This window comes from Miscanthus floridulus, chromosome 18, assembly GCF_019320115.1.
Source record: "Miscanthus floridulus cultivar M001 chromosome 18, ASM1932011v1, whole genome shotgun sequence".
Classification (NCBI taxonomy): Eukaryota; Viridiplantae; Streptophyta; class Magnoliopsida; order Poales; family Poaceae; genus Miscanthus; species Miscanthus floridulus.
In genome coordinates this window covers 100035693-100107781 of record NC_089597.1, presented here as the reverse complement: position 1 = coordinate 100107781, position 72089 = coordinate 100035693, and the positions used below count along the sequence as shown (strand labels likewise).

General features: G+C 46.7%; 2 protein-coding genes across 3 annotated transcripts; both read right to left on the bottom strand.

Annotated features, from left to right (window-relative positions):
* Positions 1-24908: 24908 nt before the first annotated feature.
* LOC136520740 (calcium-dependent mitochondrial ATP-magnesium/phosphate carrier protein 2-like) lies at positions 24909-33781 on the bottom strand. 2 transcript variants are annotated; one of them, XM_066514387.1, is made up of 5 exons: positions 33319-33780; positions 28196-28981; positions 28013-28103; positions 27517-27937; positions 24909-25087 (listed from the first exon to the last, which is right to left on the bottom strand). In XM_066514387.1, the coding sequence occupies exons 1-4, from the start codon at positions 33656-33658 to the stop codon at positions 27745-27747; spliced, it is 1410 nt and encodes a 469-aa protein (XP_066370484.1). In that variant the 5' UTR covers positions 33659-33780; the 3' UTR covers positions 24909-25087; positions 27517-27744. The 2 variants fall into 2 exon arrangements, with proteins under 2 accessions (XP_066370484.1, XP_066370485.1); XM_066514388.1 differs by lacking the exon at positions 24909-25087 and having other exon boundaries at positions 27837-27957; positions 33319-33781.
* Positions 33782-35782: 2001 nt separating this feature from the next.
* Positions 35783-39391, bottom strand: LOC136520640 (phospholipase D alpha 2-like). The gene is made up of 3 exons (XM_066514219.1): positions 38891-39391; positions 36864-38772; positions 35783-36320 (listed from the first exon to the last, which is right to left on the bottom strand). The coding sequence occupies exons 1-3, from the start codon at positions 38996-38998 to the stop codon at positions 35887-35889; spliced, it is 2451 nt and encodes an 816-aa protein (XP_066370316.1). The 5' UTR covers positions 38999-39391; the 3' UTR covers positions 35783-35886.
* Between the last annotated feature and the right edge of the window lie 32698 nt (positions 39392-72089).

Below are 72089 nucleotides of genomic sequence, written 5' to 3'. Positions count from 1 at the left end.
TATGTTCAAACCTACACAAGACCCCGCCCGGTCTTAATTCATTATTCACATGGTTCTTTTCCACGATAGCAAATATAGCCAACCGTGATCCACCTCATCCTAAAGCTCGCAGGTGACAGGAAATCACCTGACTTCTACCGCACTAAGCATGGCTAAGCATTTAACCCGTTCCTAAACTTAAATAGGATTCTAGTGCGATATCTTGAACAAGGAAGGATATATAATGCATCAATTGGTTCCAACCAATTCCTATACTTAATGCATCATCAACAATAAAAGATACTCAATGTATTTGTAAGAACATGGGAGGCTTAATATGCTCCGGGGCTTGCCTTTCAGGAACGAGGAAGGCTGGTGGTCAGGGCACTCGGGCAATTCCTCCGCGGCGACTGCTTCGTCGGCTTCCTGCACCTCGGGTTCCTCCTCCTGGTTGGCTCCCTCGAACTCCAGCAACGTCACTCCCTCCGGCACACCTATTGCATGAATGCGCAAGATAAATATCATGGATGCACATGAACGAATGTCAGGGATGCTCGGGGAATGCACATGTTCGCTGTAGTTTGCATATTCCAACTTAAGCCCTATTCAAATCACTTTACTTACCAAGTTTATACAACCTAATGTATAATTGTTCATCTTTAGTTAACGACCTAGCACCTGCACCTAAGCATATTCTCAAGTCAGGCTAACCCCTAACAATCAACGAGAACATTGCAACCACATACACTCAAGCAATTGTATTTCAGCAAAATGAATACTATGTAGCGGTGCAGTAAACTAGATATAACTGGAGATTTATAAATCCAATTGATATGCAACAAGACAATCTGGAAAGCTTATAAAATTGTCTACAAAACATTTTCAGACCTCAAAGCATGATTCAAACCTTTACCAGGTCGAACTCATAAATCAACAGAACTCTGTCCTCACAAGGCAGAGAATAAGCAAAGACTGGAACCTAACTTTAAACAGCTGTAGTTTCTAAACTACTAGGCCAAATGCCCTCAAATTTTGACAGGAGCTAGATACATAAATTATCTACAACTTTTGTATTCATCCCATTCTCAGAAAACTAAAATATCATGGGAAACTTTCCAAAGTCCCCAGATCTGTCCAGAGGGACATAATGCAAACAATTAATTCTTAGCTTATGATATAAATACTTAATTAGACAAAACCAACTTTACTTACATATCACACATATCACAAGAACACCAGAAAGTAGGGTGTTCATCCCCAAAACATTTCTTTTAATACCTGTCTTAATTTATTTAATTAATTAGTGGAAATAGTAAACATATATGAAAGCTACACCATTAATTCTACAAAAATTACAGTAGACACTACATGCCCTAAGTAGACTACCATAAAAATTTCAAACCATTTGAGTAAGTATAACAACCTACACAAAAATGGTAAGGCAGAATGGCTTAAAATGGCATAATTAGGAAACCTTAGTGAAAAGTGTCAAGCAACAGATTTCATATTTTTCCTAGCATCCTTAGGGTACCAAGATACTACCTACCAAGTTTCATGGCCATAGGATTCATAATTAATTTACTAAAATTCACCCAAGTATCTACCAATGATAAAAGGAAAATCTATAACTCAAAAACTACACATGCAATGACTCTCAAATTTTAACCAGAGCTTCTACTAAGGAAGACTAGCTTACCCACAAAATTTCACAATTTTTGGATCAAGGAAACTCAAGATATGATTTAAACAAATTTGCATGCATTCAAAAACACATTTCAAGTTCCTATTTAATTCATCCAAAATTTCTACATAAAGTGCTCAAGACATATTTTTCTTAAATACTAGACCTAACTGTGAGTCTAACAAAATTGGAATTACTCAATTTGGATCTACAAAACAGGAGATACAAAAATATCAAATCAGCATTCAAAACTGCATTTTTGAACTAGCTTAAGAATCCCTAGCCACTGACGTGTGGGACCCGGCTGACAGCCGACCCCACCCGTCAGCGATACAGAACAGAGGAGGCGGCTCCGACGGCGCGGCACACGGTGAGGCTCGCCGGCGGCGGCTCCTCCGGCGAAATCGAAGGCACCGGCATGCTCGCCTTGGCGAACCGCATCTAACCATGTCCTACCCGCAACCTCTACCGAGCTCGAACACTGACGGCGATGTGAAATGGCGGACGGCGGAGGAGTCCGGCGACGCTCCGGCAGCGTCCGGCCGAGTAGAGTGCGACTAAGCTTGGTACGAGCTCCATGGGCACGCGGGGAAACTCAAGGAAGCAATAATCGAGGATGAAATGGCTCCTAGCTACCCCGACCATGGCGGCCTCAGCTCCGGCGAGGACGCGCCCATGGTGGCGGTGGTGGAAAACGGCACTGTGCCCTTACCGAGACCCAAATGGCGTGGCTAATAGGTGGAGGAGGTAGAGCAGGCTACGACGGAGTCGTTGGCGAGATGGCAGTCGCGCTTTTGCGGTGGTTCGCGAGCTCAGTGACGGCGAAGCTTTGCGGCAACAATGGCGGAGCGGCTGAGCTCGCTTACTGCGCGCTGTGGGGCGACGAAATGAAAAATTGAGCTGGTGCACTGGTCGGTCAGGCGCGTGTTAGTGTGCCCATCGTGGCTGGCCTTGCCAGGGCGTCCGCGGCGCGTGGCCGCGCGGTCAGACGGCCGGCGACGGGTGTCACCACGCGTCGGCTGGTTTATGAATCGGTGAACACTGTAGATGTCTGAACTTTTTCGATTCAGAGCTCAAAGGTGCCGACTGACAGGGCAAGTTTAACACCGATTAACTCCTAAACCAAGACGAGTTAGAAGAAACAATGAACATGAAAGTTGTAGAGCTATAGTAGGGCTACAACTTTTATTTAGAAATCAACAGCTAACTCTCCATGGATCACGAGTTATATCAAGCCAAGGTTGAGGTCATGAAACTAAAAACTGGTTTATGACTTAGAAATTTTCTGAGTTTCCAAATAGCCCTCAAAACTGACTTGTGGGCCATTTTTGAGCATGTTGTGCACATTTTCATGAGATGGCCATAAAATAACTTTTGTTCCTTACATAATTCTCTACATCTTTGCTTTAGGTTGCTCAGACATGCAAACATCCTAAGCCACACTTTTTAAACAGTCAAACAAAAGGGTTCAGGGGTCAAATTCGGTCAAACCATGACTTGGAAACCTAATTAGTCAAAGTGATCAACATGAACAATGTTCCAAAAGACATTCTAGGTGTAACTAAGTTACTTAGGATGATTATTAACCACACCACACATTGGTCACACAAGAATCAAGCAAGGTATGTACTGAAACAATGAAAAACACAAGAAATGTTGCAAATGTTTCATAGTCATGTTTCACATGTTTCATGATCTTGTTGCATAGTATTAACTAATCTTGTTTCACTAAGTGAGTGGCACATGTTGCACTCAAGTGTTGCACACTTTACATTTCATAAAAGAGACAACACACATAAAATATTCAACATGTTGCAATGTTTCAAAATCATGTTTCATGTGATATAAGTTCACGAAGGGATGCATGATGCTCATGTTCATGAAATGCAGTGCAAATGTGGAAGCTAAACACCAGAGGTGTTATAGACCCAGGGCCGGCGGTTGCCCGCTCCAGGGCCGAGGCCAACACGCCCGAGGCGCGGGCGTTGGGCAAACGCGCCATCAGCCCGGTGAGCTCGGCGGCCGTGGTGGAGCGAGTGGCGGTAGAGACGATGCCACCGCCCCCGCAGAGGACCGAAGGGGCGCTAGGGTCCATTGAGGACTGACCGGCGCCGATGGACATGGAGGCGACGCCTCTACCGCCGCCTCCGCCGTTGCGGACGTGGTTCGCCGTGGCGAAACGGTTGCCGCCCCGTTCAAGGTTAGTGTATTTTTGGCGGGGGTCACGGTGCATTCTGTTCGTCTTTTTGGTCTCGCGCTGACCCTGTAGGTTATTTTTCCTTAGTTGGAAGCGGCCTGCGGATGAGCTCCCCTTGGCGCCCCTTAAGGCGCTTAAGGCGAGCCCCGGCTCCTCCGCCCACTGGGTGGCGGAGGCACAAGCTGCTATCCAATGCGGCGCGGCGTCGGCGAGGGTCGACCCAAAGGGGCCGACCGCCCAAGGAGGGGTTGCCGAGGCGGCCCTTACACAGACGAGGGAGGGAGCGCTTCTGCCTCGTGGGGGCGAGGCTCACGAGTCAGATGGGGCCGGCATGCCCATGGTTGCCGAGGCCCCCGGGGTCTCTGCGGCTGAGGCGACGGAGGCCACGGCGCTCACGACCGCCGAGACCGCAGTGGCCGCGGTCGGTGCCTCTGCGTCTGCCGAGGCCACGATGGCGGAGGCCGAAGCCCCCGAGACCACCGAGGCCATAATTGCAGAGGTCGGAGCCCCCGAGATCACCAAGGCCATCGTGATGGCGGCGAGGCCGTCTGTCCAGGAGGTGGAGATGCAGGCGGCGGAGGCCTCGGTGGCGCCCTTGGTTCAGGGCTCGCCGTTGTTGCGAGAGAGCGCCCGGGAGGCGGAGGTCTATCCGATCTCCTCCGACGATACTTCCCGGGCGCGGGAGGTGGTCGACGCCGAGGAGACCGATGCCGTGGAGCAGCCGGCGCCGCTCTTGGACGAAGGAAACTCGGCCCTCGTGTGGGTGCGACCCGAGCCTCACAGGTGGGATCACCCATGGGTACTGTGGCGGAGCTGGGACGACCCTGAGGGGGAGCCTCTGTTCGCCCTCGAGGACGCAGCCAAGGGCGGGCGCTGGGGCACCTTTGAGCAATACCGCCAGCTGGCGGAGCGGTCGCTATGGACAGCGCTGTCCATGGTGGCCGACGAACTTCTCGGAGTCACCCAGGAGCTTGAAACCCGGTCCCTTGGGAAGTCGGTCTTTCTCCGGCGGGAGAGGGGCGTCTGGGACCAGCTTCAGCGGCAGAAGGGCCTTCTTGCCGGCGCCAACGAGCTCCTGTCGGCCCGGAGCGCGGAGGTAGAGGACCTCCGCCTTCGTTGTGCCAACGCGAAGGTCGAGGCGGCCACGACCCAGACACAGCTCGCCCCTCTGGCGGCGCGGGTGAAGGAGTTGGAGGAGGAGCTCACCCGTGCGGTCAGAGATCGGGATGCCTTCAGGGGCCAAGCCATTGAAGCTACGGCCTCGGCCGTGGATCTCGCGGGGCAGCTGGGGGCGGAACAGAGGGCGCACTAGCTGACGAAAGGTGCCTTGGATGAGGCCCTTGCTGCAGCTGAGGCCTCGTGAACCGAGGCTGTGGTTTGGAGGTGGATGGTCGAGGGTGAGTTTTAGTCCCCTCATTTTGTTTTCTTTTTCTTATGTTCACTCCCTAATTCCCTTGCGTGATGCAGAGCTAGGGAGTGAAGCTTCCAGGGTGGTCGAGGCTTCTCGGGTCGAAGCCCAGCGGTTGAAGGACAAGGTCGAGGCCTCCTGGGCCGAGGCCCTGCGCTGGAAGGAGAAAGCCGAGACCTATCAGGTCGAGACCCGACGCTGGGAGCAGAAGGCCAAGGGTGAGTTCCGTGGGCTTCCGTCCCTAACTTAGGTTGTTTTTCCCTAGCTCAGCCTCATTCCATTTTCCTCGGTGTAGAGTCGGAGGCGGAGATCACTCAGGCCGCCAAGGCTTCCAGTGCGGTGCAGACGGTGCTCGAGACCGAGATCGGGGAGCACGAGGCGCTGAAACGTGCTGCCCTTTCTGCCTGCGAGGCCTTAGAGGTTGAGGGGGTTCAGTCAGGTAGCTCCCTAGGGAGCCGTCTGATCACGCTGAGCAACCAGGTGTGCGAGCGGCTTCGAGGAGCACTGCACACGGGTGTCAAGCGTGCGCTGGCCGTCATCTCTTCTCACTACGTCGGCGTCGACCTCCTGACCATCAGCGATGGGTATGTCCTGCCTGATGATGACGAGGAGGCGGACGCGGTGGTCACGAAGCTGATGGAGGCGGTGGAAGGCCCTAGCACGGCGCTGGCGACGCTCTTCGAAGAGGAGGTGGTTCCTCCCTTACCATCTGCCGGTGCTGAAGACCCTGAGCCTTGATCTGTGCCCCGGAGGCTATGTAAAAGTAGAGTAGGGGTTATTTTTTGCATCGTAACGCTTGTGGCCGTCGAGGCCTTTATTTCTAAAATATTTGTGTTTCTTAGTTGTTTTTCTTATGTTTCCGAGCCTCTGCCCTCTGTTGCCCCTGATCGGATTTCATTTGCAAAGCACCCCCTTGGGGCCTATGCCGTCCCTTGAGCGAGAGGTAGTGAGGGAGTGCCGTAGCCTGGAGGCGTAGGCCGTCTCGCGACTCTACAGGCCTCTTGCTTAGGAAACAGACCTTGGTCCGAGGAGTTTTTACAACTGATTCGTCAGAGCCTGCTAGAGTCTTGGCGTAGGAATTTTTGCGAAAAACAACTGAAGAATGGTGCGTGTGTTTCTTAGTTGTTTTTCTTATGTTTCCGAGCCTCTACCCTCTGTTGCCCCTGATCGGATTTCGTTTGCAAAACACCCCCATGGGGCCTAAGCCGTCCCTGGAGCGAGAGGTAGTGAGGGAGTGCCGTAGCCCGGAGGCGTAGGCCGTCTCATGACTCTACCGGCCTCTTGCTTAGGAAACAGACCTTGGTCCGATGAGTTTTTACAACTGATTCGTCAGAGCCTGCTAGAGTCTTGGCGTAGGAATTTTTGTGAAAAACACCTGAAGAATGGTGCGTGGGACCTAGGGGGGAGTCCCCCATCTAGCCCCCAAAGGAGGCTCGGTTCTGCCGAGGCAGAGCCGAGTCTCCCTTGTCGTGTTACTGTACTGTCGAGACCTACGATGGGCTCGGGGGGTTTCTCGAAAAATTAGACCAACTAAAGAATGCTTTTTAATTGTATTTTGAGAAACGACATATACAATGCTTGGAAATTTAGGGATAAAAGCGACGTAGCTGTTCTATGTTCCAAGCGTTGGCGAAGACTTCGCCCTTCTCATTGGCCAGCTTGTAGGTCCCGGGCTTCAGTACTTGGGCGATGATGTACGGTCCTTCCCATGGCGGGGTCAGCTTTGTGGCGACCCTTGTTGCTCTGTGCTAGCCTCAATACCAGGTCGCCTACCTTCAAGTCTCGACCTTGGATGCATCAGGCCTGATAGCGCCATAGGCTCTGCTGGTATTTGGCCGAGTGTAGTAGCGCGACATCTCGGGCTTCCTCCAGTTGATCAAGGGCGTCCTCTCGGGTGGTGCGGTTACTTTGTTCGTTATATGCTTATAGCCTCGGGGAACCATATTCCAAGTCGGTGGGGAGGATGGCCTCGGCCCCATAGACCAGGAAGAAAGGCGTGAACCCCGTGGCTCGGCTTGGAGTGTTCCTTAGGCTCTAGATCACCGACGGGAGTTCGGCGAGCCATTTCTTGCCAAACTTTTTCAACCAGTTGTAAATCCTTGGCTTGAGGCCTTGTAGGATCATGCCGTTGGCACGCTCTACTTGGTCGTTGGTCCTTGGGTGTCCTACGACCGACCAGGCCACACGGATGTGGTGGTCATCGCAAAATGTCAGGAACTTTTTGCCGGTGAACTGCGTCCCGTTGTCAGTGATGATGGTGTTGGGGACCCCAAACCTATGGATAATGTCAGTGAAGAACAGCACCGCCTGCTCGGATTTGATTCGATTGATCGGGCGAGCCTTGATCCATTTGGAGAACTTGTCGATTGATACCAGTAGATGGGTGTAGCCCCTGGGGGCCCTTTGCATAGGCCCGACCATGTTGAGTCCCCACATGGCGAATGGCCATGTGATGGGGATGGTTTGCAGGGCCAGGGCCAGGAGATGTGTCTGCCGAGCATAGTACTGGCATCCTTTGCAGGAGCGTACTAGCTTGGTAGCGTCAGCGACCGCCGTCGGCCAGTAGAACCCTTGGTGGAAAGCGTTCCCCACGAGTGTCCGAGGCGCCGCATGGTGCCCGCAGACGCCTACATGCAAGTCCCAAAGCAGGGCTCGGCCCGCCTCGGTAGTGATACATCGTTGGAGGACACCTGAGGGACTTCGCCTGTACAATTCGTCATTGTAGAGGGCGTAGGTCTTGGCTCGGCGCGCAAGCCGTCGTGCTTCGATTCTGTCGTCAGGAAGCACCCCTCGATCAAGCCACTCGAGGAACAGGATTCGCCAATCCGTGTCCTGATCAGTCTGCGGAGGCTCGGTGTTGACTTCCATGACCTCGGGCTCGGTTGAGGGGGTCTCGGCAGTAGGGGGGCGTCGAGCTTTGCCGTGGGTCCCACCGGTGGGCCCACCTCTGTCGTCGAGGTGTAGTCAATGGAAGGCTTATGGAGGTCTCTGGCGAAGACGTTCGGGGGAACCGGGGCCCGTGCCGAGGCCATCTTTGCTAGCTCGTCGGTGGCCTCGTTGTACTTCTGCGCGACGTGATTTAGTTCGAGACTGTCGAACTTGTCTTCTAAGCGTCGTACCAACTTGTAGTAAGCCTCCATTTTGGGGTCAAGGCAATTTGATTCCTTCATCACTTGATCTATGACGAGCCACGAGTCACCTCGGACGTCGAGGCGTCGTGCCCCAAGTTCGATGGCGACTTGTAGGCCGTTGATGAGGGCCTCGTATTCGGCCACGTTGTTGGAGGCGGCGAAGTGGAGTCGCACCATGTAGCGCATGTGTACTCTGAGGGGCGAGATGAAGAGCAGACCTACGCCTGCCCCGGTCTTCATCAGGGATCCATCGAAGTACAGGGTCCAGCACTCCATCTGAATTTGAGCAGGTGGCAGTTGGGTGTCTGTCCACTCAGCCATGAAATCGGCCAAGACCTGAGACTTGATCGCTTATCGAGGTGCAAAAGCCAAGGTTTCCCCCATAAGCTCGACGGCCCACTTGGCTACCCTGCCCGAGGCTTCCCGGTTATGAACTATCTCTCCCAGGGGAAAAGATGATACCACAGTCACTGGGTGAGACTCGAAGTAGTGACGCAGTTTGCGTCGGGCCAGGACCACGGCGTAGATCAGCTTCTGGATGTGGGGGTAACATGCTTTGGTCTCAGAGAGCACCTCGCTGATGAAATAAACAAGTCGTTGGGTGGGCAGAGCATGCCCCTCTTCCCGCCTCTCTACTACTACGGCAACGCTGACCACTTGGGTCGTTGTGGCAACGTAGAGTAAGAGGGCCTCATCCCTGGCCGGGGGTACTAGGACGGGAGGATTTGTGAGCAGCGTCTTGAGTCTGTCGAGGGCTTCTTCAGCCTCGGGGGTCCAAGAAAAATGCTCGGGTTTTCTCAAGAGTCGGTACAGAGGCAAGCCTTTTTCGCTGAGGCGTGAGATGAAGCGGCTCAGGGCCGCAAGGCATCCCATGACCCTATGTACTCCCTTGAGGTCTCTGATTGGTCCCATGCTGGTTATGGCCGAGACCTTCTCTGGGTTGGCTTCAATGCCGCGTTCCGAGACTATGAATCCCAAGAGCATGCCTTAGGGGACCCTGAACACACACTTCTCGGGATTGAGCTTGATGCCCTACTCTCTAAGGCATTTGAAGGTTATCCTCAAGTTGTTGACGAGACCCTCGGCCTTTCTGGTCTTGACCACGATGTTGTCTACGTAGGCCTCGACGGTCCGCCCAATGTTGTCGCCAAAGACCTGGGTCATGCACCGCTGGTAAGTGGCACCTGCATTTCTGAGGCCGAAGGGCATCGTCACGTAGCAGTACATGCCGAATGGTGTGATGAAAGAAGTCGTGAGCTGGTCGGACTCTTTCATCTTGATTTGATGGTAACCAGAATACGCATCAAGGAAAGACAGGGTCTCACACCCTGCAGTGGAATGAACGATTTGATCGATTCGGGGTAATGGGAAGGGGACCTTTGGATAGGCTTTGTTCAAACCGGTGTAGTCTACACACATCCTCCATTTCCCATTTTTCTTCTTGACTAACACGGGGTTAGCCAACCACTCTGGGTGGGACACTTCCTTGATGAACCCGGCCGCCAAGAGTTTCTGTACCTCCTCTCCGATGGCCCTGCGCTTTTTCTCGTCGAAGCAGCGCAGGCATTGCCTTGCTGGTCTAGATCCGGCCCGGATGTCCAGGGCGTGCTCGGTGACCTCCCTCGGTATGCCCGGCATGTCCGAGGGACTCCATGCAAATATGTCGGCATTCGCATGGAGGAAGTCGACGAGCACGGCTTCCTATTTGATGTCGAGGATGGCGCTGATCCTCAACGCTCGGTCGTCGGGGCAGGCGGGGTCGACCGGGACGAGTTTGATGGTTTCCGTGGGTTCGAATGCCCCCGCACGACGCTTGGAGTTAGGCACCTCGCCACTGAGTTGGTCGAGGTGGGCGATGAGGGTCTCGGCCTCCGCAAGAGCCTCGGCGTACTCGATGCACTCAACGTCGCAGTCGTATGCATGTTCGTACGTGGACTCAATCGTGATGACACCGCTAGGGCCTGGCATCTTGAGCTTGAGGTAGGTATAGTTGGGTACTACCATGAACTTGGCGTAGCACGGCTGCCCTAGGATGGCGTGGTAGGCTCCCCCAAACCTGACTACCTCGAAGGTAAGGATTTCCTTGCGGTAGTTGGAGGGGGTGCCGAAGCAGACGGGAAGGTCAATGCGCCCGATGGGTCGCGTGCGCTTCCCTAGTATGATGCCGTGGAAGGGGGCGACGCCGCCTTGGAGCCTTGACCAGTCGATCTCCAAGAGCTCTAGGGTATTGACGTAGAGGATGTTGAGGCCGCTGCCTCCGTCCATCAACACCTTGGAGAGTCGGGTGTTGCCGATGATCGGGTCGACGACCAGTGGGTACTGCCCAAGATTCGAAACATGGTTAGGGTGGTCATCTCGATCGAAGGTGATCGCCTCCTGAGACCAGTCAAGGTACTGGGGGGTGGCCACCTTGATCGAGAAGACTTCTCGGTGTTCCCTCTTGCGCTGCCGCGCCGTAAGGCACGCCGAGGGTCCACCGAAGATCATGAAGGCGTTGCGTACCTCGGGGAACCCATCGTCCTTGTCTTCGTCGTGGTCGCTGGCACCCTTCTGCTTGGTGTTGTCGTCGGGGAGCCCGAGCCTGGCGTAGTAACGTTGTAGCATGGAGCAATCCTCGAGGGCATGCTTGACCGGGCCTTGGTGATAAGGGCATGGTTTCTTGAGCATGTCATCAAAAGGCCTAGGGCCTTTAGGGCCTCGGGGATTCTTGCGTTCTACGGCCCCGACCAGATCAGCCTCCAGGACCTCCTACTTCCCTAGGCGCCCCTTTTTCTTTCTCTTGGGGAGGTGGGAGGCCGAGGCCTCGGGGGCCTCGTCCCTCCGTTTTCCCTTGGTGTCGCTGTCGGGGAAGATGGCTCCGATAGCCTCCTCGCCCGAGGCGAAGTTGGTGGCGATGTTGAGGAGCGCAGCAGCGGTGCGCGGCATGTTCTGACCTAACTCCCGAACCAGGTCTCGGCAGGTGGTGCCAGAGAGGAAAGCCTGGACGATCTCCGAGTCGCCGACGCTGGGCAACTCGGTGCACTGTTTGGAGAAGCGCCGGATGAAGTCTCGGAGAGACTCGTCCGACTTCTGGCGATAGCTTTTAAGGTCCCAGGAATTCCCAGGGCGCACGTATGTGCCTTGGAAGTTCCCGACGAAGATCCTAACCAAGTCGCGCCAGTCGTGGATTTGTGAGGGAGGAAGGTGCTCGAGCCAGGCTCGCGCTGAGTCTGACAAGAGCAAGGGGAGGTTGCGGATGATGAGCACGTCATCATCCGCGCCACCTAGCTGGCAGGCCAGGTGGTAATCGGCAAGCCAGAGTTCGGGGTTGGTCTCACCGCTATATTTCGTGAGATTGGCTGGTTGCCGAAACCAGGCCGGAAAAAGGGCAGCGCGGATGGCCCTGCTGAAGACCCGAGGGCCTGGCGGTTTAGGAGAAGGACTGCGGTCCTCCTTGCTGTCGTAGCGACCGCCTCAGTGTGGGTGGTAGCCCCAAGCGGGCCCCTCGTTGTTGTGGCGTCGTCGCCTGCTGACCACCTCATGGTCTCCCTACACCTCATGTTGATTGCCGAGGCAGTCCAGAAGCACGGGGACCCTATGGGCTATCGACGCTCGGTTGGGCTCGGGACGAGCCGGGGCTTCCCTGTCCTGCCAAGGCGGTGCCGCGGGCAGGTTCGAGACGCCCCCGTGCTGTCGGGAGGCGGAACTCTCGGCCTGCTGAACCGCGGTGGTCTCTAGGAGATCCCGGAGCTCACCGTGGACCCGCCGTCCCTCTGTGGTAGAAGGCTCGGGCATTGTGCGGACCAGCATTGCCGCAGCCATGACGTTCTGGCTAGCGCGATTGAAGACAGGGGGTTGCTCACTCCCTTCGTCGTCATGGATGCGGTGGTGCACATCGCGAGCCCTCCATCGGGCTCCCCAGCCTTCGCCGCGACCTTGCTGTTCCTGTTCAAGAGTATCTCGAAGCTGCTGCAGAAGGAGTTGGTCTTGTTCGACCTTGGCCTGGAGCTCACAGAGTTGTTCTAGGTCTAGGCATTGAGGTCGCGCAAGGGCGGGGGTCTCGTTTTGTGCAGCCGGCAGGACAATGCATGGAGGTATGGCAGCGCCTGTACCTGGGCGAAGTGGGGAACGGCTACCTGCCCCCTCGTCCTCCTCACCTGCTCTCGGCATCCCGAGCCTGACGTGAAAACACTCGCGAGTGGGGTTGTAGGTGCCTTCGTCGTCGGAGTCAGAGTAGCCTAAGCAGTAGTCGCTCGCGGCCAAGAACTGGCGCATAGCCCCAGGGTCATGGAGTTCGGAGAAATCCACTCCGGGCCATGCCTCGTCCTCTTCCGAGGAGTCGACGTGGGTGCTTAGGTCGAGAATGAAGCGCTGGCGGCGTTCCGAGGGATCTTCGTGAGCGGCAGTGTAAGCATAGGCGTAGGAGGTAGCGGCATTTCTCAACCCAAAGGGGTATGGGGATGGTGCTGTCGCCCGACTCTGCTTCACCGGGATCGGCTCCTCAGGGAGTGGTGGAGCGGATCTTGATGACTACGCATCACCGCGTGCCACCGGCGATTTTCCTTTATCCAAGCTCAGGCTAGATAGGTCCCCAGCTAGGGACCCTATGCCGACAGCTGGTCATAGGATATCGGCGGGGAGCGACATGCTACCCTGGATTCGCGTAGCGTCGGGGTGGTCTTGCTCGCGTCATGCCTGACGAGCGCGGCCGCCCAGGTGCCGCCTGCGCCTGGGCTGCCGGTGCGTGGCTTGATCGTCGGTTGGTGGGGCTCAAGGAGTGAGGAGTACCATGTCGAACTCATGCCCTAGAGACATGAACTCTAGGCTCCCAAACCAAACCCCAGAGACATGGTCGTACGGGATCTGCCATCCGGGACCTATTGGGATGACGAAACTGACACGTAGAGGCCCCTACCTAGCGCGCTAACTGTCGGTGTTTTGGACCGGGGGGTCCTCAACCAACTAGTGAATTTGAACTGCGTGCTCCCGATTCCAGATGGTGATGCAAAGAGACACAAGGTTTATACTGGTTCGGGCAATCGATGCCCTACGTCCAGTCTGAGAGATCGATCTTGTATTCCTTGCACCGAAGTACTCGTAGTAGGGGGTTACAAGCTAGGGGAGAGAGGGAGATGGTCCTAGGTCTCGGCAAGGTGTCATGTGGGCCGTCTGAGACGTTGCTCTCAGGCGGTTGTGATGTGTGCCTGTGTTACAATGTGTTCCTCCCCTCTAAGTGGCCCAAGTCCTCTCCTTTTATAGTTGAAGGGAAGACAAGGACAGTACATATGTTAACTATGCGACGTCGTGCCAATAGGGGCGGCATATCCGAGCCCTGTGGCCTGTTCCTGTGTCGGAGTGGTCTGTCCTTGGAGCACTGGGGCGGCGTGCCAGTCCCATCCGATCCTGTGCGTCGTGAGAGACCTAGGACTACCCTGGAGTGGGTGCGGCGGTGGTCGTGCAAGCCACTGTGGATGGACTGTGCGCGAGGCCGAGGCTTGGTTGGTGCCGAGGCTGCACCACAGTGGGGGGTCTCGGCGGGCACAAACCCTGAGATAGCCGAGGCCTTGGTGCACAGTGCTGAGGCCCCGAGTGGGCGGCTGACCTGGTGCGCCGGCTTGGAGGCGGTGATAACCCGGGCCAAGTTGTCCATGTCGCGTTGTTTTTGAGGCGGGGATCGCGGAGCACAGTGCAGTGTGGGCACTGATCATGGGCACAGCGTCAGAACACAGTGGCCGGTAATCCCCGTCGTGCCCTGTCCCAGCCGGTATGGCGTTGATGCGACCTCAGGTCCCGTCGGCCATTCTGTGGCGTCGAGCCATCGTCCGGCTGAGATTGCGGGAGTGGTTGAAGTATTAATGAGACATGACGTGCTGTCGGGAAGACCGACCGAGGCGGGGGCGACGGACTATGGATAAGCTGGCCACGCGCGATACGGGGAATGAGGCCTCGCGCGGGACGGAGAAGGCACCCCCTACCGAGGCCTTCCATGGAGGGCCTCACGCGAGACAGAGATCGTGTTCCCTGCCGAGGCCTTCCATGGAGAGCCTCGCGCGAGGCGGAGATTGCGTCAGGACGCCGAGACCTCCTGCGTGAGGCTCGAGGCCAGGCGGAGGGCCTGGTGGGCTCGGACATGGTAGGTGAGGGGCCCACGGCTTACCTTCCAGCTTTGTTTTTTGATGGGACTTAAGTGACCCCTTTGATTGCTATCTCGAGGTACCCCGTTCTAAGGTACCTGACACTTCTCTTTGCGTAAAGCCTTTCGCCACAAGTCATGCTTTAAATCTTTCCACATTCCCATTGGAGTCATATTTAGTTTTGTAGACCTATTTACAGCCTACTGTCTTGGCTCCTTTAGAAATTCTTTCTAAGTCCCAAACACCGTTTGGTACTCATTGATTTCATTTCATCTTGCATGGCTTCAAACCACTTTGACGAGTGATCGCTTCTCATGGCTTCTTCAAATGAGGTGGGATCACCCTCCATTTGAAATTCTTCACATTCATAAACTTCATAGTCATTAGGATTGGCTGGTTTTCTGGCTCTTTGAGACCTTCTAGGGCCTCATTGGTTGGTGCTTCTTCCATATTGGGCTGTTGTTGCTCTTCCTCATGTGCCACAACGGGTTCTGTAGGATTCTGAAGGACAGGTTCCTCATGTTCTTTTATTGTTGCCACAGAAGAACTAACAACAGGTGCTGTCACTACAGTGTCATATATTGTTGGTGCAGCAGCAATAGGTAGCGAGAAAATTGGCACCTGAACTATTAGAGTGGGCACGTATACTCGCTTCTCCACAAAGTTAATTTCTCGCGCTACCATGCTCCCCCTGACCATATCATCCTTCAAGAACACAGCGTGTCTTGTTTCTACAAACTTCGTATGTCTATCAGGATAGTAGAAACGATAACCTTTTGACTTATCTGGATAGCCAATGAAATGGCAACTGACTATCTTGGAGTCCAGCTTTCCAATGTTTGGGTTAAATACTTTGGCCTCAGCTGGACAACCCCACACACGTAAGTGATTAAGTGAGGGTTCCCTTTCTGTCCATAACTCATATGGTGTTTTGGGCACCGACTTGCTTGGTACTCGATTGAGAATATGAATGGCTTTTTTAACACCTCCATCTATAAACTTATCGGTAAAGTGGAGTAACTTATCATATTTCTCACCATATCCATTAAAGTACGGTTACGCCTTTCAGCTACTCCATTCTGCTGAGTCTCGCCCGGTGTAGAGTACTGGGCAACTATGGCATTTTCCTGTAAGAACTTTGCAAAAGGTCCAGGAACTTGGCCATATGGGGTATGTTGACCATAGTACTTCCCTCCACGGTCGCATCTTACTATCTTAATCTTTAAATTATGCTTATTTTCTACTTCAGCCTTAAATATCTTAAATTTATCCAATGCTTCTAATGTTTCTTTAATTGGATAAATATAGCCATAATGAGAATAATCATCTATAAATGTTATAAATGAATCATAACCATTCACAATTTTCACATGAAAAGGACCACAGATATCTGTGTGAATTGTTTCTAAAATTTCTGCACTTCGTTTGGCATCTTTCTTTATTTTCTTAACATACTTTCCTTTTATGCAGTTAATGCATTGTTCTAAATGTGAAAATTCTAATGGCGGAAGAATGGATTTCTTAATCAATCGTTCTATTCTCCCCTCAAAATATGGCCTAAAAGATAGTGCCATAATTTTGATGATACATCATGAATTCTCTTTTGCTTATTTCTTGCATTCATAGATGAGGAGGCATTCTCATTCTCAGTGCTCACAACATTTATATTCTTATAAAGTGATAATAAATAAAGCTTGTCTTGTCGAAAGGCAAGACCAACACACTTATGATTAAACATTATCTTACATTGGCCATTACTAAAATGACAATTATATCCATCATCATCTAAACGTGAGACACTTATTAAGTTTCTACGCAAAGAGGGTACATAAAGGACATCTGTAAGCTTAAGTACAAAGCCATCATTTAATTCTAATGGGAGTCCTCCAATGGCTTCTACTTCAGCTTTGACTCCATTTGCCACCTTAATGTGTCTTTCTTCTCTTTGTAGGGTCCTCCTCGTATGGAATTTCTATAATAAATTTGCAATATGAATAGTTGCACCTGAATCAATCCACCAAACATATTTTGCATAACTTAAATACAATGACTCACCTACAAATGTAATAATGTCCTCACCTTTTCTAATCAGGTGCTTCAGGAACTCTGGACAATCTTTCTGGTAGTGTCTAGTCTTGTGGCACCATCTGTAGGTGTCCTTGTCCACTTGAACATAGTTGGATTTCTGCTGGTGATCTTTCTAAGGGGCCTTTCCTTGTTGCTTAGAGGAGGAGCTATTGTCCCACTGAGGTTTTCCTTGTGTTTTTGCATTCTTGTTGTTAATGTTCTTCTTTTTATTTTCTTTCACATGGTTGGCAGAGTCACCATGTGAGCTCTTAAGCCTCTCCTCTTCTTGCACATACATTGCAATGAGCTTCTCAAGTCCTACTTATCTGTCTATAACTTGTAATTAACAACAAAAGTCTCATATTCTTTGGGCAAAGATGCAAAAACCAAATGAATTAGGAACTCATCCTTGAGCCCCAAGTCCATTGGCTTGAGCATGGATGCAGTGTTGCTCATTTTTAATATGTGCTCTCTAATCCCTCCACTAGAGTATTTCTCATTGACTAACTTCTTAATAAGAGTGCTTGCATAAGCCTTTAAAGAGCCAGTAAACTGACTCTCCACCTTCTTGAGACACTCAGTGGCGGTGGTACATTCTGGGATCAAAACCCTTATTGGATCCTCAATGGAGTCCTTATCACCATCAAACACTTGCGGTTTGAACTATCCCACTTCGCACGATCAAGATCATACTTCATTCTCACTTCTATATGGTCACACTGTCGAGTAGCAAAAGCTGCATCAATCTCATTTGCTTCCCTCACTGGGTCCATTGGTTTAGTGGGACACGGAGAGATAAGTGCTAGATCATTGTCAGAGAGCGCAAGTGCTATCTCAAGCTTCTCTTGCCATGTGTTATAGTTGCTCCCATTGAGAGGCAGAATGGACAAGATAAACGTCATTGGGTTGTAGCCTAAAAACATCATCAGAAAAGTGAGAAAATATGACATAATAATTGCATGCCTTAATTTAACGTTGGTCAAAATTAAAACATATAACATTCTGCTACACTAATTCTACATCACTGTTGGACAGAAATAGAATTAATGCATGGAAAAACTCATGAATAAAAAATTATAATATTGCTATTATCAACGTTGGTCAGAAAAAAAACAATATCATAATTTACTTAATATTATAACTACTATCGGGTTCATAAACCTGGGGTCCCCAATGGACCCGCTTCCCTACAAAACTCGGCCTAGTAGGCGGCACAGCGACAATAAGTGCCTGGGCTAGCCCAGATACACAATGACAGGTCAAGACCACGATCTAGTCCCCAACCGGCACCTCTAGCTAGGAGATCTGATTGGAGGTGCGACCGGAAGGCCTGGCCATGGTAGGACCGCAGTCTGACTCTGACTCCCTTTCTTCGACCGAGAATACGCCAGGACCTCTGCTCATTGCTCTTTCTCGACCGACACGGTTGGGGACGACTAGGAACGACCGACCGGGGACGCCCGCTCGGTGTGGGCCCAAGGAGCAGGCGGAGCAGATAAGGTAAGGCGTTCAAGTCAATCGCAATACCGAGGACCGTACCCTGCCATGCCCTGCACACCTGCAGGACGGTGCCGTCGGGGCATGTCAGGTGAACATGGTAGAACCTGCCAGACGCATCAGAGCATAAATAGTATTGTGGGCGTCGTCGTTTGCCGTACTAGACGAACACGGTAGAGCCTACTAGACGCGTATGAGCATAAACAGTATTGTGGACGCCATCGTTTGCCGTACCAGGCGAACACTATGCGGCCTGATAGATACAACAGAGCATGAACAGTAAGGTGGACGATGACGACCATCCCGTACCCGATGGCGTGAGCAACAAGCCTAGGCAGCGCCCGTATGCACTCTCTCTTTCTATCTAACTTGTAAGGCCATCCCTTCAACTATAAAAGAGGATGTGCTCTCTCCTACCAGAAAGATCGAAGACTCGAGGACAACAGCAAAATAGCTCTAGAGCTCGGCAGCTACACATTCTATACGCTCTCAACAGCTGATAAGCTCGGACACACAGAGCATACGCTCTAATACTTAGCGCATGTTTGAGCATCCATCACTCTCTTTCACTCGGTTCAGAGTCCGACCGGGCCTCTAACACCCCCTTCTCATTCCTTACTCATTTGTAACCCCACAACAAACTTTGAGCACCTAGACTTAGGAATAAAGTCATCGACCGACCTCAACTGGACGTAGGGCTTATTGTCTGAACCAGTATAAATCCTGTATCATTGAGTGCTAGGCCACATCCGATCACAACGCACGGCAAAACTACAAATATTTACTTGTTGGCCACATTTCGCAGCGACAACTACTCTTCAAAATTAAATCCTCCTGTTGGTTCGAATTTAATTAGAAGATAAATAATCATCTTCTTTGCAGCGGAAACATGAAAAAAATCTTAAAAATAATACTTATTCAGAAGCATCACTGTGTACTTATCTACTCTCTAAACAAATTATTCCATTGGTTCAAATTTGAGTAGAGATGAAACATCAAGACTTAACAAATTCATCAAAATGTGCTTCTAAAAAAGATAAAACAAAAAACTTTGCCACTGTTCTTGTGGCCCGCAGCGAAAACCGTCCCAAGGGCCAAGGCCTAGCCGCGCGTGCCACGCTCTCGCGTCCCAGGCCGCAACCTGGGCCTGGGCAGGGAATCTCTCCTTCTGCCTGGGCCAAAAGTCACCCTGGCCTTCTGTGGCCGTTGATCTGGATCGGACGGTCGTTCGCGCGGATCTAGGATACAAAAACGCCACATCGTCGCCTCCCCCTAAACCCTAACTTTATTCAACTCCTTCCCTTTCTCTCTCAACGCCGCAGGCGAGCAGCGATGGCAGCCCATGGCAGTGGGAGGAAAATGGTGGCGGCGCCGCCTCGGGGCCCCTCGTCGGCGTGCGCGCTCGCCCGAGGCTGAGCGCGCCGCTGTCGAGCGGCCTTGTGGCGACGCCCTTAGCCTGAGCCCCTGGAAGATCCACACAACGGCGAGGCCGCGCCCTCTGGGGCTCCCTTCCCGCGCGACGGCGGCAACGCGATGTACTTCCCGCACGACAGCGGTGGGTATGGAGGTAGAGGAGCCCTGGTGAGCCCCCTCTTTTCTCCATCTTCTTTCTTAGGGTTAGGGTTAGGGTTTGGGGAAACTGAAATCGAATCATCACCTTTTAAATTCTTCTCCGAAAACAGATCTACGCGCTAGACCTGGCTAACCGAAACCATTGATAGACTTAGTGGATCATCTAGGCATAGATCAGCGGGTTCGACTTCACTAAAATGGTATAGAACACAGATCAACCTAGATCAAAACTAGAGAGAGGGAGAGAGAGAGGACGATAGTGGGGAGATGTTATCGACCATTGGTGGGCTTGGTGGAAGAGCTCTTCATGGCGATGATGTCGATGGCGCGAGGTGTCGGTGAAGGGGTGACGGGAGCGACGGTCGTAGGAGAGGCAAGGACATCCGCGGTGCGACTCTCGTGGCGGCGGCGTCCCTGCGACGTGGTGGCGGAGCTTCCCGTCGCTTTAGCGCTGCCCTCTAAGATCGGATTAGGGTTTGGAATATAGGTACGGCTTGTGGCGGCTGCGGTAAACCTCGTACCCAGTGCTCCAGCTCTCACCTTCCTCTTTATAGCTGTGTGACGGTGGGTCCACCAACCATGATTGGGTTAGGCGTCTTCGATTAGGGCACGGATCAAAGGCCTAAATTAACCGTTAGACCAACCTAGTGGAGATCAACATAACAGTACATACTCTAGGGAAAACTTGATGAGACGCGCACCTAGACCATCCGTAATGGACAAGTAGGTATCTCTACTGTCTGCCCAAATAAAGTGCCACGATTTTTTCCCCTTTGCTACAGCAGCTGCCCCACTCTGGGACTAGGTTCGGGGAAAAGAAAAAGTGGATATGTGCCTGTGGAAGATTCAAACGTGGCAGTGAACCCAATCAACCTGATGGCGATATAGGTTTTGGTTGGTTGGCTTCTAAAATATGCCAAGCTAACGATTTAGTAAGTTAAAATTTTAACTATTAATTGGTTTGCTACTAAAATCTATTAATATCTCATATTTTGTTTGTCAAATCTATGGTAATTTTTTACCTTAACTTTGACTTGCTAAATCTTTAGCATATAAATTTTAGTCGCGAACCGAGGAGACTTACGCTACAAATGTTAATCCATTATTGCAATTGAAAAACACATGTACTAGGAGTAACAAAAGCAACAAGTATGGCAGGCACCAGGTGTCCTAGTCATGGCAGCGATCATCATTCATCATCAGACGGAGTACACTTGGGGCCGGGGCAGGTGGGCAGGGACGAAACGAGCGGTGCGTGTCGCACGCACATGCGTCCGCTGCTTAGATTATCTCCAACAACGTCATTTAAAATATAAGACTTATTCAATATTTAGATAGAGTTAAAGGTTTCAATACTCATTCAACGTCCTCTTAAATAATATAACCCAAAAGAGAATCATTTCTGCAAATGAGTTTTCAGAAGAAATGATACTCATATTTAATCGTGCCTTTGAGACAACCCAAAACATATCTTCCATATAGATACTCTATTAAAAACTAATTTTAAATCTCCTACCACCTATTTTAGATTTGGATGTCAACGTGGGCCAGTCTTATCCACTCCGAGATCCGCACGCAGAGGCCTGCGCCATGATTGTTGGCGGGCAAACATGGCCGACCACGGGGAGAGGACGAGCACGACCACGGGCAGGGTCACGGCCGCCTGCAGTAGCAACAAGTGCAGCGGCTCGCCTGCTGAGCAAAGCAAAAGCGCCGGGCACGGGCAGTGCAGGCGGCTGACCCGAGTGCAGGGCCAACGCGGGCTAACGTTCACAGTGGTTTCAGCTAAGGGCATGTTTAGATTTAAAAAATTTTGCGCGGTACTTATCACATCAAATCTTGCGGCACATGCATGAAGTACTAAATATAGATGAAAAAAAACTAATTGCACAATTGAATGAGAAATCACGAGATGAAACTTTTAAACCTAATTAATCCATAATTAGACATTAATTGCTAAATACAAACGAAAATGCTACAGTAGCTAAAATCCAAAAAAATTTGGATCTAAACAGGGCCTAAAAAGAGATGCCACGTTGACAGAGGCCGGTAGACTCGCAGCGGTAGTAGTCCTGGCCTGTTTTGTGGGAATTCGTATTTGGGACCATAACCCACCCAACATGAACCTGGTTTAGATTGAGATTAGGAATTAATATGGAACACCGTAGCATTTTCGTTTGTATTTGACAATTATTATCCAATCATGGCCTAACTAGGCTTAAAAGATTCATCTCGTAATTTACAATCAAACTATGTAATTAGTTATTTTTTATTTATATTTAATACTCCATGCATATGTTCAAAGATTTAGGCCATGTTTAGATTGCAAAAAAATTCAACCCGATGAATAGTAGCACTTTCGTCTTATTTGGTAAATATTGTCCAATCGTGGATCAACTAAGCTTAAAAGATTCATCTCGTGATTTTCAACTAAACTGTGTAATTAGTTATTTTTTTTACCTACATTTAATGCTCCATGCAAACGGCTAAAAATTAATGTGATGGAGAGAGAGTGAAAAAACTTGGAATTTGGAGGTGATCTAAACAAGGCTTTAATACGATGAAGAGAGTGAAAAAATTTGTAATCTAAACCAGACCATGTTTGCTTTATTGCCTGCCTGCAGACCCTGCAGACCCACAGCAGAGCTGCTCTCAGCTCCCAACGCGCGCTTCATGAAACCGACGTAGCTTCTGCAGGCTACTCTGCCACCCTGCGGGACTACCAACTGGTGTGACATGGATATTTACGGGCAGCACGCCGCGCGTTGGCCAAGCCCTGACTACCTGAGCGAGCGACGCCAGCAAGAAACCGACACGGCGACACCCGCCCCGTGCTCTCGCTTTCTCGGCGCTCGGCAGGGCCCCACCCCGTCCTATGCACTCGCTGCACTTACGCGAGACGCCGTCCTCGAGCGTACCTCAGGAGCCGTCGCTGTCGGGACACTTGTCGCCGTTGTGGGTGACTGCCAAGTGCCAACGCCCCCGGGAGACTCTGGGGTACGCCGTGTGGGTCGGTGTGGCCACTGTTTCTTGAGAAGCTTTGGTCCATGTTTATTTTTTCAATCAACGAATAATATTTTCTTCTCACAATAAATCAGTCAACAGTATTTTTAGCCCTAACTTATCAATCAAGCGAACAGGCAATCGTTGGTTGATGGCCAAAAATTGATTGCGTCAATCTCAAATTTTTGCAGCCATATGATTAAGGATGGCAACGGGGATATACCCATCGGGTATCGCCGGAACGTTCTCTTCCCCGCTACGGAGAATTCATCCTGTCCCCGTCCCCGTTAACTGTCTCGGGTATAGATTTTTGCCCATCCCCGTACCCGTCGGACATCGGTTGGGTAACAGATACCCGACGGGTACTGCATACCCGATAAACAAGGACACTTGGGGTCTCAGCTTTGCAATCAGAGACGTTTCTTCTTCACCCGCGTATAAGTGTCAGAGTCTCGGAGATGCCGAGGAGAAGGAGCGAGGTTGCGAGGAGGACGAGCAAAGGTGGCAGAGAGACTGAACTGAGAAAACAAGGGGCACGAGCGCTCGTGAGGCAGACGTGCTTGTGCTGCTGGCGGAGATGGTGAGGAAAAATTGAACTATGGTTCCTAGAACACACAAACTATATATATGATTGTTTAGATTTGGGCCAAAATACCTATGTTGAGTTTTTTTTAGCATAATACTCGCATGACAGCTCAAATAGTCGGGTTTCTCAACGGGTAACGGGGACGGGTAAACAGGGAACGTTCCCGTACCCGCTATACCCGTCGGGGATGGATTCTTGCCCATTTAGATGCCCGCGGGATATGATCCCATCCCCGTCCCCTAATGGATCAAATACCCATTGGGTATTGGGTATCGGGGGCGTTGCCATCTTTACATATGATTTGCTAAACAAAACTTGCTAGTATCCACAATAATTTTATTCAAGTTTTGGAACTTCTGCTTGTTAATAAACCAGGAGTTGTGTTGTGCCCAAGATAGAAGACATGGAACTCATATCGTCGTATCTCCCGACACTTAAACCTTCAAAGATAGATTCGGTTTGCTGTTCCACTTACTACCGCTCCTCAAACCTTAAACCCCCCTATCCGTCGAGTACTCGGGTCCAAAAATGTCAAGAGGAAATCCAAGCCCAACAAATACCTGCAAACGATCCACACGTCACGCAGTAAGCGAGTCTTTTTACGACACAATCGGACAATGGGCAATCACCTTCGTCCTGTTCACTTAACTGATAAGTCATGATTGAGAGTAGTGTTGACTGATTTATTATGAGAGAAAAATATTGTTTGTTGACTGAAAAAAAAAATACGGCTCCAGGGCGCTTATCTCCGTCTCCGAATAAACTAATCATCGGACCTTGACCGATGACATGCAAATCTTTGTGGATATTGGCGGAAACTGGTGGACGAAACGCAAGGGCAGCACCCAGCCGGCGCCAGTGCCCATCACACACCAAACCAAACGAAGCTTCTCACCGGTTTCCTAGAAACCTCTGTAGCCCTTTCAATTTTCCTTCACATCTCTGGTTGATTGCTTTCGTCAGCGATGTAGCTTTCAGCCGTTCTAGAAGATCAGAGCAACTGAACAACCAAGAGGCAGGCAGGGCTGTCAAACACCAGCCATAGAACTGTCCTGTGGTTCCCACGATCCTGGTTTTTCCACATCTTAAGAAAAAAAATGGCTTATCTTTTCTAGAAGCTCCTTTTAGGAGCGCCAGGCAAAACAAACTGCTATTCCCGTCCCTGGAAACGATATCCACGTCATAACATCAGGATTCAGGCAGAACTGGCAGCATTACCTTCTCCCGTTGTGTTCAAATCACTGGCAGACCACGTATACTACGAACTCTGGAACATCAGCTGGAATGGTCGATTCAGCAACGGTGGTCCACTGATTCACTCGCAAGGTTAGTTACGTTATGTCACAAACCTACCTGTACAAACGCGGCATGCTCATGTTCCTCATGAAGCACTAAGCAGCTTTTGCACCTTGCGGACACATCTGAACTGAAAACACATACAAACCCCTCATGCACCTTGAGAGTTTCTTGCCATCTGCTTCGGCACCTTTTATGCACATACGACCCCTTTTTTGCACCTTGCTTTGGCAATGCAAATACATGCAACAGGGTCATTGGAAACCATAAGGAAGACTAACGATTCGGGCGGATTATTACATTCACTAGGCATTGCCTTGTGCCAAGTCGCCATGGAAAATACATACAGGTATAACCAGCACCCTTTTTGCCAGGCAATTTTGTAGTCAGTAAAGGTCACAGCTCCAGTCTGAGTTGAGGAGCACAAGGAATTGTAATTAAGTTAGAAGAGTTTCCCTGTGTGTTACAGTCTAACAAAACTCGCCCCAGACGGGGGGTAAAACAAGCCTTCAGAAATTCACGGTGCACAGCTAAGTCGGTGTCGATGGTGTCATTAGCTGAAACGTGAGAAATGTAGCAAATTAGTCATGTGTTAAATTAATAAGGAGAACACATCCAAAGAAAGTGAGATACAAGAAAATGAGTAGCAGGACAAAATAACTGAAGCCTTTTTAGCTCAGGGGGATTCAAATGATTGAAAACAAAAATGGCTAGGTGAAACACTGTCAAACTTTAAGCATTACCATATTCAAATCAATCAAGCCATAATATAACAAGAAAAATGTGTTCTATTAATTTTGCACATCTGAAATGTGGTGGTGGTGTGTGTGTGGGGTTGGGGGGGGGGGGGGGGGGGGGGGGGGGGGAATGTCACCGAGCACCAGAATAGATAGCACCAAACAAACATTTGCACAAATTTAAGCTTTAGGCCAAATATATGAGAAATACTAGTATTTTCTTTGAGATTCTAAGATATAGAGACAAGCAAGTGTTGTGCTTTATAGTTTAGAAAGGTGGTACATCTGCTTGATCCTGTGATAAATCTCACACATTATCACTATATTGGTGTCACAGAAAACATTGTGTCTTCAAAATTACTGCTTGTGAATAATGATATTCTATGGTACGTGTACTGAAACCAGACTTTAGTTGTGTAAATGTGAGAAAGCAATGGCATATTTTCCCAAACATCAACGATTTTAGCAGGGTTTCAAATAACAGTCAGGACAGCTAGCCACATAATGTTCTGAGGATAAGGCTGCAGCAGTGCACCTCTTGAATAAATTTGATGCGCATTTTTCTGAAGCAATCAAATACTATCTATAAAGCGTTGGCCATCAATATCTATATATTCTATACATTACACACACATCATCGCATCAAAACACCAAATGAACTGGTTTTACAGAACTACACTAACTCCTAGCAAACTATTGAAAAATACACTTTAAGAACCTGCTTCAAAGAACACACTTTTGTTGCCCAAAATGTAAAAACTACATCTTTTATGGACGAAACAATACTGACAAGTGTGGCCCGTCAATGGTGAGACACTCCATCCTAACGCCATTGCTTTCACATGGACTGGTTTGCCATAACATTGACATAGCATGCCATATGATATGTTTAGATGACGATCTGGTTGACAAGATCAAGCGGAAACTAATCATGCCTGAGATCGTTATCCACATGCCGTGCTGCAGCATCATGTCATGTAGGGTAGTCTGTCACTTAGGTCATGTATAATGTAAGCGTGTTTTTTTTTTAAAAACCTTGAGCAAGAATAATGCGATTGTTTGAAAATAGTTCTTAAAAGTGTAGTTCTTTGATAGTTCCAATAGAATAAATGCAATCTTTTACTAATTTATTTACTTGTATTCATTATATGGGAAAAGGATCATTTTATCTCTAAACAATATCATAGCACTACATTATACATTTATCTCTAAACAATATCTCACTATAGTACTATATAAACATTTTCTTTTTTACAAATCACCAGAATAATTAAAATAAATACCATTTTCTAATAACTGAATATTCATCCTTCTTAATTGCTTGTCTCCATACACAAATTACGACACATACAAAACTAAATTAGTAACGAAGTTTGAGGAATCCTAGGACAGACTGGACCATAAGATCATGATTTTGCTAGTATGATGCAATCATGCAGACCATTCTTGTCTCATTTTCCAAACCTTACAAGTATAACAATAGTCCACTCACTATCTAGTTCTCATACCAAACATTCCAAGAGGTTGTGTACCACTCCTAGAAGTAATCCATCATTTTCCTTTTACAAGGCAAGCAGGCAACCTAACATTCAAGCTTTTTAATCTTTGACCAACAATTAATATAAGAACTTGTAGATTATACCATATGAATTTAGCATCGTTGAATTCATATTTGAAAGCACTTTGATATGATGTCAATTTCATAGCCATGAACATTTTAATATATATGAGATGTTAATGGTCAAGTGCGATATAGGGGATCACAGCCGGTCAAACCACGCCTTACATTTTGAAAAGGAGTAAAATGTTATCGACAACTGCAATACGTATAGGCATCGTCAAACTGTACAAAAATAAGGCAACATTTAGCAGCCATCTACCACTGGTATTCTCTAATCATCTCATATCAAAATCAGGAGATACACACAGAATATCTAAGTAGCAAAACAGAAAGTCATCAACATAAGATGTTAGTGTATGCTAACCATTAGCTTCATATATTTCAGTAGAAACAGTTAACTACAGTTCCTAGATATGATGTTCTGCCTAAACATAATCTAAGGTCTTTCCTTTGAATCCCAATTACCAAATAGGTGCAGGCAGTTACAATATAAGTTGCTCGTAGCCAAAAAAAACAACAGCACTAAGTTCAAAGGATAACCATGCACCCAAAAAGGGAATTAGGATGGAAGACAAAAGGGTGTATCAAGTGTAATGGCGGTAGTACGAATCAATAAGTAGATTGTTACCAGTATGCCAGGCATGGGTGCCTCGATAGTCTCATGATTATCACTTCATTTCTGCTGAATCAAAATTAGGAGGAAAATGCCACCATTGCTTCCAATTCTATATTGAAGGCACCATCTTTGACTTCAAAAAGGAACTATTCAACCAGTAAAATTCATGTGTCGTCATTATCTCTACAGTCAGCCATGCCAATAATGATGGCTGTTTTTTTCCCCCAACAACTCCAGGATTTAATCAAGAGACAGATTTTTCTTCATAGCCTCATAAACTATATAGGTAATACTTGCAGCAGGCACTACTTTAAGGAGATTTGGTAGAATTCCTTTGTAGAATCCAGAAACACCCTCATACTGTAGGGTTCTCCAGAAGACATCAGACATTCCTCTATAGGCAGATTCTGAATTGGCTTGTTGAGCTTGCAGTCTACATATATTTAGAAAAGGCTGAGAGAGAGAGAGAGAGAGAGATTGTCAAGATATACAATTACAAACTCATTACCTTGTTCTGATGACCTGTAAAGGGTAAACACATGTTGCCCCTAGAGCTCCAGAGACAGTCCCACAACCCAGCTGTACTAGAGGGCCAGGATCTACATGACATTGAAAGATAACACTGAAGAATCAAGAAACACGGTTGAAATAAAGGTAGGAAACACACACAAAAAACCGAGAGAGGGCCTACCTCTGTCCTTCAGTATATATGTCTTTGACACATCTTTCAAAGTCTCGTATACAGCAAGATCAATTCCGGCATAAGGTACGATACCAAGCAAAGACGGAACAAGACCTCTATAAAAAGCTCGGGGGCCTTCATGCACCAAAATATCCCTTGAGAGCTGACCAATTCTAGGAACTTTACCACCCTCACCTGAATAAGTCTGTAGACGAGTCTTTACTAAATCTATAGGATAAATTGCTGTTTGAGCCACTGCACCAGCTAAACCACCAGCAACAAGACGTTCAGAAGCACCAACTTCACTCTTATTTTCTCCTTTGCTCTTCATAATATATTCTTTTAACATTTCATAGGCATAAAATCTTATTGCACTTTCTGGAGCGACTTTTACAACATTCAATCCATTCCCTCTAAAAAATCCCAGCATGCCACCTTTAGTCCAGATATCTTTAATTGCATGCATGACTGTAGTACGCGTTGTTTGTACTTGCATGATCACTTTAAGGCGATCCAGAGGAGCAGTTGCAGTACGAGATGCTGCACCAGCAATCCCTCCAGCAATAAGATATTTGCTTGCATTGACATGTTTACTTATGCCTTCTGGTATAGCAGCATGTTCACCTATATCAACAAGGCAGACTCTTTCCCAGTGATGATAAATGTTCACAATGGTCGCCTCATTGGGGTAAAGTAGAAGAAAATCCCTCCATTCTTCAAAAGTAATAATCCCATTGTTGTCCTTATCCACATGCTCAACAAATCTTGCCAGCTCCTCATCATTAATCTCTATACCTGCAGACAGCAAACTGACATTGCTTGTAAGATAGATTACATATACAAATTTAACTGAAGCTTGAAATAACCAGGTCACAAAGACATAGAAGAGTATCTCAAAAGCACTAGCAGTGAAGCAAAGAGCAGGAGGCGATTTTCAGAAATCTAGACACAGGAGGAAATCCGATCTTCATCATTTGTGATTGTGTAAAATATTGATGGTAGGCAGAATGAAGTTAGTACCCTAATTAGGGAGCCTGCAGTCTTAATGGAACATAACAGGTATGATGTGTTGATCTGTAACTATAAAACCATAAACTTTCCCAAATCAAAGACCAGAGATTATAGCCACCATTTTAACAGGAAATACCCAGGTTTATCACAATTAATTCCACGTCAGTGTGACACATCACCATGAATCCAAATCTCTAATGGAGTGTTTGGTTTGGGGGATCCACCCATTCTAGATAACATCGTGCATCATGAGCCCATTCCTCAAATTTAGTGGAATGGCTTCATTCCTCATACTAATACTAGTACTAATTATTAACTTGTGAGGAATGAGGTGGTGACGGATCAACTCATTCCATTCCACAAACCAAACAAAAAACTAAAGAGTGAGATGATGATGGACTACTTCATTCCACAAACTAAACACCCCCTAAGTATCACACTAGCAACTAAAAGACGAATATAGAATTTAGAAAGATCATAAGACATGGTGAGTGTTCAAATACAAAAGGAGGGTCTGTGCCTTGGCCATGGCAGGTTAGGATGTCAAGCATGGTGTGCCCTGGCTTGGCCAGGGTTTATGTCATTAAGTAAGGAATGGTATCTTTTTTATTTGGTTGATATCTTCTAGATTGGACTTTTGTTAGGCTAAAGATTATATTAGACCTGTTAGGGACCAGCCTATATATGGAGGCAAGGCTCATTCAGATGATTGAGGAAAGAACTCTCTTGCTGCACAGTGCACAACACCTGTGCATCGGGCTCCACCAGCACACGCCTCCCTCCCTCAGCTGTGCCACAGCTACTTCATTGTGGGCTCAGTTCAGGATCCCATCATACAACCTCTCATATAGTATATTTAATCCCAATGTCTAGGACATAACACCATATGTCATGAAACACATTGAAAATAGCATACAAGCAAAGATAGAATCCAGAAGTATTCTTGATGTGTTAGAACATGTTAACAAGGGAAAGGTTCACAAACCATTGAAAACATCCAGAATGCACACATCATTCAATCACAGTTAACACAAGGGTATTCCATTGGACCAGGTGTGTCTGCCAGCCGCCTGAGAGGCCTCTCTTGTAAGGTTAGCCAGCACTTGCCATTGACCACCACTACACCTCTCCCACAAGCCTACCTGTTGGAATAAGTGAATTGCCCACCTCTCCCCATCAGCTGTTCTTTGAATGCCCCTTCAGCACTAGATGTTCGAATTTTATTGGGGTTTCTTGGGATCATGTCATCAGCTTCTTCGATACAATCCAGAAAGCCGAAGTGGAATGTCAACTGCGTGTGTTCATGGAGTCTATTTTAGCCGTCTCCCAACTAGGTGAACCTGTCTCTTTCTATCACTTTTTAGAGATGCAAGCTAATTATGTGCTCGTGGACACAGGTTGGCAAGAGGCTCGGAACCAGCGGCAATGCATGCTGCTTTTGCGCAAAGCCACAAATCAAACGACGCCATGCCCATGCTGGCTGCTGCCTAGCCTGCAAAATCAAACGGCGCCATGCAGGCTGCCGTGTGTGTCCGCTACCTCACTCGCAGTTTGTGCGGATGCGGGACAGGCCACCGCTGCCCGCCCCACTTGCATGCCTATTTCCAGTCTTGAAAATTATGTTTTGTACATAGTGTAAAGCTACATCTTCACAGATTAGGCCCACTATTAGCATCAGCCTATCCCTTTGGCTAAACAGCCTGTTGTAAAGTTTTTTTGTCTACCTTCTTTGGCGCTTTTGTTGTATAGTTTTATTTACTCTCTTATATTTTTTTAATACATACTAGCAAACATGCCGATGTGTTGCAACGGAACGTACAATTTGTTCTGCGGTGCTCGTGCCAATGATAATGAGCTAGCTATTTTGTTGAATTTAATTGGGATTGTCCCAACCTTAAATCAAATAGATTCCATGGCCCATAATAAATGCCAGTGCAATAAAGGATTAATCCCATATGAGAAATTGATAGGAGATTGAATCAACTTAAATATATGACTATTGTTGTGCACATGTTGTGAGTTTAACAAAGGTGGAAGGCGAGCCACACGCCCGCACGCGCGCCATGACGCATACGGTCTGAGGCAGCTAGATCATGACATGAGTGGTGCAACACCAACGAATGTTTTGCAGCTCTAAACTCAACGCAAGAACGGTGGGAGTGAGGGATGACGGACAGAAGGACGGAGTGAGAGAAAGGAGGGATGGAAGGAGAAAAGGAGTGAGGGACAGACGGACGTGGGAGAGAGTGAGAGGCGGAAGAAAGATATTTTCGCTCTTTAATATTAGAAATAGATAATACCACAGTAGGCCCTACTGTGTTCCCCCTCAAAAAGATCACAGTAGGCCCCTACTGTGTTCCCCCTCAAAAAGATTAGACCCAGTATGTCATGTGCACACCATGTCAACACTCTCGTACCGCATGGCGTGATCAGGACCTGAAGTGACTAATTTTATCAATTTTAGGTACCTGAATCTGCAACTTAGAAGTGGACTCATGTGATGGAACAAGGTTAGGGACCCCAAGGACATTTTACTCTTACTTGCGTAAACTGAGGGAAATCTGTACCACATATATGCGAACAAGATTGGATTTTATCATCATACAGTAGACCATATATCATGGATGGCATTGTAAGCGACAATGCTGAATGTTAGGTAACAGAAAGTTTAGGCCATAAAAGACATAAATGATCAGGGCTATGTGATCTTCATTAGCAACACTTGATGTGTCAACACCTTCATTATGCAGGTCCTTAGAGGGCAATGAAATAATATGTACTGACAATCCCATTGATATTAATTCATTAGTTTTCATGTGCCAATGTCAATGCAATTAGAAGTATTGAAGGAACTATATGCAAGAAACTTGTAACTCAGTTGTACGTCTATGTTGAAACAGGTAAGCATAGTGTACATAAGCGATGCTCAGGATTTAGTGAACCATCCTGTAATCATTTATCAGGTACTTCAGTTTCAAGCAGTGGAAGCATTCTCAATGGTTCAAAACTAGCTTGTGTTACTTAAGATTCATGCATGCACTATATATGCTATGAACATATATAAAAGACAACTTGAGGACTGCATACATTTATGCACAAGATGACATGTAAGTGTAGTCATAGAGATATGTTACTGGTTCTGATTTTGCACCAGATGTCAGATACGAATAATTTATGAACCGACGAACCAAGTGTACGTGTTGATTTAAACCAGAATTATGAAGGAAAGAAAAATAGTATCCTGCTAGCATATTGTGAGCAGAAACTAGCATCTAAAATCCACAGAAGTAGGCGGTAGCCTCCACTCAAATAAAAAAAAAGATTAACCAAGCTAGAAATCTATACAGGAATAGAAGGATAGAACTACAGCCAACTTCAACTTGTTGTCATTCTGCATTTTTTTTCTTTCTCCATTTGTTTGTCGAGATATGGAACTGTGGAACTGCAGTGGTAAGCTCAGGCATGGTTTACACACTGCATCCAACCTGAATGTTTATATAGCACAGAAAGCTACCATGCTATTAGTAGCCATACATCTTATCCAGGAGAAGTTAACGGAAATTTAACTTAATCTGCATCCTCAATTTTGTAACAGTAGTAACAGTTATAGCACTATGGCAATAGATAATGTGACGGCCAATTGGCTGAACATGGTCTTACTTAGATAACCATTTTACTCATTTTTCATATTCAAAGACATCTTATAGCTCAAACTCTCTGCTACTCTCATATATTACTGAATGCTTGCAGAAGAATGCGCCAGGAACTGGAAGTTCAAGTGTCAGTACAGTAATTTGTATAGGTAACTCTATTTGCAGAGAACAATTTCCGTCTCGACGCCTAATAACACTCACTTACATCTACTATAGTAACTTAGTTAACCAAATAAGTCAAGTAAAATAAAAGGTACTCCAGTAAACTGCAACGGCTGGGTTCTAATCGTCTGACGCACGCAACAACCAGCAGACGTTACTATGCCACAGCAACTACATTACGCATAAAGCGCCGGATTCCTGGTACCGCGCACGCGTCGTGCGCCAGCACAGCACTGAGGTGGCCAGAATCACCGGCGTGGCAGCACAGGTACTGGAGAAGCGTGGTTTGGCCTAGGAAACACATACCAGCCTTGACGAGCGCGTCCCAGAGCTCCTCGGGGAGGATGCATCCGTTGTGCTCGACGTCGATGGCCTGGAAGATGCGGTAGAGCTCGAGCTCCTTGTCGTCCATGTAGCGCCTGAAGTCGTCGTAGCCGACGCGGCCGTCGCGGTCGCGGTCGCAGGCGCGGAGCAGCTCCCTGGCGTACTTGCACTCGGCGGGCACCTGCAGCGCGGCGAGCCCCGCCTCGATCTGCGCGTAGTCGAGCTGCCCGCGGCCCGCGGTGTCGAAGAAGGCGAACATGTCCCGGATCCGCGCCTCCCGCTCGGCCTCCGTCTCGTGGAGCGCGAGCAGCACGTGCTCCATGGTCACGGGCCCCGCCTTCCGCACCGGCTCGCACCCTGCCGCTCCGGTCCCCGCGGCCGCCGCGGCAGCCTACGGCGTGGGGCTGGGACGCGGACGCGGACGCGGACGCGCCGCCGCGGGGGCCCACCGCAGTGGGCCGCCGCTGCCGGTCATGGCGCCGGCGGCGGAGGAGGGCGCGGTGGTGGTGGTGGGGGGGGTGTTCGGCTCGGGGATGGAATGGAATGGAATGCAGCGGAGCGGGGAGGGGAGGGAAAGGCGACGGGGGAAGAAGGGAATATGCGTGGATGTGTGCGTGTCTGAGGCCTACGGCGACGTATTCAAGCCATCGCCGTATTCATTGCCGGAATACGGGAATTTGTAATTGCATTGTTGAGACATTGGCCATTGGGGGTACTTTTCGTCCAACTCTTGTGATGATTGACTACTCCTATATATGAGAAAATTTTGTTAGATCCACCTCCTCCTAGGTTAACATGTGATTTTTCAAATTCGAATCTCTCGATCACTCGCTCAGGTTAATGCACATGAAAACGACACCATTTTTGCAACTGCGTATTTATTCCGGTTAAAATACTTTCTTCTGGTCTGGGTCTAGACGACGGTACGGTTGTTGTGCGCTGGGCTGGGCATGGGCGGCCATTCCAGCTTGGTGTGAGTTGGACAGAGACGGGGAGGCGTGGCGGCATGAATGCTCGAAACCAGTACGGTACAGCACCACTCGTGTCGCGGATACTGATCGCGGTGGGGCCGGTCGGTGGATTAAACGCGTGATCGCGATTTCGGACGTCCAAATGGCGCGTGTGATCCACGTGGTTTGTTGCCCATTCCTAACAAACGCCGAACACGTATCCTAGACGTGTGTTTGATCGTGATGCAATGAGGGACAAGGATCATATGGTTCGATCAATTTGCGGTCTTGTGTATTTGTGTTCCTACTGTGTAGCATTGTGTTGGGGCTCTTGCCCTGAAAAAAAATCACATGAAGAAAGTATTAGAAAAATATTTAGTCGTAAGATTTAGAGATGCAGAAAGTATGCATAAGATCGTATCGCTATCTCTGCTGCACTAAAGCGTGCATCCACTTTTCCGTATCTTTTTTCTATACATATAAACGAGGGAGAAATTGGTGGATACAGAGAACGGGGGAATAAACTGGAAGGAACCGGCTTGATGCAGAAGAAAAGGAAAGGACTCAAATGAGGAGGGCAGGAAAAGCTGAAAGCATCAACTGGTCCAAAGATGGTCACTGATCAAGTGATCAGCGCTCGCCACACCATTTCCTCTCTACATTTCCAATGAAGACTGGACCAGCAAAAAAAAAACAAACAAGTCAATGAATGACATGACACCAATGTCCCTCCATTTCTGACTAGAGAACATCAGCATGTTCGCTTGTTGGTTTTCAGCCAGCCCAAATCAGTCAGCCAACAGTATTTTTCTCTCACAACAAACCAGCACTAGTCAGCCCAAACCAGCTCAGAAACCAACCAGCGAACAGACCGCATGATACTCCTACCTACCTTTGGAAATGCTTCTAGTAACCTCAGGATATTCTATGAATATAACTGCCACCATATTGTATTATTATCTTCTTTTTCTTCTACCACTACTATTACTACTAGTGCAATCGTTCACAAAATATTCCAGTAAATTTTAATCAATCTAGTACCATCTATGGTAAATTTTCCAAGGAAAAAAAAAGGACATTATCGTCTAGCATTTCAGCAAGCACATACCAGTTCACTGGGACAAAGGAGAAAGGTTCAGAACTTCATATTTGCGAATGCACCTGAAGTAGCAAAAACTTCATATTTGCGAATGCACCTGAAGTAGCAAAAACTTGAAGTGAAAGAGTACTCAAGATTACAGGGCAAGCCTGAAGCCTGAAGGCTTTTTCTCCAGCTCAAGGACTGGAAAAGGAGATGCAGTCTACGCTCGGATGAATTTGACGAACCGGCAGGTTTATTGACCAGCGTATAACAGACCAGAACCTTTAAAAACCTGTCTAGGATCCAACAAGTCTAAATTTTGTGCGGCTCATGCGTCAGCCAACTCAGGTCGCATTCCCGGTCCTTCAGAAATTCAGCAGTCTAGTACTATAGTATGCGCTATGCACCATGCAAGGACAGGGAAATATTCAGACCTCGGACTAGCTGATCAACCAATTCAGCCTACAAACGTCACGTTCAGCCTACAAACGTCACATGGCAACAATTCAGAAGATTTCTCTATGTAGTGAGAAAAGGAGGAAATTTCGATAGCGCCCCAAGCACAAGCGCCTGCGTGTCGGGGAAGAACTTCGCCCCCGGGAGCTCTGTCACCGTGCCCTCCTTCGCGACGGTGACCGGGTACCTGAGCAGGTGCCCAGGGAGGTCGGCGTCGAGGCTGTCGCTAGCGTAGAGGTCCCAATACTTGTCAGCCATCTGGTTCACCCTCTGAACGCACTCCAGGCTGCCGGGGTTGAGGAAATCGTCGTGTAACATGCCGAGGTGCTCATACCACAGCGACATTCGGAAACCGTGGACCTGACCTCGGGCGACCTGGCCTTTGGTGTTCAGGTGGCACGGCTGGTATGCGCCCATGGCGATCTCGGAGTCCCTGCCCCCATCCATTGAGCGCTGGTTGATGTTGGCAGACCCAACGATGATGTATTCGTCGTCGACTGGAACAGACAATGGCAGATTACAGGTTATAGATATTAAACTTGAACCACATGAAACTGTGTAGGAACTGATAAGACAAGGTGACGATATCAGACAGCAAGAATGGAACACTGAAGATATACATGGTTCTCAAACACAATTCTTTTAAACAAATCCTGAAGTGCAAATTTGAACTGTCCTATGCACTTCTACTTACAGGAGGGTGTTACATGTTAGACAGATTTAACTTTAACCACATGAAACGTGTCTTGATAGTGTATGAACTAAAATAAGACTAGATGACAATTTCAGCAGTCCGTTTCTGACAGCAAGAACAGAACAGTGTGGATATACATATACCTGAATTTGAGTATTTCCAGCTGAAGTCATGCCATAGCATGACATGAGTGTGTTAGAATTTGGAAAAATGATTCTAAAATATTGACAAGGATGGAACATGAAAAATCCGAAATGTCCTACCGATGCAGCAGATTGAATTTGAAACAACATAAGAGTAAATCCACAGTTCTAGACTAAGAAATTGATCGTATTTGGAGGCATACCTATCATCATCTTGGAGTGAACGTAGATCATGAAGCGCCGTGCATTCTGCGCCCGAGCATAGTCTGTGCCATCAAGTGGACGACCTGAAGGTTCATACTCACCGCTCATCTTCACCTCCCTGTTTCCCAAGCAGAAGAATGTAAGGTAATCCCTCGGGTTTCTGTCTATCCTCTTTGCCTCAAGTGCAATAGAAATGTCATTGTACATCATATCCATAGTCCTCCTCTGCCAGTCCAGTATGGCCTGCACCGATCCACCAGCAGGAGGGCCTTCTGGCCACATTGGCAGGACGACATAGACTGCAAAATGCTCACCAGCTTCAATCTTGCTCACAATCTTCAGTGAGAGCTCTCTTGGGATAAGATGCAGTGCTTCAATCTCTTCTGGCTTTATGCTGTCGGCTTTCCACCCAAATGAGCTGCCGAGGAAGTACTGGTTCTCGATGTAGATGAAGTGTTTGGCATGGCGTATGGCGTGGATGTAGGCGTCCTGGATGCTCCTGTCAAGGACATTATTCTTGCCACTGACAAGGCCAGATTGAGCTGCGGCCTCTGGGGTGCTAGGGAAGCCATAGCACGCGCCGCCATCAATGGAGCGGAATAGCTGCACGTTCCATGTCTCCTGGTCTTCCGGGAACATCACTGGCGACGGCGGTATGATCAGGTCCGCCATAGCTTTGAGGTCGACGAGGAGATCAATGCTACCCCCTTGCTTCCTCCACCGCTGTTCAAAGTTGTAGAGCACGTCCCATGCGGCTGGGCCTTCGATCTTGGAGTGGATGTCGTGCCATGGCTCCCTCGGCCCACCATTGTTGATGGACGCACCAGCGAGGTTTGGCTGGTGGAAATCCTTGTGGTGCGCTGTATCTAGAGTCCGGAACAGGGAGTGAAACTGCGTGTCATAGCGGCCATCGCAGAGGTCGAGGCCGCCGACGAAGCTGAGGATGCGGCGGCGGTCACTGTGCCTCGCCGGCATTTCGTGGTCGACCACGATGATCTTCTGGTGGTGCGTGATCATGTAGGCGATCTGCGCACCCATGACGGCGCTGCTGCCGGCGTCTGGATTGCGGGGGCAGAGGACGCAGTGCACGTCGCTGCCGCGGAAGTACTCCGCCGTCTCGGCGTCGTGCGTGCTCATGAACCCCCACTTCATCCCGAGGGACTCGACAGAGGTGCGGTCGTCCCACACCAGCATGAGCACCCGCACTCCTTCGCTCGCCTTGCGCTTCAGGAGCTCGCCGAGGGTGGCGTCGCCACCGGGGCGCGGCCGGTTGCCGTCCCTCAACAGCGTGATCTCAGTGTACACCGACCATCCGGTGATGTAGATGAGGTGGCGCGCGTTGCTGATGGCGTCGAACACGTCCTCCCAGCACCTGCCCGGCTCGTAGAGGCGGCCTCCGGCGAGCGGGATCCTGGGCGCGAACGCGTCGGGAGTGTGCGCGTCCTGGTACAGCGTGACCCTGCACCCGGGCCGCTGCGAGAAGAAGGTGTACGGCACGCCGGGGTACCGCGAGCCGCCGACGCCCCTACCCCACCCGCGGCGGTCGGCCGCCACGTCCTGGAACCGCAGGCGCACGCGTATCTTGGGCCCGTGCGGGAGCCGCTTCTTGCTGGCGTCGAGGATGTCGAGCGAGCGCTCGATCTCCTGGCCCGCGATGAGGTCCCGGACGGGGAGGTACGCGCGGCCGATGAGCGTGGCGCCGATGGGCTGCGCGGCCTTGACGGAGAAGACGACATCGGAGGCGAAGTGGGCGCAGTAGATGTGGAACGCCTCGTACCAGCGCGGGTTCACGGGGTCGCCGGTGATGACCCGCGTCCGGCCCACGCGCGCCCGGCCGAGGTCCACCGTCGCGTACAGCCGCGTGGAGCCCTGGCCGAGGCCGAGCGACTCCTCGAACCCCTCCACGAACTGCAGGCGCGGCGCGAACGAATCAGACGAACTACAGATCTTGAATCCGAACGAAGCAAAGCAAGGAAGCTACTGCCATCATTTCCGACGAAGAGAAGATAGAGTCGGCTGATTTTACCTTGCGGAAGATCCCGGGGGCGCCGCCGGTGGCGCGGGTGGGGTTGGTGAGGTGGTCGGCCTCCAGGATGGTCGCATCGAGAGTGCCGTGCAGCAGCCGGTGCGCCATGGCTGCACCTCCACCTCCTCCACAGTTTCCAGTTCCAGAACGGAGGAAACAATGTGCCAATAGGTGGGAGACAAAGGCCTGTCACTCTATCAGCTTTCGTCAAAGGTGGACGCGCTCGCTCATGTGATGCCAACAAAAAAAATCACCAAGCGTGGCAGGAAATTAAGGGAGAAATTAAGGCTGGCTGATTTGGATATAATTCAGAACTAGAGAATGTGCGGAGAAATTAAGAGGGGATTAATTCGGGATGGAAGTGGAACAGAGGAAGGAAATTAATTTGCAGACGATTGGCTGAAGCCTGATTGGTGATTGCCTGAGACTGGTGAAGAAACAGGGCAGATCAGGGAGAATCCAATGCCCAATGAACTGTGAGTCTGTGAGTGCGTCAGCGTCTGGTCACCGAAGTCCAAAGATGCCGAAGTCCAAAGATGCTCCGGTACCGTTTAGTTCGGCTTCATTTTACAAAATTTTTTAAGATTTTCTGTCATATCGAATTTTTAAATATAAATAAAAAATAAAATTAATTACACAGTTTAGACGAAATTCATGAGACAAATTTTTTAATTCTAATTAGACTATGATTGAATACTAATTACCAAATAGCAATAAAATGCTAGAGTACCATTTTTCAAAAAAAAAATCGCCAACTAAACCAGCCTCACACTCTCCATCGAGATGATTAGGCCCCGTCTCTCCATCGCAGACACAGCGGCCATACGAGAGATCTCGGTGGAAGTCAGATTCAAACCAGAGCAAAGAAGCAGACAAAGAGATCGCGCAATGCAAAGACGCTGAACTCGGGTCGTGGGGGCAAATGAGGAACAAAACTACAACAGGCCCAAGAAATGATCCCGCGGACACAAATGGCCCAAATGGCACCAGCGGCAATCTTGGGCTTCGTTTTTTTCCCTTCAAAAACATATTTGGGTCTAACCTGCCGACCATCTTTTTTATTGGGGCTTTTGTTGGCACGTAGACATTGGACCGCAGGGCGTGTAAAAAAAATTAAAAAAATGGAGAAAAATAAAAGGAGAAAATTAAATAAAATCAATTGAAAGTAAGAAGATTAATACTCCCTCCGAGTAAAATAAAAGGAGGAAAAATTAAATAAAATAAATTGAAAGTAAGAAAATTAATACTCCCTCCGTTCTAAATTATAAGTCATTTTGATTTTTTTGTTACATCCATTTTGCTGTAAATCTAGACATATATTATATCTAGATGCATAGCAAAATGGATGTATAAAAAAATCAAAGCGACTTATAATTTAGAACTGAGGAAGTAGATAGGAAACACAAAAGAAAAGAGAAAGGAAAAGAAATAGAAGAAAATAAAAAAGAAACCAATGAAAGATGAAAATAGAAAGTGGAATAAAGAAAGTAATAAATTATAGTAAAAAGAAAACAAAAAAGATAAAAAAATAAAAATTGAACAGAAGAATAAAAACCATAGAGATCTGGAGCTCTGCTATGTGTAGTCGCAGTGTCACTGCTACTACTGGGCGTGGTCGCGAAGAGCTGGAGTCTGGAGAGGACTAGAAAAGGGCAACGAGATGACAAGGCCACGAGAGGCACCTCGGGCTTTGGATCCACTTCGGCCTCCACTGCCATCGAATGTCGTGGCTCTGCTACCGCTTCTTTTTGCTCGCCGTGGTCGCAGATATCCAGAGGGGAGGGCGCAATGGGGTTAGTCGGCAAAGCCGTAAGGTGCAAGGGGCGTCTTTCTGGCTCTGGCTCCACTTTGGCCTCCGGTGCAGACGTGTAGTGGCTCATACCTCTTCATGGCTTGGGTCGGGGTCACATATGGAGTTGGGAGAAGCCAGAAATGCAAATGGCGGGAGTCAGGGGCTTAGCCGTTTGGGGCATGAGGCGTCCAGGCTCATGAGGCCTAGGGGACTTTGTTGTTGGGTCTGAGGGGCTAGAGAAAAGAGACTGGGAGGCTTTTCTGGCCTTCAATGCGCAGAAAACATATGGTATCGTGGAATGCATACGTGTGTACTCTCCTTTTCTATAAAAAAAATCCAGAAAAAATATGCGACACCAGGAACAGCCCTACTGCTAGACCACAGTCCTTTTGCAAACTCTTTAACTTTAACTAAGATTATTTATGAAAAATATACATCAACATCTAAATCATTTAGTTTAATTAAAATTTCTATAAATATTTTGATTTGCCATTTGTTTAAAATTATAGTTATCATTTTTTTCTAGCAAAATCTGCTAAACTAGAGAAATTTGATTTAGGACAAAACCAAATAAACTATATTTTAGGCTTTACTTACCAAGAGGCAGGCCCGGCCCTGGGGCAGGGCGAGAGGGGCAGTCGTCCCAGGCCCAGGGAGCCGATAGGCCCCTCTCGGCCTCCCCAGGTATTGTATGCATACATTCAGCGTATCTCAGCCCAGTAAGGGCACACATTAGCGACTCATCTCCGTGGTCCGTGCGATTCGGCGCGAGCGCGACGGCGCTGTTCGACTTTCTCTCATCCTCTTTCCTCTGCATCGACTGCGAGTCACCGGCTAGCTAGGGACGTCCGCACGACGCACGGCCGCATAGGGCGAGGGCAACTCGACGACGGCGCATCTAGCACTAGCAGGCAGGCGGTAGCCACCAGGTATCTTTGTCTATGATCCCTAATCATCTCTAATCATGTACAGCCGACGCTACCCTACTTTATGTAATTATATATTTATGTTGAATCTGATAGTGTTTTTGTGATTGATTAATCAGTGATTCAGAGACCCGGACGAATGGACATCATTTGAGATTTGCAAAAATTGCGATTTAATTGAGTATTCAAATATTCAATCTGCTAGCCACTTGACTTCCTAAGGTGATTGTTTAATCTTTGTGAATTCTCTCTTTATATAATTGTTTAATCTTTAACTAATTATTCCTCTAAATTTTAACAGTATCATATCATCAATAAAGTATGCTTCTGTTAATAATAAAATAAAGAAGAACAGATGAATAGATAATTTGATATAATCACAGAGCTCTTCACAAGAGAGGTTAAATGGATAGACAACATTATGCATTGAGAAGCAATTATTGAATGAGATTGATATTGACACCATCATCAATGACTTCGCATCGAGGAATGTTAGAAAAAAATTTTCAGGTAATTTAATAAATATACAAATTATTTCATATGAATATTGCGTTTGCATTCAGCTAACACTTATTAATAATGTCGACAGAATATCGTCGGTAGTCCTCCGAGGGGTATTCCACGAAGGTAGATTGATCGGCAGGGAAACGTGAGATCAAGAACAAGAAGGCAACAGAGACACACGAGTTAGACAGGTTCAGGCCATCAGTATGACGTAATACCCTACTCCCGTGGTCTGTTGGTTTGTATTAGCTATCGTATGATATTACGTGAGTTTAGAGGGGGTCCCTGCCCGCCTTATATAGTCCTGGGAGAAGGGTTATAAGTTGGTTAGATCTGAGAGATAACCGAAAAGTAATAACTGATTACAGGAATCTTGGAATCATACATATCCTAACAGATCTCGTAGTATCTTCAGAATATCTTCCAGATGTCTTACAGGAGGCGCCGAGCAGAGTCATACCCCATAAGGCTTCGTCCTATGCGCTAGGTCGCCCTTGAGGGCGCAGCCCATGTGGTCTATCATGGGTATCCGAGGTCGTACCCCCCATAGCTAGTCCCTGAGCGCCTTGTACCTGTTGTGCAACGCCGTCTTGAGCTTGTCCGAGCAGGTGCGAACACGACCGAGCAGTCAAACTCATGGTTCGACCACCGTGATGAGTTGCCGAGCTGTTATGAGCAGTTGCTGAGCAGTGTGAACCGAACACGGCTTGCCATAAGGGTGTAAGGGGCTCAAGTTCAGAATCAAAATTTTCTTCACAGTGGACCAAGTGTGCCCACTTAGAGTCCGACCATGAGAAAATGAGATAACCTTCTTCAGCTTCAAGAGGCACGGAGTCTTCCAGAATAAAGAAAGCACATTCACCGCTAGGTGAAGTATGACCACTTAGTCCCCGAGCCTGACAGTAGATGACATAGTCATATGGTGCCAGGGTCCAAAGTAGAAGAAAAATAAAAGACTAGCCGAGCAGGCAGCTAGTCCCCAGGCGTAGCCCCGAAAAGCACATTCACCGCAAGGTGAAGTGTGCCCACTTAGTCCCTGAGCCTAATAGTAGGTGACGTGGTCATGTGGTGCCAGGGTCAGAAACATCAGTCAACTTAGAGAAAAAAGAATCACGGAGAAAACACCAGAGTACCGGTTGTACAGTAATAATTACCGAGCCATAACGATTGGCGGAGATGTCGGCGAGCATTCGACGAGCCGCAACAAATTGTGGAGATAAATCAGCAATACGGGCTAGGGCTATGCGAAGGCCTAGGTAACGGCCCACCTTGTTGTTATGGAGAATTCGGGATGGCGTAAATCGCGGGAACGATTCCCCAAAAACCCTCGAATGCGAAAGGGTGGGGAAAGTGCTTTATAACAGCGTCGCCGCATCCCGCATTCCCACCTTTGCCACTTTGCCATTTCATCTTCCCCCTCAGCCCTTACATTTCTAGATTCGCATCCACACTTGCTTCCGCCGCCAAACCCTAATTAGATCTGAGAGATGGCGCCGACGAAAGGAGCTGCCAAATCGAAGTAGACGAGTCCCAAGAAGGCGAGCACCAAAACCCAGCGCGACGAAGAATGGGTGCCGTCACGAACAGGAGAAGTGGAGCTCAACATTTTGGTGGAAGCTGGCATTCTTCCTGACCGCGCTACCGCTAGATGGCGGCCGGCCCTCGGTGAGCCCTTCCCAACACCTCACACCGATGAAATGGTGGTATTCGAGGATTACTTCTGGCATGGGTTGGGATTTCCTGTTCATCCATTCCTGAGGGATTTGCTGGAACTTTGGGTGGTTAGTCTGTGCAATCTCCACCTAAATACCATTTTACACATCTCTATCTTCATCCATTTCTATGAGGCATATCTCGAAATCCTCCTCCACTTCAACCTCTTCAGTCACCTATTCTGGCTAAAGAAGAAAGGCAGCGGTGGTTCCAAGGTGGTCGGTGGAGTATACCTTTTGTTATTTCTAAGCATTGGACTGATTCACTTATGCGAAGATCCCAGTGGGCGGCTTGCGGTTGAACTTGGAGCAAAGCTCATGGTGATGGAGTCCTCGGATGAAGGTGATTGTGACCTCGGCTTCTGTGATGTTTGGAATAGAATTCCTCATCTCAGAAAAAACATTGGATGTAGCTACGGAGGAGCTCGGATGGCTTCTAATTGATGCGGTTGAGATCATGCTTGGTTTCTGGCCGTGTACACGTAGCAATATAATTGTTGGTGAAGACTTTTTCAGCTCTTCCTAGGATCCGATGGAGTCCAGGGCAAGGCTAGTGAACCAGTTCATGACGGCTAGCGTGAGCATGATGGGAAGATAGTTCGCCATGACACTGGTGTCTCCTCTGGTGGCGTGGACAACAGTGGCATAAGCCTATAGCCACTATGTTGGATTCATCCTTCCTTCGTAGGGCTCGACCCCAGTGATCTTGAAACCACGGGGCCACTGGAGTGTTCGGAGCACCCTTGTGAATGCTAGGGGCCCCTTAGGGTTGTTGGCACCATAGTCTGTAGCACTGCCATTAGCGAGCGGCACGAGAGCTGAGTCCAGGTTACTGTACTCTTGCTCGTACTCCTAGCGGTGGCATATTTCGTCTTTATGGCGACCAAAGCGGTGTTCATTGATACGTTATCATGCATCTCGAAGATTGTTGAGGTGCACTCAGATGTCCTGGTCGACCTCCTGGTCGGGTTGGCGGTGATGTTCAATGCGGTCTCCCCTGGCTCCACCCTATAGGGGTTGCCTATCATCGTGGCGCTGGTCGGTGAATTGATTTGGGCGGCGATCGGATCTTGTGGTGACTGATCAGCAAATCAAGGTTGTGGAGTAGGAAGGTCTCTGATCATGGCGGATCTCATTGACCTGACAATGCACCGCATTGAGCATTATGGTGACCCTGGCGACCTCTGGTGTCTGCTAAAGCCAGGCGAGCTCTTTGGTGGCCACGACCAGGTTGGCACTTGGAGTTTTGTAGACATCATGGCCGTCAACGCGGAGAAACTCATCATCGAGGTTGTGCTAGAGCGGCCTTCCTTGTGAGTCAAGCTGTTGCTCGACCATCGCAAGGGTAATCTTGTTTACTCGGTGTTGTGCGCGGTTGACGTTCCGGTTCTCATGAGCGGCGTGTTCCTCCTCGGTTTCACCGTTCTGAGGGGGGTTGTGGATGCTGACGTTGAAGATTGTGCTGCCATGGAACAGAGGGAGAGGAAGTTGCTCGGTGAAGGTTTCGGCGAGGGTCTTCGTAGAGCCCTAGGACTCGGAGCCTAGATTCTCCTCTGGGATGGTCTAAAGGGACGCTCCAGAGCGTCGACTGACATGGAGCATGTTGATGGCCGGCGGGGGCTGGTCAGCGATCTGATCGGCGTGAGGATGGACATCTCCCACCTGGTCAGTGAATTTGCCCCTTAGGGCATCTTGGAAGGTGGTGGCAACATTGGCGAGCCCGAAGGGTAGAGCTGCCACTCCTAGAGTTTTTCGAGCAGCCTTCGATGGATCTATTGAAAGCTCTAGTTTGGTTTTGGTTAATTGATGAAACCCTAAGTGCTAACAAAGTTTATCAAGATGATTATGAGATAGGTAGCACTACTCCAAGTGATGAAGCAATGGCAAAGATCATGACAATGGTGATGGCATGGTGATGGTCAAATGCTTAAACTTGGAAAAGAAGAAAGAGAAAAACAAAAGGCTCAAGGCAAAGGTATAAAATGTAGGAGCCATTTTGTTTTAGTGATCAAGACACTTAGTGAGTGTGATCACATTTAGGATAGATAGCTGTACTATTAAGAGGAGTGAAACTTGTATCGAAATGCGGTTATCAAAGTGCCACTAGATGCTCTAATTCATTGCATATGCATTTAGGATCTAGTGGAGTGCTAACACCCTTGAAAATGTTTGTGAAAATATGCTAACACATGTGCACAAGGTGATACACTTAGTGGTTGGCACATTTGAGCAAGGGTGAAGAAGATTGAGTTGAAATGGAGTAGGTCAAAATGATGACCAGACGCTGGATCGAAATGCACCGGACGCTGACTGCCTATGTCCGATCGTGCTGACCTAGCAATATAGTAGCTAGGGTATATCACCGGACGCTGGGCTGTGTCTAGTCAAGGTGGACTAGACGTGTCTGGTCGAAGAAATATGCCTCGAGGAGCTTACTGGAAACGACCGAACGCTGGGGCTTTAGCGTCCGGTTAGTTTTGCCGGAGCGTCCGATCAGCTTCATAGCCGTTGTGATCTGACAGTTCAGTTTTAACTCAGAGTGATATGTGGCATTAATCAGTGGACCGGACGCTGAGTCCAGGGTCCGGTCAGTCTGACCGGAGCGTCCGGTCAGAGCGTGTTTTGCCCAGTGAAGGGGTATAACGGCTCTATTTGATGGGGCCTCTATTTAAAGCCCCATGGCCAGCTCAAGGGATACCTCTTGCACATTTTCATTGACATAGCAACCTTGGGAGCTTAGCCAAAGCCCTCCCACTCATTTCCATCATTGATTCATCATCATTGTGAGATTGGAAGAGAATCCAAGTGCATTGCTTGAGTGATTGCATCTAGAGGCACTTGGTATTCATGTTGCGCTGCGGATTTCGCTTGTTACTCTTGGTGGTTGCCACCACCTAGATGGCTCGGTGTAGTGGTGGAGGATCGACACGAGTTGGTGATTGTTCGTGGCCGCCTTCGGTGATTGTGAGGGGAGTTGTACCTTCCCTAGTGGAGCGCCGAAAGGTAACTCTAGTAAATTGCTCGTGTCATTGAGTTATCTCACTTGTGGGTCGGTTCTTGCGGTGTCCTATCATGTGGACGAGGTTTGTGAAACACCTCTTAGCCACCAAACCACCAAGTGTTGGTCGACACAATAGGGACATAGCATGTTGGCAAGCACGTGAACCTCGGGAGAAAATCGATTGTCTCTTGTCTTTGGCATTCTCCCGGTGATTGGCTATATATTCATCTTATGATTGGTTCATTCCCTACACGGCGGTATAATCACCCTACTCACTTATTTACATTCATCTAGTTGAGCTCTTTAGAGTAGCAAGATTGAGAGCACTTAGTGAGTAATTACATAGCATGTTTGTGTGCCTAAGTAATCATTGCAACTAGAATTGTTGGATAGGTGGCTTGCAACCCTTGTAGAGCTAGAGTAAGTTTGCATTACGCTATTTGTCATACTAATCAAATTGCTCTAGTTGATTTGTAGATTTTTAAATAGGCTATTCACCCTCCCCTCTAGCCATATTAGGACCTTTCAAGTGGTATCAGAGCCATGGTCACTGTTTAATTGAAGGTTTAACAACCTCGGTGTCAAATTATGGCTCAAGTTGTGTTCAACCATGTGGGGGGCAAACCACCGTTCTTTGATGGCACATGCTATGATTATTGGAAGAGAAAGATGATGATGTATCTTGGTTCAATCAATGATCAAGTATGGGAAGTGATCGAGAATGACTATGCTATCATTGATCCTGATGATCCAACCAACCAAGATAAGATCAACAAGCAATGCAATACAATGGCTCTCAACACCATATACAATGCCATTGATTTTAAGGTGTTTGAGCAAATCAAGGATTGTGAAAGAGCAAATGAGGTGTGGAAGAGATTGGAGGAAACATATGAGGGCACACCGGTGGTGAAGAGTGCCAAATTGTACATCCTCAAGGATAAGTTGACAAGTTTCAAGATGAAGGATGATGAGAGCATTCCGAAGATGTTCCATCGGCTACAAGTAATTGTCAATGACTTGAAGGCCTTAGGAGAAAAGATCAAGGATGATGATGTCTCCCATCGATTCTTGATGTTCTTACCTCCAAGATTTGAGATGTTGAGATTGCTCATCATAAGAGGAGGATTGAAGGATATTACCCCTAACTAAGTACTAGGTGATGTCATGACACAAGAGACATACCGTGTGGAAAGGGAGGGGGATAACAAGGATGACAAGAAGGAAGAAGAAGACAAGAAGAAGAAAAGCATAGCATTCAAGGCTAGCTCATCATCATCAAAGAACAAGGGCAGGTCCAAGAAAGAATCAAGTGATGATGATGATCTTAGTGATATTGATGATGAAGCTATGGCTCTCTTTGTGCGCAAGATGGGAAAATTCATGAAGAAGAAGGGCTATGGTGCAAGAAAGAGAAGAGATCACACCAAGAAGAAAGAGTATGTGAGAAGATTCTACAATTGCAAAAGCCCCGATCATGTAGTAGCAAATTGTCCATACAATAGTGATAATGATGAGGATGAGAAGAAGAAGCACAAGGAGGATAAGAAAGAGAAGAAGGAGAAGAGAATGACCTTCCAAAAGAAGAAGAAGGGTGGAGGCTATGTGGTCACATGGGATAGTGATGGCTCTTCGGATAGTGATAGCTCTAGTGATGATGACAAGAAATCTATCAAGAGATCACTAGCAAGCATCGTCATCAACAACAAGCCCTCCATCTTCGACACTCCATCGATGTGCCTCATGGCAAAACCTACCAAGGTAAAATATGATGTGAGTGATGATGATGAATGTGAAAGTGATGCTTATAGGAGTAATGATGATGATGAGGAGTACTCCAAGGAGGAGCTCATGGACATGTGTGAGCAAGTGCATACTTGCTTTGAGATAAAGAGAAAGGAGTGCAAGGAATTGAACAAGAAAGTCAAATTTCTTGAGCAATCCCTTGATGAGCTCAATGCCACTCATGAGAGGCTAATGGAAGCCCATGAGAAGCTTGGCAAAGCTCACTCTAAGCTTGAAAAGGCTCACTCCTCTCTCATTGAGCAAGTCAAAGTGGAGGAAGCCAAGAAAGAGCAAGTGATCATATCATGTGATATGGGACTAACATGTGATCTTATTGATGAATCTATTTTTGTTGCTCCTACTAACACTTCTTGTAGCAAAACCATTACCACTCCACCTATGAATGATACATCACTAATGGTGGAAAATGAAACCCTCAAGAAGGAGGTGAATGAGCTCACTTGTGCCTTAGGCAATGCCTATGGTGGAGATGCCCGCTTGCTAAAGTGCTTTGATAGCCAAAGGTTTTCTCTCAACAAAGAGGGATTAGGCTATACCCCCAAGAAAGGCAAGGCGGCCTTTGTCACTCCCAAAGCTAGCTTTGTGAAGGGCAATGGTCGGTTTTGCAATAGATGCAAGCAAGTTGGACATATAGAGCAAAATTGTAAGACTAACAAGAACAAGCTACCTAATGTATCATCAATCAAATTTGATTCTTGTTACATGCTTTATAAGGGTGCCAATGGAGTGAAGGCTAAGTTCATTGGTACACCAATTGTGGGCCCAAAGAAGAAGGCCATTTGGGTACCAAAGACCTTGGTGACTAACCTACAAGGACCCAAGCAAGTTTGGGTACCTAAAAAGAATTGATCTTCTTTTGTAGGTGAATTATAAAGCCAGAGAAAGGCATTGGGTGCTTGATAGTGGGTGCACACAACACATGACTGGTGATCTAAGAATGTTCAATTCAATCAATGAAAGCAAGAGCAATGGGATTGATAGTATCACATTTGGTGACAATGGCAAAGGCAAGGTCAAAGGGCTTGGTAAGATTGCAATATCCAATGACTTGAGCATTTCCAATGTGCTACTAGTAGAGAGCTTGAACTTCAACCTACTGTCGGTAGCTCAATTGTGTGATCTTGGTTTCAAATGCATATTTGGTGTGGATGATGTAGAGATCATAAGTATAGATGGCTCTAACTTAATATTCAAAGGATTTAGATATGAGAATCTATACTTAGTTGATTTCAATGCTAGAGAAGCTCAATTGTCAACATGTTTGATCACTAAGTCTAGTATGGGTTGGTTATGGCATAGAAGGCTTGGTCATGTTGGAATGAAACAATTGAACAAGTTGATTAAGCATGACTTAGTTAGAGGCTTGAAAGATATTACATTTGAGAAGGATAAGCTATGTAGTGCATGTCAAGCCAGAAAGCAAGTTGGTAACACACATCCTAAGAAGAGCATGATGAACACATCTAAGGCATTTGAGTTGATGCACATGGACTTGTTTGGACCAACCACATACACTAGCATTGGTGGAAACAAATATGGATTTGTGATTGTAGATGATTTCACTAGATACACATGGGTGTTCTTTCTTGTTGACAAGAGTGATGTGTTTGCAACGTTCAAATCATTTGTCAAGGGTATTCACAATGAGTTTGAAACAACAATCAAGAAAGTTAGAAGCGACAATGGAAGTGAGTTCAAGAACACTAGAATTGATGAGTTATGTGATGAATTTGGAATTAGACATCAATTCTCGGCCAAGTATACTCCTCAATCAAATGGGCTAGTTGAAAGAAAGAATAGAACCTTGATTGATATGGCAAGATCAATGTTGAGTGAGTATAATGTGAGTCATTCATTTTGGGGCAAAGCAATCAACACGGCTTGCTACTATAGCAACCGACTATATTGTCATCCCATAATGGAAAAGACACCTTATGAGCTATTGAATGGAAGAAAGCTCAACATAGCATACTTTTGGGTCTTTGGTTGTAAATGCTATATATTGAAGAAAGGCACTAGATTGAGCAAGTTTGAAAAGAAATGTGATGAAGGCTTCTTGCTTGGTTACTCCACTACTAGCAAGGCTTATAGAGTTTGGAATTTGGCTAGTGGTATTCTTGAAGAGGTTCATGATGTGGAGTTTGATGAAACAAATGGTTCCCAAGAGGAAGATGAGAATCTAGATGATGTAAGAGGCACTCAATTGGTCAATGCAATGAAGAACATAGATATTGGTGAGTTAAGGCCTAGAGAGGTGATTGACGTTGAAGATGACAAGAATCAAGTGCTCTCTAACTCAAATGTGCAAGCTAGTGGTTCTCATGATCAAATCCAAGCAAGCACTAGTGATGGCAATGTGCAAGATCAACAAATGGCTAGTTCATCATCTCAACCTAGTGATCAATCAAATGCTAGCAATCAAGTGCAAGTGCTTCAACCAACCAATGTTGCAAGAGATCACCCATTGGACACTATCATTAGTGATATTTCAAGAGGTGTGCAAACAAGATCAAGATTGGCTTCATTTTGTGAGCATTTCTCATTTGTATCATCCATAGAACCTAAGAAGATAGATGAAGCTTTAAGGGATGTTGATTAGATCAATGCTATGCATGAAAAGCTAAACAACTTCACAAGAAACCAAGTATGGGATTTAGTTGAGAGGCCTAAGGATCATAATGTGATTGGAACTAAGTGGGTCTTTCGGAACAAGCAAGATCAAGATGGGATAGTAATAAGGAATAAAGCAAGATTAGTGGCTCAAGGTTACACTCAAGTTGAAGGTCTTGACTTTGGAGAAACATATGCCCCGGTTGCAAGATTGGAAGCAATTAGGATCTTGCTAGCTTATGCTTGTGCCCACAACATCAAGTTGTACCAAATGAATGTAAAAAGTGCATTTCTAAATGGGTACATCAATGAGCTTGTGTATGTTGAGCAACCTCCTGGTTTTGAAGATGAGAAGAAACCTAACCATGTCTACAAGTTGAGAAAGGCTTTGTATGGATTGAAACAAGCACTTAGAGCATGGTATAAGAGATTGAGGGATTTCCTACTCTCTAAGGGATTCAAGATGGAAAAGGTTGACACCACTCTCTTCACCAAAAAGCTTGGAAATGACTTGTTTGTAATGTAAATTTATGTTGATGATATCATCTTTGGATCAACAAATCAAGAATTTTATGAGGAGTTTGGCAAGATGATGGCAAGTGAGTTTGAGATGTCTATGATTGGAGAACTTAGTTACTTCCTTGGTCTTTAAATCAAGCAAATGAAGAATGACACATTTGTGAGTCAAGGCAAGTATATCAAGGACATGCTCAAGAAGTTTGAAATAGAGGAGAGTAAAGCTATTAGTACACCAATGGGGACAAGTGGAAGCTTAGATAGTGATGCTAGTGGCAACATGGTGGATCAAAAGATATATCGGTCTATGATTGAAAGTCTACTCTATGTGACCGCATCAAGGCCGGATGTGATGTTTAGTGTATGCATGTGTGCAAGATTTCAAGCCTCACCAAGAGAAAGTCATTTGAAGGCAACTAAGAGAATATTGAGGTAATTGAAGCATACACAACATGTTGGATTATGGTATCCCAAAGGAGCAAGATTTGAGTTGATTGGATATTCGGATTCCAATTATGCGGGATGCAAAGTTGAGAGAAAGAGCACATCGGACATATGTCAACTATTGGGAAGATCACTTGTGTCTTGGTCATCAAAGAAGCAAAATAGTGTAGCACTCTCAACCGCCGAAGCAGAGTACATTTCGGCCGGTAGTTGTTGTGCTCAATTACTTTGGATGAAGGCTACTTTGAGTGACTTTGGAATTAGATTCAAGCAAGTGCCATTGCTATGTGACAATGAAAGTGCCGTAAAGCTCACCAACAACCTGGTTCAACACTCAAGAACAAAGCATATAGATGTCCGTCATCACTTCATAAGAGATCACCAACAAAAAGGGGACATTTGCATAGAAAGTGTGGGCACCGAAGATCAACTTGCCGACATATTCACCAAGCCACTTGATGAAAAGAGGTTTTGCAAGCTAAGGAATGAATTGAACATACTTGACTTCTCCAATATGTGTTGATGCACCCCCACTATATGACATGCCTCTTCTTCGAGCAAAGCAAGATAAAGTTGATTGACATGTCATCCATCCATTGCTAAGGACTTGTTTAGTGCATCTAGTCATTCCTATCATGTCCTAGGCTCATTCATGAAAATCAAATGAATTTGATGCTTGTATGGTACCACTATTGCTTGTATGTTTGAAATGATGTAGTGGTAGCATATGACATGTTTGTGGGCTTGCAAACCTAGTGTTTGATTTAGAAAATGAGCTATAAGTGTTTAACTCAACATGGTACAAGATAACCCTTATTTGGAGGTGTGAAGAAGCTTGTCCTTGGATCAAACCGAGTTAAATATCTTTTGCAAGTAATCTAGATTGAACCAAATTGGGAAAATGATCCTCATTTCACATGGTTTCACTCCAACCTATCTATAATTTGAGGTCACCTTTTGTGTAAATTGTTGACATTAATAATCCTACCCTATCTATACTTTAAGCCTTTGTGGTCATTGATGAAAAAGGGGGAGAAGTAGTGTACAAAGATAGTGAAAAGACAACAAAGAAACAAAGGAGGAGAGATAAAATATGACAAAGGAAGGGGACCAATTAAAATTTTGAGCATACAAATAGGGGGAGCAAGCTCATAAACTTGTATAGTGCATTTGAATGTGCATTACATATATTTGCTTGCATGGTATAAGTTTTAATTTCAAATATCCATACTTGTGTGGTGTATGCTAGTTGTAGGTTTGAATGTTGAAATGAAAAACTAGCATGCATAGGCTAAAGTAACTAGACATATGTTCATTCTATGGAAACTAGACTCTTATTTGTAATATTGATCTCATGGGGTATTCTAGTTTTTATGTATGTCTAGTTACTAATGGTGCTAAGGATGGTATAATGGTGCACTCCGATTGGTATCACGCTTCAAAGGTCCATCTCTTATACATTAGCATCATTTGGTAGAAATTGACTCCTATATTTCCTATCTAAGCATATGTGCAAGCTTCAATCCAAACTCTTAGCACATATGTAGGGGGAGCAATTGCTATCATATAGAGTTCATGAAACTTGCCCATATCCTTCACACATGGTAAATATGCTTGGGCAAGCAACATGGATTCAAATGTACTTTAATTAATATCTTTGTATAAGGGTTGTCATCAATTACCAAAAAGGGGGAGATTGAAAGCTCTAGTTTGGTTTTGGTTAATTGATGAAATCCTAAGTGCTAACCTAGTTTATCAAGATGATTATGAGATAGGTAGCACTACTCCAAGTGATGAAGCAATGGCAAAGATCATGACAATAGTGATGGCATGGTGATGGTCAAATGCTTAAACTTGGAAAAGAAGAAAGAGAAAAACAAAAGGCTCAAGGCAAAGGTATAAAATGTAGGAGCCATTTTGTTTTAGTGATCAAGACACTTAGTGAGTATGATCACATTTAGGATAGATAGCTGTACTATTAAGAGGAGTGAAACTCGTATCGAAATGCGGTTATCAAAGTGCCACTAGATGCTCTAATTCATTGCATATGCATTTAGGATCTAGTGGAGTGTTAACACCCTTGAAAATGTTTGTGAAAATATGCTAACACATGTGCACAAGGTGATACACTTAGTGGTTGGCACATTTGAGCAAGGGTGAAGAAGATTGAGTTGAAATGGAGTAGGTCAAAATTATGCCAGCGTCGATCATGTGACCGGACGCTGGATCCAAATGCACCGGATGCTGACTGCCTGCGTCCGATCGCACTGACTTGGCGGTATAGTAGCTAGGGTATACCACTGGACGTTGGGCTATGTCCGATCGAGGTGGACCGGACGCGTTCGGTCAAAGAAATATGCCTCGGGGAGCTTACTAGAAACGACCGGACGCTGGGGCTTCAGCGTCCGGTCAGTTTTGTCGGAGCGTCCGGTCAGCTTCGTAGCCATTGTGATCTGACGATTCAGTTTTAACTCAGAGTGACACATGGCATTAATCAGTGGACTGAACACTGAGTCCAGGGTCCGGTCAGTCTGATCGAAGCGTCCGGTCAGAGCGTGTTTTGCCCAGTGAAGGGGTATAACAGCTCTATTTGATGGGGCCTCTATTTAAAACCCCATGGCCGGCTCAAGGGATACCTCTTGCACATTTTCATTGACATAGCAACCTTGGGAGCTTAGCCAAAGCCCTCCCACTCATCTCCATCATTGATTCATCATCATTGTGAGATTGGGAGAGAATCCAAGTGCATTGCTTGAGTGATTGCATCTAGAGGCACTTGGTATTCGTGTTGCGCTGTGGATTTCGCTTGTTACTCTTGGTGGTTGCCACCACCTAGACGGCTTGGTGTAGCGGTGGAGGATCGACATGAGTTGGTGATTGTTCGTGGCCGCCTTTGGTGATTATGAGGGGAGTTGTACCTTCCCTGGCGGAGCGCCGAAAGGTAACTCTAGTAAATTGCTTGTGTCATTGAGTTACCTCACTTGTGGGTCAGTTCTTGTGATGTCCTATCGTGTGGACGAGGTTTGTGAAACACCTCTTAGCCGCCGAACCACCAAGTGTTGGTCGACACAACGAGGACATAGCGTGTTGGCAAGCACGTGAACCTCGGGAGAAAATCGATTGTCTCTTGTCTTTGGCATTCTCCCGGTGATTGGCTATATATTCATCTTGTGATTGGTTCATTCCCTACACGATGGTATAATCACCCTACTCACTTATTTACATTCGTCTAGTTGAGCTCTTTAGAGTAGCAAGATTGAGAGCACTTAGTGAGTAATTACATAGCAAGTTTGTGTGCCTAAGTAATCATTGCAACTAGAATTGTTAGATAGGTGGCTTGCAACCCTTGTAGAACTAGAGCAAGTTTGCATTACGCTATTTGTCATACTAATCAAATTGCTTTAGTTGATTTGTAGATTTTTAAATAGGCTATTCACCCCCCCTCTAGCCATATTAGGACCTTTCATCTGTATCGGAGGATGGTCGGCGTAGGACCAGAGTGTCCAGAGCCGATTCAGCGATGGAGAGGCAATCGGCGAGCTTCAGACCAACCTGATCGATGGATGAGATCAGATCATCATTGTTGATCCGCCTCCTCTAGTAGTGAGGAAGCAGGCAGTGAGTTGTTGATGAAGGTGACCTCAAAGGTGGTTTCGAGATCAGGTCTATAGTCGCAGGTGCGGGGGTGATCGGCACAGAATCGATTTGCACCAGCTCGAGGAGCTCTCTAACTCTGTCAGCATTGATGATCCATAAGATCGATCTGACCATGAAGATCTGGTCGGGCTACGGGAGGGACAAAGAGCCTGCAGAAAAAAAGGCATCTTGTTCGACGAGGAAACAGCACGCAGACCCCTACCTAGCGTGCCAACTGTTGATAGAATATCATCGACAGTCCTCCGAGGGGTATCCTACGAAGGTAGATTGATCGACAGGGAAGCATGAGATCAAGAATAAGAAGGCAACAGAGACACACGAGTTAGATATGTTTAGGCTGTCAGTATGACGTAATACCCTACTCATGTGGTCTGTTGATTTATATTAGCTATCGTATGATATTGCGTGAGTTTAGAGAGGGTCCCTGCCCGCCTTATATAGTCTGGGGAGCAGGGTTACAAGTCGGTTAGATCTAAGAGATAACCGGAAAGTAATAACTAATTACAGGAATCTTGGGATCATACATATCCTAACAGATCTCGTAGTATCTTCAGGATATCTTCTAGATGTTTTGCGGGAGGCACCGAGCAGAGTCGTGCCCCGCAAGGCTTCATCCTGTGGGCTGGGCCGCCCCTGAGGGCGCAGCCCATATGGTCTGCCGTGGGTATCCGGGGTCGTACCCCCTAGAAATAATGTTGTGTATATATGTGTATATATACTAGCAATGAGTACTAGTAGTATATTGTTATGTTTATATAAAAGGGCCCAAATTTTTGGTTTCGTTCTAGGTCCATACAAACTCAGGAATGGCCCTGCCAAGAGGATCTAATAAAACTCATGGATCTGAGATGCACTGTTCTTCTTTTGCAAAGTAACATTGTAGGCTTCTAAAGTAAATGACATCCCGAAATAATTAAATTTGTGGACCGGTGCTGGGAGCTAATTTTGTGATTATTTTTTGGACCTATGCAGGGATCGGTCCAATAGGTAATTAGCCTACTTCCCTCTATGCTCTCTCATCCATATCTACCCCGCGATAGAACCCTCACCGACAGAAATCCCCACTCGTTTCGCTCATCGCGGCTTCATCGTATTGGGCTCCTACCCCACTCCACCTCACCGATGCGCGTTGCGCGGCGTCCCCATCCCACTCCATGCCGCGTCTACCACAACATTGTGCCCACTCCTCCTTTAGAACCTTGTCGGTATAGTTGATGAGTCGGACGTCTTCGACGACGTGAAGGACGACAACAACGACCTCTTCCGAGCGCTCATCAACGTGAACCTCCCTTGCGGGGGACTCAACCTCAGTGTGTGGAAGCTCCTAGGCGTCGTAGTGCTCTCCTTCGCCGACGTGCCCATGCTGCTTGGGTACCTTGTCCAAGCAGCAAAATAACATTTGCACAATGCATGATGTAGGCTTATGTTTCAACTATTTTAGATATTTCATATTGATGTTGCAAAAGTACATCATGATGTTGCACATGTTGCAATAGCTATGCACGCATGTTACGAGTGTATGTTCCAAATGTTTCATCTATTTTTGTCAGATGTTCGGTGCAAGTGTTTCATCTAGTTGTTGCATATGTTTTCACACGTATGTTACAAGTGTTTTATATAGATGTTGCATATGTTTGCAATGGTTTTTAAGATAAGAGTTTTCAAGTGTTTTGTAAGTATTTTGGACGCATGTTGCAAGTGTTTCAATTGTTTCATACGTATGTTGTAAGTGTTTTATCTGGATGTTTCAAAACTAGATCAGAATGTTACACATGATGCAATATGACCCACCCTGTCACAACCACCTGTTGCAGTTGGTTGGGCATTGTGCATGCGCGTGGGGGAGCAGAGGGACGGAGGCACGGAGCGCTACTAGGTAGCGGGTGCGGGAAGCGGAGGCGATGGCTCTAGGGGTGCAGGCGGTCCCCACGTGACATGTAGGTGCGGCAAGTGAAAGCGGCGTGGACGGAAAGCGGAGGGGGCGTGGGCATCCGGATAGAGGCGTGAAGTGGGGGCGCAGTTTCCTAGAAGGAGCAGGCGCCGATGTCAGGCGTAGAAACAGACTGTAGCCACGGGCGTCCAGACACGGATGTTCGTCCTAGCGTCCGGGCGCTAGCAGTACTTTATTTTTTTTTAAAAGAAGTAATGTGGGACTTAGCAGAGTCCTAGCATAAAGGAAAGGCATTAATCCATTATCCGCTCTGATCCATACCATTTTTGAAATTTCGGTGGGCCCACAGGCCACACAGCCCACAGCCTGGTAGGCACAGCCCACAAATGCGGACTGCTGGTGCGTTGGCCCCTGATTCCTTGTACGTTGCAGTTTTGAAGGGAAACCAAAACGGCGAGACCTGTAGTCCACAAAATCCTCGTACTTGCGTTGGCCCCCAATTACTGTCTTGTAACGCGACAGTATTCGAGAGAGTTCTCCCAGGTCGAGGTGGTGTAGGCGCTCGCGTTAGGGTCTGGGGAGGAGAAGATGGTGGTGCTGGTGGTGGCATGACATCAGACCCGGCATCCATTGGGCCCGCCTCCGCCTTCCTCGCTATGCCCGGATGGTCCCCCGGCCCGCCCATCGCCGTAAGAACAAAACAGAGCTTCTGTCTAAACCCCATCTATAAGTCTCGATTTGGTCCATCCGCTCGTGTGTTGCTCTATCTCCTATTCTATAGTAATTATTATGCGTTGACCACCAATATTATTTGTGGAGTTGCTAGGACTCGAGGAGTTGTGGTGGTACTTGCCATTGTGAGTTGAGATTGTCTCTCGCTTTGCCTTGCTTAGCAAGGACATTCGTTTGGTTAGCATCTAAAATCTTCTTTTGCTTAGTAGCCTCGCTCACCTCAACAAGGATTTTCTTGCCCATGCAGATGAGCCAAATCCTCTGTCCCGCATGATCAAGGTTGCTTCAGGCCCTAGCATTGATGAGCTCGCAGTCTATAGGAAGATGTGAGGAAATTAAGAACGAGAGAACCAGTAAGAAAGCAAAACTCACTTTGCTTTGCTGGTTGGGGCAAGGCGAGGTGAGCAACCACAACAAAATGTTTTGAGCACGTCCTTGGCCAGAGCGTGTTCGGCTGGTATGGTCTTTGATTGTTTCAGCTTATTCTCTCTCACAAAACACTATTTAATCATCCAAAATTAGCCGAGCTACAGTGAAGTATGCACCAGCCGAACACCCCCGCGTTGTTCACATGAGCAGTGTTTTTTCTCTCGTATCAAATAGAGTAGGAGTCCAAAAAAGCTATATCTTGTGGTTCCTTCAGCCCTTGTTTGTCCATTACTACAGGACAAAGTCAAACTAGAGGGAGCCCAACGCTTAACTATAAAATACTTGTAACCAACACCATGACCAAAAAAATGCAACAAGAAAAATCCATAACTAAAAAATCACCAAGTTGTATGAAGCATTGCTAAATAGTACTCTGTCTGGTTTAAATTATAGTTCACTTTAATTTCATTAAAATTAAACCTCTTTAACTTTAATAACTAAGTTTATTTATGGGAAAAGTACATGAACATCTAGAATATTAAATTAGTTCAATTAAATTCTCTATAAATATTTTGATTTGCCATTTGTCTAACATTATAGTTATTAATATTTTTCTAAAAACTCTATTAAATTAGAGAAATTTGATTTAGTTCAAAACCAAATAAACTATATTTTAGAACTAAGTAAAATACGATAGGCTTTACTTACCAAGAGGATCTAATAAAAAACTTGTAGATCTTAGATACACTGTTCATATTTTGCAAAGTAACAGTTTGAGGGCAGTATAACGCCTCGAATAGAGCCGACGTCGTTAGATAGAGCCGCTGCCACTGCTCCTTGCTCCGCTGTTGCCGCACCTAGGATCCCTCTCTTTCTTCCTCTACGGTGCATCTACCAGAGACAAGAAGGGAGGGAACCCATCCTTTTTTACTCGTAGTTTTTCAATCTAGTTGATTAGGGTTTAGTCCAATAAATCTTTTAGCGAAATTAGATGATTTTCGGCTCAGATCGTGTTTCATGCGATGACTTCAGAGATTGTCACGGTGAGATCGTCGTTGCAGGCATCGATTTCATCGGCAAGCGGCCAATCTGTGGCCTTTATCTGCAAGCGGACGGGTTCTAGGAGCCCCTATGAGGATAGTGACTCCGGGTCATCTATCTCATCGACGATGGTCGCAGAGAGGAATTCAAGGTCTTATTCTGTAAACTATGTCGTACCTGAGGATGCAACTACCAATATTCTTTTAGCAATTTAGATGCGTTTTGGACTGGTTCCGAAGCGTCTTGCGACATTGAAAGCATATAAGCCCCTAGTTGGGTTTTGGTGATTAATGATAATACGTGATTACCTTGACTAACGTATGTTTTGTAGAGGCAATTAAGTTACCTCATGGTAATGGAGATAAATTAGGCTATCATGATGGTCATGCCCTTACGATGGAAATCATTTTGGTTTTCAAAGGATGGACAACAATGTTAAGGATGGACTAGTTCTAAGTGTCAATTGGAGTGGAAGAGACACTTAGAGTAGTTTAGGACTTTGTTTTTCCTTTAGCCGTACTATTAAGGGGGGTATGGATGGGTAGCTTGACCTAGGTGATTCTAGTGAGTTAGGTGTAGTGCACACTTGCTAAATCTAGCACTAGGTAGCTCCTAAAAAGCCCTTAGATCCATTGGAGCAAACTTTATTCACATATGATTGAGAGTTGAAAGTGAATGCAGGGTCAAATACTGACCGGACGCTGGCTCCGGGGTGATCGAACGCTGGCGTAGAGTCCGGTCAGTTCATTTGATCAAGGTGAAATCGTCTGGCGTGACCGGACGCTGAGAGGTGAAGTGACCGGATGCTGAGTCCCAGCGTTCGGTCAACTCCAGTAAGGTTCCAGAGAGGGAAAATTACGACCAGATGCATCCGGTCATAACTTAAACATTGGAGTTCGGGGAGAACTGACCGGATGAAGGGTCGAGATGGCGGACTAGAGGGGGGGTGAATAGTCTTTTCTAAAATTAATCGCGTCGGCTAACCGATATAATTGCGGAATTAAAACTATCGGTCTAGCCAAGACTATACCCCTCAATGTATGTTCACTAGCACCTTGCAAAGATAACAATTATGCAACAAAGGTGCCGGGCTAGCTAGAGCTCTCCTAATCAATTCTAGGTGCAAGGTCACATAAACCTATGCCACTAGTACTTTATGCAATGAGGGAGCTCCTACACATGCTAGTGAGCAAAAGCACAAAGCTAACTAAGCTCACTAGCAATGCTCAATAACAAGGCAACTAATGCCTAATTAGAGAGCGCAAATACTTAGCTACACAAACTAAGCAATGTGACTAACAAGGTTACTAAAACCAAATTAGCCACGCAAGGGAGCTACTTCTATGCTACACAAGCTAGAAGGTAATTAGCAAGCTACACAAGCTATCTAATTACAAGAGCAACTACACAAGCTTAATATATATAAAAGTAATTGCAAGCTTGTGTAATGGGGATGCAAACCAACGGGAAGAACAAGGTAGACACGATGATTTTTCTCCCGAGGTTCACGTGTTTGCCAACACGCTAGTCCCCGTTGTGTCGACCGCTCACTTGGTGGTTCGGCGGCTAATTAGCATCACCCGCTAAGCCCGCACATCGGGCGCCACAAGAACCTACCCCTTGAGTGAGGGTAGCTCAATGACACGCTTTACTAGAGTTGCTCTTCGCGGCTCCCGCGGGGCGAGCACAAGTACCCCTCACAAGCTCTTCTCCGGAGCTCCGCACAATCTTCTTGCGGGCTTCGACGGAGACCACCACCAAGCCGTCTAGGAGGTGGCAACCTCCAAGAGTAACAAGCACCACCGGCTTGCAACACGATCACCTAGTGCCACTCGATGCAACCTCACGATGCAATCGCACTAGAATCGCTCACTCACACAATCGAATGATCACTATCAAGTATATGTGTGATGGAGGGCTCCCAAGCACTCTCAAGCATGGACACAAAGTCCCCCAAGGTGCTCAGCACCAGCCATGGCCGAAGGCCACTTCTATTTATAGCCCCAAGGGCTAAACTAGCCGTTACCCCTTCACTGGGCAACGGTCGGGCCGACCGGACGCTCCAGTCATGTTGACCGGACGCTGGACCTCAGTGTCCGGTCACTCGCAGACGACCATGTGTCCCGATTCCAACGGTCACTTGTCCTGACCGGACGCTCCAGCTTCAACTGACCGGACGCTGGACCCTCAGCGTCCGGTCGTTTCCAGTAAGCTCCCGAGCATGACCGGACGTGTCCGGTCGAATGCGATCGGACGCAGCCAGCGTCCGGTCACACTCCAGCTTCTGCGTCACCATACGTCAGCCTGACCGGACGCAGCCTGCCAGCGTCCGGTGCATTCAGATTCAGCGTCCGGTCAGTTGACCGACGCCAGCATCTTCGTGACCAACTTGTTTTCACTTCTAACTTCTTCACCCTTGCACCAATGTGCTAACCACCAAGAGTTTGCATCCGGCATAATAGAAAATAGGCATTCCATTTTCTCGAAAGCGCCGAATCCCACCGAGAGGGACCCAAAACCCATCTCACCCCTGCAAACACCACCTCCTTTGTAAATGTGCCAACACCACCAAGTGTACACCACCATGTGTATGTGTGTTAGCATTTCACAATCATTTCCCAAAGGATGTTAGCCACTCAACTTGCCACGCCACTCGATCCTAGCGATAATGCAAAGTTAGATCACTCGAGTGGCACTAGATGACCGATATGCAAACAAGTTTGCCCCTCTTGATAGTACGGCCATCTATCCTAAACCCGGTCATAAACTTCTCTACACACCTATGACCGGTGAAATGAAATGCCCTAGGTTATACCTTTGCCTTGCGCATTCCATTCCATCTCCTCTAATGTCGATGCAACACATGCACCAACACGATCAACAATGATATGATCCACTTCATATCATCACATGATCATATTGGTTCATCGATCTTGACTCTCCTTGCTCTTCACCGTTGCCATCGTCCATCGGCGCCAAGTCTTGCTCAAGCTTCACCGCCACGCGGTCCATCACTCCAAAGCCTTCGACTTGCCCTTCACGCTTGCAACCGGTCCATCAAGCCAAGTCATGTCTTGATCTTCTCCACCTTGATCACATGACTCAATGTCATGTCTCATGTGCAATAAGCTCCTTCATCATCACATGTGTGAGCTTTGCAACATCTCCAAGCCATTTTCACCTTCATGGCATATGTTGCTCACACATATGTACCTGTGGACTAATCACCTGTGTATCTCACATAAACACAATTAGTCCACCTAGGTTGTCACTCAATTACCAAAACCAACAAGGACCTTTCACCGGAGCATCCGGTCAACATGACCGGAGCATCCGATCACCCCGCAGAGGCACATAACAGTTTGTTTTTAAGCCATGGTTATAAATACTTCCTCCATTCGTGTGTGGAGGTACTTTTGCTCATTCCAATAGCTGAGAAACACCTTTGAGAGTGCCAAGAAGAGCAAGGTCCTAGTGAGGTGATTGAGATTTAAGAATCCTAAAGAGAGCCCTCATTAGTGAAAGTAAGAGTAGCAAAGTGTGTATCCACCCTTCTCATTAGGCTTGTCATAGTCAAGTGAGAGTTCGTGCTTATTACTCTTGGTGATCGCCATTACCTAGATGGCTTGGTGGTGATTAGGAGTTTGGTGATCATCCAGCGGAGCTTGTGGATGACCCAACTCAAGTTGTGAGCGGCTGTGGGTGATTCACCGCGACGGAGTGTTAAAGATTTAACCCATAGAGAGCACTTGATCCTTGCGCGGATCAAGGGAGAGCTACACCCTTGCATAGGTTCTCCAACAAGGACTAGTGGGGAGTGGCAACTCTTCGATACCTCGGTAAAACATCACCGCGTTCCTCCCTCTCTCTTTACTTTGAGCATTTACTTTGAGCAATTCAATTCTTGTCATTTACATTCGTAGAATTGCCATGCTAGAGTAGAATTAAAACCTAGGTTGCTAAACTTTTGTGCAATAGATCAATAGAAATACTTTCTATGCACAAGGGGTTAATTGGGTTAACTGTAGGACTTAATTATTACAAAGAAATTTAGAATTAGCCCAATTCACCCCCCCCTTTTGGGCATCTTGATCCTTTCAATTGGTATCAGAGCCTCGTGCTTACGTATTTAAGCTTAACCACCTAGAGAAAGATGTCTTACGGGGATGGACCTCCTCCTATCTTTGAGGGGGATGATTTTCCATATTGGAAAATCCACATGGAGGCGTATCTAGAAGCTCTAGATGTTGGAATACTTAGAGCCGCCTCACAAGGCTTCCCAAAACCTCAGGATGCTATACACCTACAAGGCGATGAGGTGAATTATGAAAAGTAGAATGCAAAGGCTTGAAACACCATCTTTAGAGGCCTTTGCAAAGATGTGTTCAACCGGGTGAGGAACCACAAAGACGCCCATGCACTATGGTCGGATGTTTGTGCACTCCATGAGGGAACAAAGAGTGAGCATGAGGAACGCTATCATCTTGTCATGAAAAAGCTTAACTCTTTGGAGATGCTTCCTAAAGAATGTGCTAATAAAATGTACTCACGCTTGAATATTCTTGTAGAGAAAGTTAATGGGCTTGGACTCACTCAAATGCAACCATCCGATGTTGTAAGAAAGATCTTGAGTGTCCTTTCCATTGACAAATATGGGCATATTGTGACCATGCTTCATCAAGGTGATCTTTCCACCGCTACACCGACACAAATCTTGGGAAAGATCAATGTTTATGAGATGTACATGCACATCACACCATAAGATGGCTCATCATCTACTAATAAGAAAGAAAAAGACTTAGCATTCAAAGCTAGCCAAGAGAAGGGCAAAGTAAGGCTTGAGTATGAGAGCTCAAGTGACAATAAAGTTGATGATGCAAGCCTTACTCTCATGGTGAAAAGAACCACCAAGATGCTAAAGAAGCTTAACAAGAGTGGCATCAAGTTCGATGGCAAGAAGAAGTTCTTCACAAGCTCTAGAAGGAAGCCAATCTCGGAGATGTATTGCTATAATTGTGGAGAACTTGGTCATCTAGCACATCAATGCACAAAGCCCAAAAAGACAAGTACAAGAACAAATACAAGGGCAAGAAAGATGACTCAAGCAATAAAGAAGAAGATGAGAAGAAGAAAAACAAGTCATACAAGAAGAGAGATGGCAAGAAGAAGGACTTCCACAAGAAGAGGAAAAGTGCAAAGGCATACATCATCGATGATTGGCTCACGGACATTGATTCATCAAGTTGCTCATCTGATGATGATAGTGATAATGAGAAGGTGGCCGCCATTGTGATTGACTCCTCATCATCTTCACCAACACCACCGCTATCATCCTCTACACACCTATGCCTTATGGCCAAGGGTGAACGAAAGGTATCAAATGATGATGATAGTAGTACTGATGATCATGGTAACAATGATGATTGTGATAGTGATAGTGATGATGATGAATTTGAATCACCTTCATATGATGAACTTGTCAAATTGCTAAACAAATATGCTAGAATCATTAGAAAGACTAGAGCTAAGAATGACAAGCTAGAAGCTAAGAATGATTCTCTTTTAGCTAAATATGATGTAGCCGAAAAGGCTAGTGTTGAGCTTAGAGAAGCAAATGATGCTATATCATCCAAACTCAAGGAGCTCAAATCTTCTAAGAAAGAGTTTAAAGATAAATATGATAAACTTGAGAGGATACACAATGATCTCATCACTAGCCACAACAAGCTAAAAGAAGAATATACTACTCTTAAGATTAATCATGATAATCTTATCATTGCTCAAGAATTTCTATATAATGAGCCACATGATGCTACTAACAATGTTGTTAAGATTAATATAGCTACATCATGTGATGATTTGATCATTGAGAGCATTGAGAAAAGTTCTAGTAGTAAGGGCAAGCAAGTGGTTGAGGACAATGATTATGATGAGTTTGTCAAGCTCAAGAATGACAATGAAAAGCTCAAAAAAGATCTTGAAGAGATCAAAAGCCACAACACTATTATGCTAGAAACTCTTGATCATGATAGTGATTTGACTCTTGAGAATAAGAAGCTCAAAGAAGAGAACAAGAAGCTCAAGGAAGGAAAAAATAATGATGCTCTCAAGGAAGAGAACAAGAAGCTCAAATTGGAGAAAGAGCATCTCAAGATTGGATTGAGCAAGTTCACAAGAGGCAAGCATCTTCAAAATGAGCTACTAATGAACACCATCATGAAGATGGATAGAAGTAGCATTAGGTACTTGGCAAACCAAGAGAAGAAGGCTCTAGCTCAACAACAACACAAGTCAAAGCCAAAGCCAAAGAGATGTTTTGAGTGTGGACAAGAAGGCCACTTTGCCCATGAGTGCCAAACTCCACCACCACAACCCTTGGCCAAGCATGCTAGACTTTTTGCCTTTAATGCTCATTACATACTGAGAAAGGATTTTAGTGGAAAGATGAAAGTCATGTTCTTAGGACCTCCAAACAAAAATAGGCCTAAGAAAATTTAGGTTGCAAAGTCACTTGTTGAGAAGGTGAAGGGCCTCAACAAGTTTGGGTTTCTAAAGCTTGATCTCTTATATGTAGGTGAACTACAAGACTGGTGGAAGTCATTAGGTTATTGATAGTGGTTGCACACAACATATGACCGGTGATCCTCGTATGTTCACCTCACTAGATGAAGAAGTAGATGGACAAGAAAGAATCACATTTGGAGATAATTCAAAGGACAAGGTTAAAGGATTGGGTAAAGTGGCAATATCAAATGATCATTCTATCTCAAATGTGTTGTATGTTGCTTCATTGAGTTTCAACTTACTATCCGTTAGACAATTGTGTGATCTTGGCTTCCAATGCTTGTTGACCGAGAAGGAAGTTGTTGTATCTAAGAAGGATGATGATCAAGTGATATTCAAAGGATTTAGATACAACAACCTATATCTAGTGGATTTCACCTCTAAAGATGCTAACTTGAAGACATGCTTATTCACCAAAACAACACTTTGGTGGCTATAACATAGAGGACTTGCTCATGTTGGGATGAGCTCACTCAAGAAGCTAATGAAGAATGATTTGGTAAGAGGGTTGAAGGATGTGAAGTTTGAGAAGGACAAGCTTTGTAGTGCATGTCAAGCGGCAAGCAAGTTATAGATACTCATCCAACAAAAGCTTTCATGTCAACCACAAGAGTGCTAGAACTCCTTCACATGGACTTATTTGGACCAACAACATACAAGAGTTTGGGAGGAAATATTTATTGTCTTATGATTGTTGATGACTATTTAAGATACACATGAGTATTCTTCCTTCATGACAAATCCGAAGTTGAATCTTGTTTCAAGAAGTTTGCCAAGAGAGCACAAAATGAGTTTGAAGTGAAGCTCAAGAAGATTAGAAGTGACAACGACAAAGAATTTGACAACACAAACATAAAAGCTTATTGTGATGAAGTTGGGATCAAGCATGAAGTCTCCGTAACATATACTACTTAACAAAATGGTGTAGTTGAGAGAAAGAACCGAACATTGATCACTCTTGCAAGAACAATGCTAGATGAGTACAACACCCCCGAAGCTCTATGGGCGGAAGCTATCAACACCGCATGCTATGCATCCAACCGCCCTATTCCTTCAAAAGTTCCTTGGCAAGACACCTTATGAGTTGCTCAATGGTAAGAAGCCGGACATCTCCTTCTTTAGGGTGTTTGGTTGCAAATGCTACATCTATAAGAAGCGGCAACACCTAGGGAAGTTTCAAAGACATTATGATATTGGTTTTCTTGTTGGTTACTCATCAAAGTACAAAGCATATAGAGTATTTAATCATGCCACCGGCTTGATTGAAGAAACATATGATGTGGAATTTGATAAATCTAATGGCTCCCAAGGAGCATATGAGAATCTTGATGATGTTGGTGATGAACCAATGAGGGAGGCTATGAAGAATATTCTGGTTGGAGACATCAAGTCTAAAGATAATGAAGATGATGTACAAGTGATTGATCCACCTTCTTCATCAAATATGCCACAAGATGGTGATAAAGATGGGAGAGTAGAAAATGAAGACACTCATATTTCCCATGATCAAATGGTGATACAAGCATAAGATATTGATGCTCCACAACCTCCTGCTCAAGTGGTCAATAGAAGAAACACACCTCTACTACAAGATCATCCACAAGATCTCATCATAGGGAGTCTATCAAAGGGTGTAATGACTCGCTCATAAAAACTTGCTTCATTTATTGCACATCACTCTTTTGTCTCTTGTTTTGAGCCTACTAAGGTAGAAGAAGCTCTTCAAGATCTAGATTGGATAAATGCCATGCATGAAGAGTTGAACAATTTCACCTGTAATGAAGTTTGGACTCTTGAAGAGCGACCAAAAGGTGCAAGAGTCATTGGAACAAAGTGGGTGTTCCGCAACAAGCAAGATGATCAAGGCGTTGTTGTGAGGAACAAGACAAGACTAGTTACAAAGGGGTTCTCTCAAGTTGAAGGTTTGGATTTTGGTGAGACATTTGCACCGGTTGCAAGACTAGAAGCCATTCGTATCCTCCTTGCATATGCATCACATCATGACATGAAACTATATCAAATCGATGTGAAAAGTACTTTTTTAAATGGCTTTATTAATGAACTAGTCTATATTGATCAACCTCCTGGGTTTGAAGATCCTAGATATCCTAATCATGTTTATAGGTTGTCCAAGGCGTTATATGGGCTTAAGCAAGCCCCAAGAGCTTGGTATGAGCGTCTTCGGGACTTCCTCATTGAGAAGGGCTTCACCATTGGGAAGGTTGACACCATACTATTCACTAAGAAGCTTAATGAGCATATCTTCATTTGCCAAGTGTATGTTGATGATCTCATCTTTGTATCATCAAATGAAGATTCTTGCAAAGAGTTTGGTGAATTGATATTGAAAGAGTTCGAGATGTCAATGATTAGAGAGCTTACATTCTTTCTTGGGTTTTAAGGCAAGCAAATGAGAGAAGGAATTTTCATCTCTTAAGAGAAATATATAAATGATCTTCTCAAGAGATTCAAGATGGATGAATGTAAGCCAATCAAGACACCAATGCCAACTAATGGACATCTCGACCTAGATGATGGAGGTAACACGGTTGATCAAACTCTCTACCGCTCTATGATTAGTAGCTTATTATATTTAATTGCATCTAGGCCCGACATCATGTTTAGCGTGTGTGTATGTGTGCTAGATTTCAAGCTAATCCTAAGGAAACTCATTTGATTTCCGTTAAAAGAATCCTTAGGTATCTTAAGCACACACCAAGCATTGACCTTTGGTATCCCAAAGGAGCTATATTTGAATTAGTTGGCTATTCCGATTCGGATTATGCCGGTTGCAAAGTGGATAGAAAAAACATATCCGAAGAGTGCCATTTGCTTGGTAGATCACTTATGTCTTGGTCCTTCAAGAAACAAAATAGTGTGGCTTTATCCACCGCCGAAGCGGAATACATTACCGCAGGTGCTTGTTATGCACAAATTCTTTATATAAAACAAACTTTGCTAGACTATGGTGTAGTTCTAGAAAAAGTACCTCTTTTGTGCAACAATAAAAGTGTGGTAAAACTTGCAAATAATCTGGTTCAACACTCTCGCACTAAGCACATAGATATCCGTCATTATTTTCTTAGAGATCATGTTGCAAAGAATGATATTTCATTAGAAGGTGTAAGGACCGAGGATCAATTGGCGGATATCTTCACTAAACCACTAGATGAGGTGACTTTTTGTAGATTGCGGAATAAGCTCAATGTTCTTGATTTTAACAACTTCTCTAGAAAATGAGCTTGTGGTGTCCCTCGCATTGCATTGTAATATACAACATGTTAAATGTTTGTTAATGCATATAGGGCTTGTCTAACATGGTTAAGATAACCGCCGTAAAGCGTGTGAAGAAGCTTAACCTTGGATCAAACTTGACAAGCAACTAGATTTACTTTCAAGTATTGCATTGCACATGCATGAATGTTGCTTTGTCGTTTATCTTCAATTGCCCTCTTGTTGCCTATTTTCTTAAAAAGAATTATACCCTAAGGCAAAATATTTTTGAAAAAATTGCGGGTTTGAGAGAGGTCACTCACATTAGTCTTAATTGGTGTTTATTTGGATCTTATTGGAGTTGGGACTTGATTGAGAATAGGCAGCACGAAGGACTTTGAAGATTTGTAGGAAAAAGAGTGACCGGACGCTGCACCGGACTCTGAAGTCCAATGCCCGGTCAGTTCACAGGAGGTGAACTGCTGCTGAGAAGGAGTGACCAGATGCTAAAATAGTGCTTTCCCAGCGTCCGATCATTTGGTGATCCAGCGTCCGATCAAGCGAAGAAGACAAAGTCAGGATCGGTCGGACTCTGCCTACGTCCGATCAGTGGTGATCGGACGCGTCCGGTCGCGATTCCAGAGGTTTTGGACCTCTCTGGAATTGATCGGACGTTGAGTGGTAGCATCCGGTCGCTACCACCGGAGCATCCAGTCAGTAGAAAACGTACATGATCTGGTTTCCTCTCTATTTCCTTATCTAATCCATCGGAGGCCACCATAAATCGCACCGCACCGCGACCTAAAGCCGCATACGCCACCATCGCCGCCCGTGCAGCACTCGTGCCCTAGCCACCACCTCCTGAGCCATCGTGTGCCCATGCCCTAGCTCCATGCTGCTGCAGTAGCGCTGCCCGACCACAGCACTCACCTGCGTCGCTGCGCCCGCGCCGCCGCTCGCCCCGCGCGCCTTGCTCCCACGCCGCCATGCCGGAGTTGCTCCGTCCGCCCGCACCTCTGCTCTGCGCGCTCGTGCTCCAGCAACGGTGCTGAGCCCACGCCACCAATAGCCCTTTCACGCCGGGCCCTAGTGTCGCTCTGCTCCACCATCCACACGCCAGCGCCAGCGCCACCACCAGACTCACCGAAACCCTAGCTTTCCTCCTTGCCGTGCAGCATTCCTCCAGTGCCCACATTAGATCTCTGCTACCGAACTTCACCGCAATCCTAACCCTTGACATCCAGTTGCCGACCTGGTGGTTCCCCGATTCGTTCCTCGTCTCGCCAATTCATCGGTTCATCATGTACCAAGCCCTCATTTCTGATTTCGTATCTATTGCTTGCTTTCTTAGGTTTCATATCTCTAGATATAATGTATTTATTTGTATATCCTATCTTTTCTATCATGCAGCGAGTCGGTGCCATTGTGGTCCCTTTGGCAGTTGACAATTAACTCGGGGCCAAGCTCATGAGTACGGATCGAGGCCAAGCCTCGAAAGTGATAGTTGGCAGTTGATTCTTGTCAGGGCAGTTGTTCTTTTTAGCTTCATCAGATGGCTCGTGTCAAGAATATCGGAGGAGGTCCCAGTGATGAGGATCTGAGGCCCCCATCTCGCCAGCCTACAGATGCAAAAGGCAAGGCGACAAAGAAGCTAGCAAACAAGGAAGCACAAGTATCCTGATGCAGATATAGTGAGAGCAGCCGCAGTTGCAGAGGCTGCAGAGCGTGCAAAGAGAGAGGAGGTGCTCGGAGTGGTGTTGTTATTACAGATTAGCTTTCTCCATCTATGAGGGCTGCACTTGAGCAGGTTGAGCCCCATCATGGTGGTCTAGCTGGGACTCTCATGGTTGGAGGACAGTGTGTCGCTATTGATGAGAGTCAGTCTCAGGGGAGCCTCAGCAGCAGCCACATCTAGCAGAGCAGACTCAGAAGAGAGAGCAGCCCGAGGAGACAGAGCAGGCACCTCAGTCACAGCTTTACCGCTCTGGTCGTACCCGTGCTCTAGTCACACTGAAGTCAGAGACACAGTGGAGGGGTACACATCCACCGCCTAGACCACAGGGTCCGCCTCTAGTGACTCACTTGGATTTGAGGGCCACCATGGCCAAGCAGGTTCAGCAGCTCAGATTTATGGACTTTGGGCAGTGGTTTCCGCCAAGGAGGGATGACCGAGCTTTAGAAGGCTTCTACACACCTTTGTAGGAAGATTTTTATAATGCATATCTTAACAGTAGGGCAGTATTCAGATCTCAAAGGGTGTGAAACATTGAGACCATTATAGCAGCAGCTAGAGAGCATATTCATCCTTATTTATCTTACCTACCAGGGCTGACAGATTTACTTAGATGGATAGGCTTATATATTCCATCTTAGGGTCCATCAGTTCTATGCTACACTTTGGATTGACCCGCAACACAGATT

Bases quoted from the DNA above. Each gene is read 5' to 3' on its own strand.
- LOC136520740 (XM_066514387.1), bottom strand. From the start codon at position 33,658: ATGGAGCACGTGCTGCTCGCGCTCCACGAGACGGAGGCCGAGCGGGAG. The intron at 28,982-33,318 runs GTATGTGTTTCC...TGCTGTCTGCAG, and splicing joins GGACGCGCTCGTCAAGGCTG to GTATAGAGATTAATGATGAG. The intron at 27,938-28,012 runs GTAATGAGTTTG...AAATATATGTAG, and splicing joins TTACAGGTCATCAGAACAAG to ACTGCAAGCTCAACAAGCCA.
- LOC136520640 (XM_066514219.1), bottom strand. From the start codon at position 38,998: ATGGCGCACCGGCTGCTGCACGGCACTCTCGATGCGACCATCCTGGAG. The intron at 38,773-38,890 runs GTAAAATCAGCC...CCGCGCCTGCAG, and splicing joins CCCCCGGGATCTTCCGCAAG to TTCGTGGAGGGGTTCGAGGA. The intron at 36,321-36,863 runs GTATGCCTCCAA...TGTCTGTTCCAG, and splicing joins TCACTCCAAGATGATGATAG to TCGACGACGAATACATCATC.